We start from the raw sequence: 72,089 nt of genomic DNA, 5'->3' as shown, positions 1-72,089 counted from the left end.
GACTCACGCCTGTAGTCCCAGCACTTTGGGAAGCCAAGGTGGGCAGATTGCTTGAGGCCAGTAGTTCAAGACCAGCCTGGACGTTGTGGCAAATCCTGTCTCTACAAAAAATACAAAAAATTATCCAGGCATTGTGGCACAAGCCTGTGGTCCCAGCTACTCCAGAGGCTGAAGTGGGAGGATCACTTGAGTCCAGGAGTTTAAGGCTGCAGAGAGCTGTGATTGCACCGCTGCGCTCCAGCCTGGGTGATGGAGTAAGACCCTGTTTCAAAAACAAAAAAATATATATATACACATGAGCTGCCCACACTAGCCTCTGAATTAGCAGTGCCTGGCACTTTGCTGAATTAATGTCCCTGGAATGTCTACTCCCTCTTTACGGTTACTGTCCTCTTCTCAGCTGACCCTACATAGAGTGACTCAGTAGTCACCAACAAGGAATGTCACTGCTGGCAAAGTCATCTGCAAGGTGATTAGACACTGGGTCTATAGTTGCAGTTCTGCCACTAACGGGCTGTATGTACAAGGGAAGTTTTTTTTATTTACATAGACTTGGTAAGGGTTTTTGAAATATTAGAGGGCTGGGAACCATTTTGATGATTTCAGGAAAGGAAGGAAAAATCGCCTGTTGGGTGCCTCCTGAGCGGGTGTCAGAACCTGGGATAGGCACTGTTGCTGGTCGTCCCCCACTTAGTCCTCAGAACTTGCTGAGATAGGTGTGACAATTGCATAACTGCTGACAGCCAACCCAAGGAAGTCACTGCAAAAGGACCTGCTACCCACTTAATTTCACACTATTCATTCATTTATTCATTCACTTAGTAGATATTGGTTATTGAGTGCTTGCCAGGTATCAGTCCCTGCAGCAGGTGCTAGCGATAATGAGAGAACTAAGTCCCAGTCCATGACGTCGTGGCGTTTACAGTCTATCTAGCCTTGCGGCTTTATGCTGCCTTTAACAAAGGTCCTGTAGAAGAAATTATTGCTCACTGGCCACCACTAACCCGCACACCGCGTCCTCCTGCTGCTCAGCCACCCGCTTCTCCACGATGGCGATGGAAGAAGAGATCATCATGCTTATCATTGACAATGGGTCTGGCAGGTGCAAAGCTGGCTTTGCTAGGGATGATGCCCCCCGAACCATGTTCCCCTCCATTGTCGGGTGCCCCAGGCACCAGATCATGATGGTGGACATGGATGGGCCAGAAGGACTCCTATGTGGGTGACGAGGCCCAGAGCAAGTGCAGCATCCTGACCCTGAAGTATCCCATCGAGCAGGGCATAGTCACCAACCGGGATGACATGGAGAAGATCTGGCCCCACACCTTCTACAACGAGCTGCGTGTGGCCCCAAGGACCACTCAGTGCTGCTGACTAAGGCCCCCCGAACCCCAAGACCAGCAGAGAGAAGACGACTTGGATCATGCTTGAGACCTTCAACACCCTGGCCATGTGTGTGGCCATCCACGCTGTGCTGTCCCTCTAGTCCTCTGGGCACACCAGTGGCATTGTCACGGACTCTGAAGATGGGGTCGCCCACATGATGCCCATCTCCCCTAACCAACTACCTCATGAAGATCCTCACCAAGTGTGGCTACAGCTTCACCCCCATGGCCGAGTGGGAGATAGTGCGTGACATCAAGGAGAAGCTGTGCTACGTTACCCTGGACTTCAAGCAGGAGCTGGCCACCGCCGTGTTCTCCTCGTTCCTGGAGAAGAGCTATGAGCCACCTGACGGCCAGGTCGTCACCATCTGCAATGAGTGGGTCTGGTGTCCAGAGGCAGTGTTCCAGCTTTCTTTCCTGGACATGGAAGCCGCGGCATCCATGAGACCACCTTCAGTTCCATCATAAAGTGTGACGTGGACATCCACAAATACCTGTAGGCCGAGATGGTGCTGTCCTGCGGCACCACCATGTACCTGTACATTGCAGGCAGGATGCAGGAGATCACCAGCCTGGCGCCCAGCACCATGAAGATCACATCATCGAGTACCCTGAGCGCAAGTACACGGTGTGGATCGGTGGCTCCATCCTGGCCTCCCTGTCTGCCTTCCAGCAGATGTGGATTAGCAAGCAGGAGTATGAGGAGTCGGGCCCCTCCATCATCCAGCGCAAATGCTTCTAAATGGACTGCGAGCAGATGCCTAGCATTTGCTGCATGGGTTAATTCAGAAGAATAAATTTGCTCCTGGCAAATGCATACACCCCATGCTAGCCTCATGAAACTGGAATAAGCCTTCGAAAAGAAGTCTGTCCTTGAAGTTTGTATCCAATATCAGCACTGGATTGTAGAACTTGTTGCTGATTTTTACCTTGTATGCAAGTTAACTGTTCCCTTGCTATCTGTTAAGTACCCTGTACATATCTTGGATCTCAGCCCTTAGTATATGTGGCTTGGTCACTTTGTGGCTGAGGTAAGAACGTGCTTGTGGAAGACAAGTCCATGGCTCGGTGGGTCTGCGTGGCCAGCAGTCTCCCACCAGTGCAGGGTGTTAATGTGTTAGGGTTGAGTGTTCTGGGGTTTCTCTAGAGGCTGGCAAGGGCTCCTGAACCACTTGTGTCTGTCCTGCTGGTCTGTCAGGATTGGAAAGTCTAAGCCATAGGACCCAGTTTCCTTTCTTAGCTGATGTTTTCCTCCCAGAACACCATGGCTGTTACTTGCCTTGAGTTAGAAATGGTTTGCATTAGGCCGGGCGCGGTGGCTCAAGCCTGTAATCCCAGTACTTTGGGAGGCCGAGGCGGGTGGATCATGAAGTCAGGAGATCGAGACCATCCTGGCTAACATGGTGAAACCCCGTCTCTACTAAAAATACAAAAAACTAGCCGGGCGTGGTGGCGGGCGCCTGTAGTCCCAGCTACTCGGAGGCTGAGGCAGGAGAATGGCGTAAACCCGGGAGGCGGAGCTTGCAGTGAGCCGAGATCGCGCCACTGCACTCCAGCCTGGGTGACACAGCGAGACTCCGTCTCAAAAAAAAAAAAAAAAAAAAAAGAAATGGTTTGCATTTATACCTGTAAATGTATTCATCCTTTTAATTTACATAAGGTTTGTGTGTGTGTGTATACAATTCTCAGTTCTTCAAGAGATGACAAAAAATTTTGGTTTCTTACAGTTATGTGAGAGCATTAGGCCCCAACAACACGTGAGTGTGTAAGGAAAAATAAAAGTGCTGGTGAAAAAAAAAAGAAAAATTATCCAAAACTTGGAAATAAGGAAAAAGGATAGCCACACATTTTTTCTTTTTCTTTTCTTTATATATATTTTTAAAGTCTTTTTTGAGACAGGGTCTTGCTCTCGTGCACAGGCTGGAGTGCAGTGGTGTGGTCTCGGCTCACTGCAACCTTCATCCTTCACCTCCTGGGCTCTAGCCATCCTCCCACCTCAGCCTCCTGAGTAGCTGGGACTACAGGTGCCCACCACTGTGCCCGGTGATTTTTGTATTTTTTTTTTTTTTTTGTAGAGACGGGGTTTCACCATGTTGCCTAGACTGGTCTCAAACTCCTGAGTTCAACTGATCTGCATGCCTCAGCCTCCCAAAGTCCTGGGATTAAAGGCCTGAGCCACTGCGCCTGGCCTGCATATTTTTTCAATATTACATTGTCCCAATGTCTAACAGACCCGTGAAATGATTATTTATCTAAGGCAGTACCATCAAGCAGAATTTTCCACAAAGAGGAAAATGTTCTCTGCCTGTCCTGCCCACTAGAGTAGCTGCTAGCCAAACATGGCTATTTTGTTGTTGTTTTTTATTTTTTTATTTTCTTTTTTTTGTAGCGATGGGGTCTCTCGCCCTGTTGCCCAAGCTGGTCTTAAACTTTTGCCCTCATGCAATCCTCCTCACTTGACCTACCAAAGTGCTGGGATTACAGGAATGAGCCACTGCACTTGGCCCACAATTGGCTACTGAACACTTGAAGTAAACTAAATTTTCAATTTGGCCTGATTGTAAACATTTTGTTGTTGCCTGCCCAATTTTCCAACAAGCCAGATGTCCACAGAACTGAAGCTTGAGAAATGTACATTTCTTCTGTGGGATGCCCCTGCTGCCTGTTGACCAACTCCTCTTCCTTGCTGCTCCTGTTATCCTCCCATGATGTGTAAACACCTAACTTTAGTCAGGGAGGAGGAATGGATTTGAGGTTTATTTCCTGTCTCTCCCACTGATGTCACCTAAAGAAAGCTTTCTTCCCTGTAATACTTGTTGTCTCAGTGATTGGCTTTCTGTGCATCAAGCAACAGGACCTAGATTGAACCCCTGGTGTTCATTAACATTATGATATAAAAAAGTAAATAAATAAAAATAAAATAAAAAATAAAAATAAATAGCTACACATGACTAGAGGTGATGGATTTGTAAAGTGCAACTCTAAAGCAGTGCATCTGACCTGGGGGCAATTTTGCCTCCCTGTGGAACATTTGGCAGTGTCTGGAGACATTTTGGTTGTCACAACCATGGGGGTGCTACTAGCATCTAATAGGTAGAGGTAGGTACCACTGACAGTGTGGGCTGGATAATTCTCTGTTGTGGAGGTTGCCAGTCTGGGCTGGATAATTCTTTGTTGTGGAGGCTGTCCTATGCATTGTACAAGGTTTAACAGCACCCCTGGCCTCTACCCACCAGATGCCACTACCACTCCCCAATGGTGACAACCGAACATGTCTTTGGCCATTGCCAAATGTCCTCTGGGAGACAAAATCACCTTTAGTTGAGAATCATTGCTCTAGAGAAATATATTTTTTTGTTTGACTGACCATTTACTTAGGGGCCTAGACTCTATGAAATTAGATGTGAATTTATATATGAATAAATTGCAAATGATTTTGATTGTGTCTAGTTGAGATGCAAATTATTTCTGTCCAGCAGAAAAGATAACCCCAAAGGATAGCATTTCATTGCCTTGTAGATGAGTTTCTTATCTAACCTAGAAATCCCATTTAAATACATTTTTCCACACTGACTATATAAATTTCTGTTTCTCTGTTGAACCTGTTTTACCATCCTCCCAGTTCCTTCATTAAAGAACATGTACATGCTCACCCTATGTGTATACAAAGGTCAGAATTTTAACTTGAAAACCATCCTTTGATACTGTGTATCCATAAGGAAAGAAAAGTGTTCATCAGGCACTAGGAAGTAAAAAGGTTACAAAGCAGCATAAATAACATAATCACACTTTTGGAAACACACAACACAGAGAAAAACTCATGGAAGTATAGATACCTGGACCTTTCACATTTGTAAAACAAACAAAGTATATATACCAAAATGTTTCCTGTGTTTGCCTCTGGGCAGAATTAAAGGCGATATATATATATATATATATATATTTTTTTTTTTTAGATGGAGTTTCACTCTTGTTGTCCAGGTTGGAGTGCAGGAGTGCAGTGGTGTGATCTCAGCTCACTGCAACCTCCGCCTCCCAGGTTCAAGCGATTGTCGTGCCTCAGCCCCCCAAGTAGCTGGGACTATAGGCACGTGCCACCACAGCCGGCTAAATTTTGTATTTTTAGTAGAGACAGGGTTTCACCATGTTGGCCAGGCTGGTCTCGAACTCCTGACCTCAGGTGATCCACCTACCTTGGCCTCCCAAAGTGTTGGGATTACAGGCGTGAGCCACCACGCCCAGCCAGATATTTTTTTTAAAAAGTCTTTTTATTGCTCTGTTTGTATTTTCTGGGTTTTCTAAAATGATTGGGTAGTATTTGCATAATTTTTTAAATTATGAAATATATATATATTTTTAGACGGAGTCTCATTCTATCGCCCAGGCTGGAGTACAGTGGCACGATCTCAGCTCACTGCAAGCTCCGCTGCCTCCCGGGTTCATGCCATTCTCCTGCCTCAGCCTCCCAAGAAGCTGGGACTACAGGCGCCCACCACCACGCCCGGCTAATATTTTTGTATTTTTAGTAGAGACGGGGTTTCACCATGTTCGCCAGGATGGTCTCGATCTCCTGACCTCATGATCTGCCCGTCTCGGCCTCCCAAAGTGCTGGGATTACAGGCGTGAGCCACCGCGCCCAGCCAAAATATTTTTTAGAAGAAATACAATGTAATTCTGGCCTCCTCCACACAGTGCCCATCCTTTTCTATTTCCCACATGCCCACCTATGACCCCCCAGTGCCTGCCTTTGGCTCTCAGAAGACTCATTTGGTATCTGGACACCAGGTTAGTTGTGGCACAAGTATTTCATGTAGTACAAAGATCTTACATTTCTAGAACTTTTTTACTTTTTTTTTTTTTTTTAGGAGACAGGGTCTCACTCTGTCACCCAGGCTGGAGTGCAGTGCTATGATCATAGCTCACTGCAGCCTCGAACTCCTGGGCTCAAGTAATCCCCTTGCTATAGGCCCATACCACCACGCTAGGACCTTTTTTTTTTTTTTTTTTTTTTTGAGACAGGGTCTCACTCTGTTGACTAGGTTGGAGTGTCGTGGTGTAAACATGGCTCACTGCAGCCTTGACCTCCTGCGTTCAAGTGATCCTCCTGCTTCAGCTTCCCATGTAGCTAGGACCACAGGTGTGTGCCACCATGCCTGGCTAAGTTTTTTATTTTTGTGTAGTGACAGTCTCTCTTTATTAATCAGGCTGGTCTTGAACTCCTGGCCTGAAGCAATCTTCCTACCTCAGACTCCCAAAATGACATTTGTGGATTTCTTTTTTTTTTTTTTTTGAGAAGGAGTCTCGCTCTGTTGCCCAAGCTGGAGTGCAGTGGGGCGGTCTAGGTTCACTGCAACCTCTGCCTCCCAGGTTCAAGTGCTTCTCCTGCTTCAGCCTCCCATGTATCTAGGACAACAGGTATGCACCACCATGCCTGGCTAAGTTTTTGATTTTTTTTTTGTAGAGACAGGGTTTCACAATATTGACCAGGCTGATCTCGAACTCCTGACCTTGTGATCCAGCCACCTCGGCCTCCCAAAGTGCTGGGATTACAGGCGGCATGAGCCACCGCGCCCGGCCGACATTTGTAGAATTCTTATAAAATTTTCCACTTAAAAAAAATTATTTTCTGCCGGGCATAGTGGCTCATGCCTATAATCCTAGCACTTTGGGAGGCTGAGGCAAGTGGGTCACTTGAAGTCAGGAGTTCCAGACCAGCCTGGCCAACATGGTGAAACCCCATCTCTACCAAAAATATATTTTTTAAAAATTAGCTGGGTATGGTGGTGGGCACCTGTAATCCCAGCTACTTGGGAGCCTGAGGCAGGAGAATTGCTTGAACCTGGGAGGCAGAGGTTGCAGTGAGCCAAGGTTGCGCCATTGCACCCCAGCCTGGGCAACAAGAGTGAAACCCTGTCTCAAAAAATTAATTAATTAATACATTACATTAAAAATTATCATTTTCCAAGTGAACTCACTTAATATTGCAGTTTCTTTTCTTTGCTCCCAGGTGGGCAGCATTTCCTTCCTATTTGTAGTTTCTTATTTCCTTTGCTCAGCTCTCAATGAGCCCACTCTCGGCTGAAGAGCTGGTACATTCCCATCTAGTTTTTAAAAAAATTGATACATAATAATTGTACATATTTATGGGGTACATGTGATACTTTGATACATATAATACATACAATGTAATAACCAAATCTGGGTAATTAGCATATCCATCACCTCAAACATTCATCATTTCTTTGTGTTGGGAACATTTGAAATCTTCTCTTCTAGCTATTTTTTATTTGTTTTGTTTTAAATTTTGATTTTTTTATATTGACAAGCAATAATTGTATATATTCATGGGGTACATAGTGATGTTTCAATACATATAATGTATAGTGCTCAGATCATGATAATTAGCATGTTCATCATCTCAAACGTTTATTATTTCTTTGCGTTGGGATCGTTCAATATTCTCCTTCTAGCTATTTTGAAATGTATGATAAATTGTTGTTAATTACAGTTACCCTATTGTGATACTGGACACTAGAACTTGTTCTTTCTATTTGACTATGTTTTTGCACCCATTAACCAAGCTCTCTTCACTTCCTTCCAGCCACTGGTAACCATCATTCTACTCTCCACTTCCATGAGAGCAACTTAGCTTCCACATGTGAATGAGAACATGTAATATTTGTCTTTCTGTGCCTGGCTTATCTCACTTAAAATAATGACCTCCAATTCCATACATGTTGCTGTGATAGGATTTTATTCTTGTTGTGGCTGAATAGTATTCCACTGTGTATATATACCACATTTTCTTTATCCATTCATTGGTTGATGAATACTTAGGTTCATTCTCTAACTTGGCTATTGTGAATAGTGCTGCAATAAACATGGTGGGGGCAGGTATACCTTTGATATACTGATTTCCTTTCCTTTGGATAAATACCCAGTGGTGAAATTGCTGGATTGTACAGTAGTTCTATCTTCAGTTTTTTGAGGAAACTTCATGCTGCTTTCCATAATGGCTGAACTAATTTACATTCCCACCAACAGCATGTAAGAGTTTCCTTTTCTCCACATCCTTGCCAGTATTTGATATTTATTTATTGTCTTTTTGATAATAGCCACTCTAACTGGAGTGAGATGATAGTTCATCATGGTTTTGATTTACATTTATCTGATGATTAGTGCTGTTAAGCATTTTTTCATATACCTGTTGGCTATTTGTGTGTCTTCTTTTGAGATGTGCCTATTCATGTGTTCTTTGCCCGTCCCCCTGCTTTTTTTTTTTTTTTTTTTGAGATGGAGTCTGTCACACAGGCTGGAGTGCAGTGGCATGATCTTGGCTCACTGCAACCTCCGCCTCCCAGGTTCCAGCGGTTCGCCTGCCTCAGCCTCCAGAGTAGCTGGGACTATAGGCACATACCACCATACCTGGATAATTTTTTTGTGTTTTTAATAGCAACAGGGTTTCACCATGTTGGCCACGCTGTTCTCGATCTCTTGACCTTGTGATCTGCCCACCTCGGCCTCCCAAAGTGCTGGGATTACAGGCATAAGCCACCACGCCCAGCCTTTGCCCACTTTTTAATGGGATTATTTGTTTTTTTGCTGTTGAGTTGCTTGAGTTCCTTGTATATTCTGGATATTAGTCCCTTGTTGGATGAATGGTTTGGAAATAATTTCTCACATTCTACAGGTTGTCTCTTTACTCTGTTGATTGTTTCCTTTTCTTCTTAGTTTAATATAGTCTCTTTTGTCTGTATTTGTTTTCGTTGCCTGTGCTTTTAAAGTCTTAGGTATAAAATCTTTGCCTAGACCAAAGTCCTGAAGCATTTTCACTATGCTTTTTTCTAGTAGTTTTACAGTTTCAGGTCTTGCATTTAAGCCTTTAATTCATTTTTAGTTGATTTTTGTATGTGGTGAGAGAGGGGTCTAGATTCATTCTTCTGCATAGGGATATCCAGATTTCCCAGCACCGTTTATTGAGAGTGTCCTTTCACCAATGTATGTTGTCGTCACCTTTGTCAAAAATCAGTTGATTGTGGGAGATTTCACACAGAAAAAAAAAAAAAAATCAGTTGGCCATAAATATGTAGATTAATTTCTGAATTCTCTATTCTGTTCAGTTGGTCTATGTGTCGGTTTTTATGCCAATATCATGCTGTTTTGGTTATTATGGCCTCGTAGAATCTTTTGAAGTCAGGTAGATGCCTCTAAACTTTGTTCTTTGTATATTGCTTTAGCTGATTGCATTCCCATCTGGCTTTAATCATGTCAAGGCAAGCCCTGATTCCTCTAAAGGTCACTCTATTTTTGTACTTGTTTTATTTATTTTAACTGATCAATGGGCTAATATCACTTCAATTTTTAAATAAGTAACTATTAATATTAGTGATTATGTAGTTTTGTTTTTGCATTGCCTTCCATGCTACATCAAAATCAGGATTTATCAAATTTTCAAGTAACAATGGAGGTAAGAAATTTTTATTTTTATTTTTTCTTTTTAATTAATATTTTTGAGACAGGGTCTGACTCTGTTGCCCAGGCTGGAGTGTAAGGCATGATCTCAGCTCACTGAAGCTTCCACTTCCCAGACAGAAACCATCCTTCCACCTCCACCTCCTGAGTAGCTGGAACTACAGGTGTGCACCACCATGCCTGGCTAAGTTTTGCATTTTTGGTAGAGACAGGGTGTTGCCATGTTGCCCAGGCTGGTCTCGAACTCCTGGGCTCAAGTGATCCTCCCACCTTGGCCTCCCAAAGTGCTGGAATTACAGGCATGAACTACCACACCCAGCCTGGAAGTAAGGATTTTTAAAAAGTAACTGATGGAGTGACCAGGCGTGATGGCTCATACCTGTAATCCCAGCACTTTGGGAGGCCAACGTGGGTGGATCATTTGAGGTCAGGAGTTCGAGACTAGCCTGACCAACATGGTGAAACCCCGTCTTCACTAAAAATACAAAAAAATTAGCCGGGTGTGGTATTGAGTGCCTGTAATCTTAGCTACTTAGGAGGCTGAGGCAGGTGAATCACTTGATCCTAGGAGGCAGAGGTTGCAGTGAGCTGAGATGATGCCACTGCACTCCAGCCTGGGCGACAGAGTGAGACTCTATCTAAAAAAAAAAAAAAAAAAGTAACAGATGGCTTGTTTTATATATCTCAAATAAATAAATAAAATGTTTACAATTTATTATTTAGGGAATCTGTGTCAAATGTGATAAAACATGCAAAGTTAGGTAAACTCTAAAGAATCATGTCTGTTGATGCCACATTATACTTGCAAAAGAAATGGATAACGTTGGCTGGGCGTGGTGGCTCACACCTGTAATCCCAGCACTTTGGGAGGCTGAGGCAGGCTGATCACAAGGTCAGGAGATGGAGACCAATCTGGCCAACATAGTGAAACCCTGCCTCTTCTAAAAATACAAAAACTTGGCCGGGCGTGGTGGTGTGCACTGGTAATCCCAGCTACTTGGGAGGCTGAGGCAGGAGAATTGCGTGATCCTGGAAGGCGGAGGTTGCAGTGAGCCGAGATCACACCACTGCATTCCAGCCCGGCGGCAGTGTGAGACTCTGTCAAAAAAAAAAAAAAAAAGAAAAAAGAAAAAGGAATAGATAACCTCTCTATAAAACATTCAGACTACAATTTTCATTTCACTTATTTAACCAATAGCAAAAGGGACAAAAATAAACCAATCGCTGATACAGCCTTTCAATTATTTATTTTGTACCAGGAGGTTAAACATTTTTTCAAGTAGAGAACTAATATTTAAAAAGACTTTTTGGCCAGGTATGGTGGCTCATGCCTATAATCCCAGCACTTTGGGAGGCCAAGGTGGGTGGATCATTTGAAGCCAAGAGTTTGAGAGCAGCCCGGGTAATACGGCAAGACCCTGTCTCTATGCAAAAAAAAAAAAAAAAAAAAGGCCAGTGTGGTGGTGCACACTTGTAGGTCCAAGTACTCAGGAGACTGAGGCAGGAGGATCACTTGAACCCAGGATTTCAAGGTTGCAGAGAGCTATGATCGTGCCACTTCCCTCCAACCTGGGCAACAGAAATTCCATCTCTAAAAAATAAAAATACAAAAGTAAAAGTTTTTTTTTTTTTTTAAACAAAGCCGATAGTGAGCATTGCTTGAGCCAGATCAATTTTGTGTTGTAGAATATTTACATCTTTACCTTTGAAATCTATTGCCTGCTTTGTTGACTGTTTAGCCAAGATAAACACTAAAAAACAAACAAACAAACAAAAACAAAAACCACCTAGGTTTCAACACCAACAAGTCACATCTACTTGGTACCAATTTTTTTTTTTTTTTTTTTTGAGACAGGGTCTCCCTCTGTCACCCAGGCTAGGAGTGCGGCTGCATGATCTTGGCTCACTGCAACCTTTGTCTCCTCAGCTCAAGCGATTGTCTTGCTTCAGACTCCTGAGTAGCTGGAACTATAGGTGTGTGCCACCATGCCTGGCTAATGACCTCCATGTTTAATGTTAAATGATCAGTCTCTAGGGAATATGGAATCAAAGGCATGGAGACAGAATCCATACTTTGTTTGGGGAAAAGGGGAATAATCTTTGTTCCAACATAAGATTATGTTGAGACATTTAGTCTCATCTACAATCCAGTCCTAACTATACCAAAATAAAGTCTCAACCAACTCTGATTGGTTTTTCTCCTTTAGGAATTACATAGTATACAGTGATTAGACAGTGAAGAAAAATAAAGAAACATAATTGAAAATATATGAAGAAACAGAAACATGAGATTTCTCACAAGGCCCTGGATAAGAAAAAAATTACCAAAAGACCTTTTAAAAATAATCACGATTGGGCCGGGCGCGGTGGCTCAAGCCTGTAATCCCAGCACTTTGGGAGGCCGAGACGGGCGGATCACAAGGTCAGGAGATCGAGACCATCCTGGCTAACACGGCGAAACCCCGTCTCTACTAAAAACACAAAAAATTAGCTGGGCGAGGTGGCGGCGCCTGTGGTCCCAGCTACTCGGGAGGCCGAGGCAGGAGAATGGCGGGAACCCGGGAGGCGGAGCTTGCAGTGAGCTGAGATCTGGCCACTGCACTCCAGCCTGGGCGACAGAGCAAGACTCCGTCTCAAAAAAAAAAAAAAAAAAAAAAAAATCACTATTTGTGAGCTTATTAATACACAGAGATCATCTTTTTTTTTTTTTTTTTGAGGCAGAGTCTTGCTCTGTTGCCCAGGCTGGAGTGCAATGGTGCATCTCGGCTCACTGCAACCTCCACCTCCTGGGTTCAAGCGATTCTCCTTCCTCAGCTTCCCAAGTAGCTGGGACTACAGGCATGTGCCACCATGCCCGGCAAATTTTTGTATTTTTAGTAGAGATGGTGTTTTGCCATGTTGCCCAGGCTGGTCTTTAACTCCTGACCTCAAGTGATCCGCCCACTTCGGCCTCTCAAAGTGCTGGGACTACAGGCCCAGCCCATCACTTTGTTTAAACAAAGTCATAGGTCAGGTGCATGCCACTGTACTCCAGCCTGGATGACAGAACGAGACACTGTCTCAAAACCCCACCACCCCAAAACTAATTCATGCTAACTTACCAAGAAAATAGTAAACAAACCAACATTTTAAACATTTTTACTAATTGTCATTTCTTGTGCTAGTGTTTCTCTCTCAAAAATATGCAAAAATACCACTACAGGACTATCCACCTGTCTCCACCTCTTGCAGTCTTGGGACCAGGAAAGAACCTGGTCCATTAATCTTCACCGTAGATGTCCCTGCAAAGGGCAGGTGCATGCGGCTGCCAGTGACATTGGGTAATCGAGATTAGTCTGTCAGGCTCTGGATCAGGGACCTGAATTCTTTGCACACCAGGGAAACTCTGGCTCACTTGCACTTGTATTCTTCCAATTTATGCTTTCTCTGCAAGGGCTTCCATTGGACAATGAAGAAAATCTGCTAACATTCGAGTGAGTTGCTTCCTCTCATCTATTTCTGCTGCCATTCTGCCATTGTAATCTCCTGGCAACATACATGCATTCATCACTTTAGAAAGCCTTTCTCCAGGTTCTTTATTTGCTATTTTATCTAGTAGAGATACTTCTTGGTCTACAGCAGGCAAAAAAGCGATCCTCTAGTGAACTGCTGCATCACCCAAGGCTGCATTTTCTAGATTTTATAATGCTCTCATGAGATTTAGAGTCTGTGGTGGTGGCTCACTTGCAGATCCCAGAGAGGAAAAGTTTTCATTTTCATTCATCTTTATCTGTCTATAAATTTACTTTGTAGGCTTCTGATTGCCTCACAGAGCTTGTTTAATTTGCTCTAATACATTACTTCATTGTTTCTTGTTTGTTTGCTTGTTTGTGGTTTCTTTGAGACAGAGTCTTGCTCTGTTGCCCAGGCTGGAGTACAGTGGTATGATCATGACTCAAAGCCTCAACCTCCTGGGCCCAACTGATCCTCCCACCTCAGCCTCCTGAGTAGCTGGGACCACTGGAGCACACCACCATGCCCAACTGACTTTTTTTTTTCTTTTCTATTTTTTTAGAGATGGAGTCTATCTATGTTGTCCTAGCTGGTGTCAAATTTCTGAGTTTGAGTGATCCTCCCACTTTGACCTCCCAAAGTGCTGAGATTACAGGCGTGAGCCACTATGCCTGGCCTCTAAATACATCATTTGCACAAACAGACCTTTCTTCCCAAATAGACAACAGTCTTCTAATGTGCTTCTTTTTTTTTTTTTTTTGTGAGACAGAGTCTCACTGTGTTGCCCAGGCGGGAGTGCAGTGGCTCCATCTCGGCTCACTGCAAGCTCTGCCTCCCGGGTTCACACCATTCTCCTGCCTCAGCCTCCCGAGTAGCTGGGACTACAGGCGCCCACAACCGCGGCCGGCTGATTTTTTTGTATCTTTAGTAGAGACAGGATTTCACCGTGGTCTCGATCTCCTGACCTTGGATCTGCCTGCCTCGGCCTCCCAAAGTGCTGGGATTACAGGCGTGAGCCACCGTGCCCGGCCTCCAATGTGCTTCTTACAACTCTCATCAGTATCACTTGAAACATGCTTAAAAGCCTCCGCTATGACCGGTGCAAATCTTTTGTAAGCTCTGGCCCCTTCCTTTTGCTTTGTATTTTAGTAAAGACAAGGTTTCACCATGTTGCCCAGGTGGTCTCACTGGCAAGGTGAGAAAAGTAAGCCTCCCGTTTGGCTTTGCTCTCTGCAGCTCCAGCTACCACGCAGTGACCATGGGCCCAGGTGCTTGCTGTGGTGAATGAGCCATAGGGACCAGGTCTGCATGCTCTGCTGCGAGTTGCTCAACCCCAACAGCTCCTGCTCCTGCGCCCCTCAGAGAAGACTGACATCCCTCCCACCCCACATTCACACCGTCCCACACTGTGGGGTGACAGGAGGAGAGTTTTGTTGCCCTCTTGCAGCCTCGCCACCTCACCCCACCCTTTCCACACCCTCAGTACCACCCTGCTTGGTAAGATTTAATCCTAATACATATTACCCTAAATCCCATCTAACTCATCTGAACTTTGGAAAGTGACACACCTTACATGGTTGTGATCAAAACCGGCATTAACTTCTTTTGCTCCAGTGTGCTAAGATATCCTTTTGGTTTTTTTGTTTGTTTGTTTTTGAGACAAGGTCTCACTCTGCCGCCCAGGCTGGAGAGCAGTGGCGCCATCATACTCACGGCAGCCTCGAACTCCTGGGCCCAAGCGATCCTTCCGTCTCAGCCTCTTGAGTAGCTGGGACCACAGGCGCACACCACCATGCCTGGCTAATGTTTTTAAAAATTTTTTGTAGAGATGAGGTCTCTCTGTGCTGCCCAGGCTGGTCTCAAACTCCTGGTCTCAAGCGATCCTCCCGCCTTGGCCTCTCAAAGTGCTCGGATTACGGGCATGAGCCACTGCAACTGGCCAAGGACATTCTATTTACTTAAAAGTCAACAAAACAGCCGGGCGTGGTGTCTGGTCTGGAATTCCCGACTTTAGGTGATCTCCCGCCTTGGGCTCCCAAAGTGCTGGGATTACAGGCATGATCCACTGCACCTGGTCAGTTTGATGGTTTTTGATAAAGCTACATACATAGGCAGCTCATGACCCAGCAATTCGACTCCATGGTATTTCCAAGGAAAGTGATGTATCCATGCAGACTTGTACATCATTATTCATAGAACCTTTATGAATTATAGCCCCAAACTGAAAACAACCCAAATGCCCATCGACCCGTAAATGGATAAACAAAGAAAGGAGCAAATTGCCAACATGTGTGTTAACATAGATAAAATCTCAAAAGCACGTTGACCAAAAAAAAAAAAAAAAAAAGAAAATCAAAAGCATGTTGAACAAAAGAAGCCAGAGACAGGATTATTGTACTGCATGATTATACTATGATGTCATTTGCATGAAACTCTAGAAAAGACAAATCTACAGTGATAGAAGCAGGACAGTAGTTTCCTGAGGCCAGGAATTGGGGATGGGACCTGGCAAAGGAAATGTTTAAGAGGATAACAATATTCTGCGTCTTGCTCATGGTGATTGTTACACAGGGGCCACATTTACTAAAATTCACGCTGTACAGCTTAAATGGATGCATTTCATTATATGTAAAGTTGTTTTTTCTTTTTCTTTTTTTCTTTTTTTTGTTTTTGTACCCAGGCTGGAGTGCAGTGGTGCAATCTCCGCTCACTGCAACCTCCACCTCCCGGGTTCAAGTGATTCTCCTGACTCAGTCTCTTGAGTAGCTGGGATTACAGGCGCGTGCCACTATGCCTCGCTAATTTTTCTATTTTTAGTAAAGACGGGGTTTCACCATGTTGGTCAGGCTGGTCTCAAACTCCTGACCTCGTGATTGTGATCCACCTGCCTCGGCCTCCCAAAATGCTGGGATTACAGGCGTGAGCCACCGCGCCCGGCCTAAAGTTGACTTTTTTTTTTTTTTTTTTTTTTTTTTTTGAGACGGGGTCTTGCTCTGTCGCCCAGGCTGGAGTGCAGTGGCGCCATCTCGGCTCACTGCAAGCTCCGCCTCCTGGGTTCACGCCATTCTCCTGCCTCAGCCTCCCCAGTAGCTGGGACTACAGGCGCCTGCCACCATGCCCAGCTAATTTTTTTGTATTTTTTTTTTTTTTTTTTTTTGAGACAGAGTCTCGCTCTGTCGCCCGGGCTGGAGTGCAGTGGCCGGATCTCAGCTCACTGCAAGCTCCGCCTCCCGGGTTCCCGCCATTCTCCTGCCTCAGCCTCCCGAGTAGCTGGGACTACAGGCGCCCACCACCGCGCCCGGCTAATTTTTTGTATTTTTTAGTAGAGACGGGGTTTCACCGTGTTAACCAGGATGGTCTCGATCTCCTGACCTCGTGATCCGCCCGTCTCGGCCTCCCAAAGTGCTGGGATTACAGGCTTGAGCCACCGCGCCCGGCCTAATTTTTTTGTATTTTTAGTAGAGACGGGGTTTCACCATGTTAGCCAGGATGGTCTCGATCTCCTGACCTCGTGATCCGCCCATCTCGGCCTCCCAAAATGCTGGGATTACAGGCGTGAGCCACTGCGCCCGTCCAAACTGATTTTTTTAAAGCCCACAGAGCTGTCTCTGTTTTGATCAGTTCCCCAGATTCATTGTTTTCTCTTTTTTTGAGTTTCGCTCTTGTCACCCAGACTGGAGTGCAATGGTGTGATCTCGGCTCACTGCAACCTCTGCCTCCCGAGTTCAAGCAATTATCCTGCCTCAGCCTCCCGAGCAGCTGAGATTACAGGCATCTACCACCACGCCCAGCTGAGTTTTGTATTTTTAGTAAATCTGGGGTTTCACCATGTTGACGAAGCTGGTCTTGAACTCCTGACCTCAGGTGATTTGCCTGCCTTAGCCTCCCAAAGTACTGGGATTTGGGATAAGCCACAGTGCCCAGCCTCCAAATTCACTGTTAATTTTAATGGGTTGCACTCCCTATTTGGAGAGTGAGCTTCTTGCTGATGGTCAGTATTTATTTATTATTTATTTTATTTATTTTATTTTTTTTGAGAGCAGGTCTCAGTCTGTTGTCCACAGTTCACTGCAGTTTCCTGGACTCAATCTTCCGGCCTCAGTCTCTTGAGTAGCTGGGACTACAGACATGCGCCACAACACTCAGCTAATTTTTTTAATTTTTTGTAGAAATGGGGTCTCACCACATTGCCCAGGCTGGTCTGGAACTCCTGGGCTCAAGCGATTCTCCTGCCTTGGCCTCCCAAAATGCTGGGATTACAGGCGTGAGCCGCTGTGCCCAGCCAGTCACTATTTTTTTTTTTTTTTTTTTGAGACAGAGTCTCGCTCTGTAGCCCGGGCTGGAGTGCAGTGGCCGGATCTCAGCTCACTGCAAGCTCCGCCTCCCGGGTTCCCGCCATTCTCCTGCCTCAGCCTCCCGAGTAGCTGGGACTACAGGCGCCCGCCACCTCGCCCGGCTAGTTTTTTGTATTTTCTTAGTAGAGACGGGGTTTCACCGTGTTAGCCAGGATGGTCTCGATCTCCTGACCTCATGATCCGCCAACTCGGCCTCCCATAGTGCTGGGATTACAGGCGTGAGCCACCGCGCCCGGCCTGGGTGCTCTCTCTCTAAGGATGCGTTGTGGCTTGCGTGCTGGAGTCCCATTTCCCGTGTGGCTGTTAGCACGTGAAGAGATGGTAGTGATGTTCACCGTGATAATGCTGCTGGTTTATTGTGGAAGCTCTCAGCGGAAGTCACTGTACGTCATTTTGTTATCTCTCTCCTTTTAAAAAAAAATTTCTGTACCCATCCATCCATTAACCGTATGTCATTTATTTGAAAATGTATTCCATATGCATAAATTGAGGTCACATATGTAATCAGATAGAATTCAGAAACAGGGATTTCAGAAGCCTAGGTCCTAGGTTGTGAAACTGCTACTATTCAAGTATCCTTTTCTGGATCTCAATTCAAATAACCCAACTCTAAAGGATACGTTTATGAGACAGCTGGAGGAGTTTAAGCAGAATATTTGGTATAAAATTGCTACAAAGTCATTAGCGTTTCAGGTATGATACAGTATTGTGGTTATATGTAAAATTTTTCTTAAGTTTTGGAGATAGTTACTGGAATATTTCTATATCAAGTGATGTCTGTGATTTACTTCAAAATAATCCTTTGTGGGGGTGAGGGAGCAAGTTGAAATAGGGTAGGCTGAGCATCTCAAAACTGAAGATCAAAAATCTGAAAAGCTCCAAAATGCAAAACTTTTTTTTTTTTTTTGAGACAGAGCCTCACTCTGTCGCCCGGGCTGGAGTGCAGTGGCGCATCTCAGCTCACTGCAAGCTTCGCCTCCCAGGTTCAAGCGATTCTCCTTCCTCAGCCTCCCAAGTAGCTGGGATTACAGGCACCTTCCACCATGCCCCGCTAATTTTTGTATTTTTAGTAGAGATGGGGTTTCACCATGTTGACCAGGCTGGTCTTGAACTCCTGACCTCAGGCCATCCACTTGCCTCAGCCTCCCAAAGTGCTGGGATTACAGGCATGAGCCACCATGCCCAGCCCCAAATGTTTTGAGTGCTAACCCAACACTTAAAGGAAATGCTTGTTTTGCAGCATTCAGATGAGAGAGTTTTGGAGTTGGAATGCTCCACCTGTAAACATAAAGCAGATATTTCAAAATCTGAAATCTGAAACACTTCTTGTCCTAAGCATTTTGGATAAAGGATTCTTAACCTGTATAAGAAACAAGATTGGCTATGTGTTGATAATTGCTCAAGTTGGGTGATGGGGGTTCATTATATCACTCTGTCTATGTTTACATGTGTTTAAAACGTTTCAGAATAATTTGTTTTTAAATGGTTTTCAGGGTAGATCAGGAAAAAAAAAATCTGATAATTGTAGGAGACAGAATTTAAAACTCATCTTCTAGCAAGGATATATTTCTTTTTAAATTTACTTAATGAACTTACAGTAGACTTAGTGATTTTAGTTTCCCTACTGTTATTTAAATTACAAATCTGAGACTGAAGCGGGACAATGACTTGAGCTCCGGAGTTCGAGACCAGCCTAGGCAACACAGTGAGACTATGTTGCTACAAAAAATCAAAAAGTTAGCTAGGAATGGTAAGAGCCTGTAATCTCAGCACTTTGGGAGGCTGAGGTGTGAGGATTGCTTGAACCCAGGAGTTGGAGGCTGCAGTAAGCCATGATTGTGTCACTGCATGCCAGCCTGGGTGACAGAGCAAGACCCCAACTGCAAAAAGAAATAAAATTTATATTTTAGTGTATTTATGTATTTATGTACAAACTCAATTTCAATACCAAAGTCAAGATTCATCCATTTGTTCAACAACAATTGAGCATCTTCCATAGATGCCAGCACTCTTGGGTACTCAAGGTACACCTATAACAAGGACTCAGAATAGCGACTCAAAAATTAGTTTGTGGTAAAAAAAAAAAAAAGCTGGAAAGTTATCTTTTACATACATTATTTCATTTCATCCTTCTAGCTATTCTGCAAGATAGCTATCTAATAGGCCTAAATGAAATTAAGGTTCAGAGAGAATAAGTCACTTGCCACACTGGCTAATGGAGGAAATGGAACTGTAATCCACGTTGATCTGCCAAGTCTGGATCCTTCCACTGCACATGGCCCTGAGCTCTCTCACCTGCCAGATGGCTTGAGGCTTGATGGAAGCACTCTCATCCATTAGTTCAACTCTCCACAGCATGCTCCTGGAACACAACTGCTGTGTACTACTCTAGCAGTCAGGCAAGCAAGAGAAACTGACTTTGAGTAAACTGAAAACCAATTATTTAAAGGATATTGGGTATTTCAGGGTTTTGGAGTGGTCTAGAGAGACTGGCTCAAGGCTAAAGTTCCAGAAGAAAAAAATGCCCAAACCCATCTTACGGAACTGGTCGGATGAGGAAACTGATGCCACCTACACTGAGCGCCAATGAGTACTCTGCCATGGAAACACAGCTTTACCACCTCCACCCATGCCTGGGTCCCAAATGCAGGAGTCCAGAGTTTTCTGGGTTGTCCTGAGAGAGGATGAACTGACATAGCCAGCATTCCCCAAATCTAGCACGGGTGCTCAGAGGGAGCTGGGCAGGGCAACCACTCTGTGATTCTCTCTGTGGGATGTTCAATACATTTGCATGCCTCTTCTCCAATTAAAGAAGAGGAACTGTACAGACAGAAACCACAACAAACACCCTCCATCCCCCAAAGAATGTGAACAAGTCTTTGGTGAAATGGCAGAAAAGCAGGCAGTTTAACAGGTTTATCTACTGCAGGGCCACTCGGGACATTCATTCATTCATTCATTCATTCATTCATTCATTTGGGGCAGAGTGTCACGCTGTCGCTCAGGCGGGAATACAGTGGTGCAATCATAGCTCACTGCAGCCCCGGTCTCTGGAGTTCAAACGATCTGCCTGCCTTGGCTTCCCAAGCAGCGGGATTACAGGCGTGAGCCATCATGTCCAGCCAACATGGAGCTTTTAATATGCTTTACAGCATGAGCAATCTCCAGAAGGAAGATGTAGTAGTTCCCAAATATTGGTGATCATGGAACTTTTATTTCTGTAACAGGCTAAATCCATATGATGGAAAAAGTGGTGCTGGTGGTAGGCTTTATGCTTAATTGCTTCTCCTGCCCTCTGCTAAGTCCTATTCATTTGACATTAAAAAAGATTTTTTTTTTCCTTTTCTTTGAGACAGTTTTACTCTTGTTGCCCAGGCTAGAGTCCAATGGCGTGATCTCGGCTCACTGCAACCTCTTCCTCCCAAGTTCAAGAGATTCTCTTGCCTCAGCCTCCCGAGTAGCTGGGATTATAGGCATTAGCCACCATGCCAGGCTAATTTTTTTATTTTAGTAGAGACAGGGTTTCGCCATGTTGGTCAGGCTGGTCTCAAACTCCTGACCTCAGGTGATCCACCTGCCTCAGCCTCCCAAAGTGCCGGGATTACAGGCATGAGCCACCACGCCCAGCCTGTTTTTTTAATATTAAAAAAATTCCCCACTTGCCAAAGCTGACCTATCATTTGCCTTCTAAGAGGTTTTTGGGTAAGCCCAGGCACAGATTTTTTTTTTTTTTAAGGTTTTATTTCCGATTCCACTCCCTGAACTCTAGTTCTGGGGCCCACATATCTCATCTGAGCTATAGCAGCCAATCCCAGCTGGCCTCCCAGGTCCTACCCTATCAGTCATCACAAATGCAAATCCAGTTGTCACTTCCTTAACTGAAAACACTTTGATGGCTTCCCATTGCCCTCATGAAATACCATGTTCTGGTTCCTACTTCCTTCCCGTTTTCTCTCGTCACAGCCCCCTCCCCGGCAAAACTTCTCCCCCTACTGGCAACACACACCAGATGTTTGCTAATCACCTACTTTGGAAAGGCTGGTCTGGCTGGGTCCTCTTCCCCTGGACTCCTGTAGCATCCTGCGTTTTTACTTTTCATAGCACTTAAACCGCATGGTAACTGCTTGACCACTTGACCACTGGTCTGTACTCCCCACCAGATAACAAGTTCTGAGGTTCTGACAGGGCAGAAATTCATTTTCCTTTTTTTTTTTTTTTTTTTGAGACAGTCTTGTTCTGTCACCCTGGCTGGAGTCCTAGTCACACAAGTCATAGCTCACTGTAGCCTTGAACTCCTAGGCTCAGGCAATCCTCCCACCTTAGCCTACTGAGTAGCTGAGACTGTGGGTGTGTGCTATGCCCAGCTAATTTTCTCACACATTAATAACCCAGCAAAACACTTGCCATGTAAAAGGGAGTCTATAAAGTGATGACACACTTTAAAATAGGGTAACAAATATCCTTTTATTTTTCTCTGTCTCTCATACAGTCAGACTAGCATAGCAGGTTTCAGTGGTACACTAAAAACATCAGATTTTAACGTGTTCCATGATGAAGCAGACAAGACGCACTTCCTATCTTTGGTGGGAAAAAAAGAAATTATACTTACCCTTTGTAAAAGCATAAAGTTTAGAGTCTGAAGAGTAAGACTCAAATTTCTATGGTTTCAACAGGACAGGGAGTGAGAGACACCTCAGTTGCTGAGGGCAGGGCATTTGTCAGAAGGATTGTTAAATCTTTATAAAATGCCAGTCAAGATGGCTAGTTCTAAATGAAAAAAGAGCGTCTCAAAAAGCAGCACTAGCAGATAGTCATGAGCTTGAATGTTTTCAGAGAGGTTCCTCAGGAAGAGGAAAACACCGAACACCATTTTCTGAGTAAGGCCAAATATCCTCTCTTTGCCTTTAGTCGTTTTCAGGAGTTTGCTTGGTTCAAAAGATTAGGTGAAATTTCCTCATGGTTATCTCAACTAAGATGCTGACTTCGGGCAAAGTTTAACAGTCAGGGTTTTTTTTTCCCCTTAAAGATTTGGGTTAACACACTGAGGATTGACTCTGTAGCTAGGCACTATTTAAGTGCTTTACATGAATTAACACTTTAAGACTTGAAATAAGCCTGGAAGATTAGCATTATGCCTGTATCCTATATATTATCTCAATGTACCAAAGAAACTGGCATTATGCCCATTTAATAAACGAGGAAACTAAGGTTGCATAATTTAGCTAGAGTTACAAAACTACCAAGTAGCAGATCTGAGATTCAAATCCAGGCAGTTTGGCTTAACAGTCTACATTCTTAACAGTAATATTATAATGGCTCTTGAATAAATTCACTTCACACACATATGTAAAGATCCATTCAATCTGAGTCAGAGATTTGGATTTTGGTGCTGGCTCTGTCTTTAGTTAAGTTGTGGGGATTTCGTATAGAGACTTCGCAAATCTGAGACTGTCTACCCCACCTGTAAAATTAGATGATTGGATTCTATCAGTGACCTCCTAACAACGTGCGAGAAGGGATGAGAAGGTAGAGGTGGTGGTTAGACACTAACGTCACAAGGATCCTTGGACCATTCCAAATGAAGAAGACTCTTTAGGAAAATGAGTTGTTCTGCTAGAAGTTAAGGTATGAAAAGTCTCTGGACTATAACAGATTGTTTTCTTTTGAAGCCCGTGGAATCCAAGTAATGTGGCATCTGAAGTTCCCTCCAAGTGCATGCAAAGACACAGGTGGGTTTTCCTAGAGGAGGAGTCAAGTCTTTTATTAAACCCTCAAAGGAATTCATGACTCCAAAAAAGATGAAGGGCCTATAACATACTTCTTCGGCTTTATGCTCTTGGAGGAAACTGGCAATCCAAGTTTGTAAAGAGCAATATGACAAAACCTGTATTTCCTATTAACAGCCAAGTGTTATTACACTATGATAAATAAGACATATCAAAAGTAATCATAACCTAATAAACTGGGTAGCTACACGTGCTACTTAAAATTTGCTGTCTTGGACACAGAGCTAAAGTAAAATGTCTCATCTGGGACTAGCTTATATCTGATACAGACAATATGTTTTAACATTTTTTTCAGAGTTACAAACTTACAATAAACCAAATAAAAAGTCCAATCACGAGTTATATATAAAGTATTTATTTTTTATGCACATATTTACCTACAAAATTTACAGAAAATAAAACAAAGCAGAATATATAGAATACCCTCTTAAGACTTCTTAGGAGCAGAGGGTTTTATTGCTGCAGTTCAAAGAATAAAATTTTATACATGTGAAAGCTAAGATGAACACATTTAAGTTAAATGGCAGCCTTGTTAAAAAGTTTTTTATCCTGTTATTGAATTTTCAGCTTTATGTTAAATGAAATTTAAAAGATTGCTCATGAAATAATTTAAACCTTTTCAAAATCTAATAAACAGGTAAAAGGCACCTCCAGTACTTTAAAATATTTACAGCAATCCCAATAGTTTAATTTTAAGGGCTATTATAGTACATGTGGCTATTATGCATACACAGTATGTCATTAACACTCTCTAAACAGTGAGAATTGTAGACTCTAGTTTGTGGCACCGCTCCCAAGTTATTCTGGTGAAGGTGTAGGATGATCAATTATACCTGTGCAACACTAGTGTCACAGCTTGTCTACCACAGCGTAAAATCCAGTTATCTAAAACAGTGACTATCAAATTCCCAGACAATACATAATTTATCAGTAGACTCGTATATTCACAAGCCTTTAGGGTATTTTAAAAATTATTAAAGAGGCCAGGCACGGTGGCTCATGCCTGTAATCCCAGCATTTTGGGAGGCCGAGGCAGGAGGATCACGAGGTCAGGAGATCGAGACCATCCTGGCCAACATGGTGAAACCCTGTCTCTACTAAAAATACAAAAAAAAATTAGCCGGGCATGGTGGCATGTGCCTGTAGTCCCAGCTACTCGGGAGGCTGAAGCAGGAGAATCGCTTGAATCCAGGAGGCAGAGGTTGCAGAGAGCCAAGATAGTGCCACTGCACTCTAGCCTGGCGACAGAGCGAGACTCCATAAAAAAAAAAAAAAAAAAAATTATTAAAGCAATATAAAGGATATTTAGCATTTAAATGAAAACAGGCCGGGCGCGGTGGCTCAAGCCTGTAATCCCAGCACTTTGGGAGGCCGAGACGGGCGGATCACAAGGTCAGGAGATCGATACCATCCTGGCTAACACGGTGAAACCCCATCTCTACTAAAAAATACAAAAAACTAGCCAGGCGCGGTGGTGGGCGCCTGTAGTCCCAGCTACTCGGGAGGCTGAGGCAGGAGAATGGCGTGAACCCGGGAGGCGGAGCTTGCAGTGAGCTGAGATCCAGCCACTGCACTCCAGCCTGGGCGACAGAGCCAGACTCCGTCTCAAAAAAAAAAAAAACCAAAAAAAAAAAAAAAAAAAAAAAGAAAACAATAAACTAAAAATAAAACCACAATAGTTGGAGTTCAATATCTGGCTTAACAAAAAGTGTTTCTCAAAACATCTATAATTTCTTACAACATAATGGAGAGTTTTCCTCAGTCTAAGCTGAATCCAATGTTTTTCCTGCAGTATGATTAGAAGTGTAAGAATGAAAGGCACACATAATAGCCAATTTTAAAGAGCTGTGGGGATGGCAAGCAGATGTTCCTGAAATACCGGTGCAGGAGAACAAAGTCCACACAACGTTTTCCTCTTTGTTTAACATTGGCATTGATCTGCTATTTACAGTAGTTTGCAAAAAATACATTATAAAAACTGAATGAGGTTCTGTTTCTAAGTTTAACTTAGTAACATACATACATACTTCATCTGCAAAAATCTTTGCAGGATCTGAAGTACTAAAGTGACACTAATACTGAAACACAGGTAATCAAAAGTACCAAAGCACTGATAATGAGTCACCATCATCAAGATAATCCAGGTAAATATTGCACACTTCTTGTCAGTTGCTGCTATGACCTTTACATATCCAACCGCAAAAGGAATCCTTTATGGCTTTTTGCTGTATCACTTATTTGAAGAAAGGCTATTTTAAGTCCCATAACAATGAGTGAAGATTGTCATTGAACATGAGGCCTAGGTTTCAAAATTAGTTTTCCTGTCTGCAAAAATGAAAAGATAAAATTTTTTCAATACACAGTTCTAGTAAAAATAACATTGCTTATTTATAAACCTTAAATGGTATGTGCAAGGAATAAGAACGCTTCTCTATAGTCAAGACTAAACAATTAATAGTTATGCTTTCAATGCTTCCTTTGTGTGGAGTTTCCTTCTGAGCTCTTTATTTTAAAATACTACATACATCTTTTTTTCTCCTCTTTTCATTTTTTGTAGAGACGGAGTCTTGCTATGTTGCCCAGGTTCATCTCAAACTCCTGGACTCAAGCAATCCTCCCGCCTTGGCCTCCCAAAGTGCTGGGATTACAAGCATGAACCACCATGCCTGGCCTCTTTATTCTAATTTCTGTAATGAATACGTATTACTTGTTTAATGACTTTTTAAATTGAAGGCTAAGACACTTTTATAAATAAAATAAGCAAATCAAAATAGAAGCTACCTACCAAAATTGTGCAACACCCTTATTATACACTGGTACATGATAGTTTTTAATTTACTTAAAGACAGGGTCTCACTGTCGTCCAGGCTAGACTGCAGTGGTATGATCACAGCTCACTGCAGCCTCAAACTCCTGGGCTCAAGCAATTCTCCTGCCTCAGCCTCCCAAGCAGCTGGGAAATACAGGTGTGCGCCACCCGCCTGGCTAATTTTTACATTTTTTGTAGAGATGGGGTCTTGCTAATGTTGCCCAGGCTGGTCTCAAACTCCTGGACTCAAGAGATCCTTCTGCCTCAGCTTCCCAAAATGCTGGGATTAGAGGCATGAGCCACCATGCCCAGTCTCCCATCATCTACTTTTAAAAACACAATAGGTTCATATGTCCATAGTCCACAAATTAATCTATGACTCTATTTACAAATAACATATATAGCATATCACTTGATAAATAACAGTAGTTTACAAAACCAGTATCTGCTGAGCCATTTTTGGTCAATAACAAACAACCACTGTACTTCACTGACTCTAAGATGCATCAGTTGTAAGATGCATCATGATTTTATGCCATTAAGAAATATTGTCAACTCTCCCAATTTGTCAGATCTCACTGATTGTAAGATAGATCTCAATGTCAAAGATGTTCATTGTAAAAGATTCTTAAAATCAATGCTCTAAGTATATTCTCATTATTCATTCCACAGAGAAAATTTATTGCTAATAAAACATCTACCTTTCTAAAGCCAAAAATTTCAGTGTTTTCATGCAGGTTTATAATTTTCTAACCAAAAAAATACTTACATCATCACAAGACATATTGTATTCTGCTAATACCGTCCGACATCGAGCAGCTATACTGAATACATGTGGTCAAAGGAAAATTTCTCATTTCTCATTTCAAGAGTAAGCATTATGTTTTTGTTGTTGTTTTTTTTACAGAGTCTTCCTCTGTAGCCCAGGCTGGAATGCAATGGCATGATTTCAGCTCACTGCAACCTCTGCCTCCCGGGTTCAAGCGATTCTCCCACCTCAGCCTCCCAAGTAACTGGGACTACAGGCACAGACCACCATGCCTGGCTAATTATTTGTATTTTAGTAGAGATGTGGCTTCACCATGTTGCCCAGGCTGGTCTCGAACTCCTGAGCTCAGGAAATCCGCCCACCTAGGCCTCCCAAAGCGCTGGGATTACAGGCATGAGCCACCGCGCCCAGCAAGAGTAAGCTTTTAATCATTACCTACATCAAGAAAGCACTTCAGAGAATGAAACAATCCTTGGTAAAGGATACATTGATGGTGCAACTACTCTCTTGTGTATTCCAGCAAAGAACAAGCCTATTAGAGTGATACAGCTAATGGTGAAAAATGGGTGATTCCATAATGATGTGAAGAAGGACACCTGTAAGAGTTGAAAATATAAAAATGTTAAAAATCTTGGGATGGCTGATTCCTACCTCCCCATTTGTACGTAAATATATATAATTTTTTTTTATCATCTAAACTATGAGGATTTGAAGACTTCTAATAATCTTAGTTCTCTGTAATTGCTGTGTTGTAAAAATAAAAATGTATAGGCTTTCTATCTTCTATAAAGATAAATATAGCAGTATTCCCCCCATCCATTTCAAATACTTGAACTATTACAAATTCATTCCTATAATCAAAAAACAACCCTATCAAAAATATTTACTGAACTCTGCATTGAACGAGTGAAGATGAGGCCTCTGGTCTCAATGAAAACACAAATCAAACATGATTTAGTTACCTTCCCTGTTTTTTTTTTTTTTAGAGACAGAGTTTCACTCTTGTCACCCAGGCTGGAGTGCAATAACACATTCTCAGGTTACTGCAACCTCTACCTCAACCTCCACCTCCAGGATTCAAGCAATTCTCCTGCCTCAGCCTCCCAAGTAGCTGGGATTACAGGCACCCACCACCACGCCTGGCTAATTTTTGTATTTTTAGTAGAGATAGGGTTTCACCATATTGGCCAGGCTGGTCTTGAACTCTTGACCTCAGGTGATCCGCCCACTTCAGCCTCCCAAAGTGCTGGGATTACAGGCATGAACCACCACGCCTGGCCTACTTTCGCTGTTATAAAGCTTCCTTAGAAGAGTTGAGCAAACTGCCATTCATAACCTGGTCCCAGTCTAATTTTCATCTCCTGCCATATTTCCACACATACGCTGCCTTGTTCACTTCTCTCCCTTCACCTGGCTAACTCTTACATAACCTCGTAACACTCAATTCCAGCATCACCCCTTCCTCCCTGCAGAGGCAAAAAAACAAATTTGGTTTTGAAGCTACTGAGATCTAAATGACCACAGGACATTCAAGAAGGGAAAAACGATTAGTAGCTATCCATAAAGAACTAAAATGAAAGAGAGAAAGGGCTGATTTCAGATCTGGATATATCGAATGACAGCAGAAAACAGGACAATCCACAAGTCTAAGAATATGTAGAGGGCCAAGGGTCCAGGATCCATGACTGGAACAAGAGTAGGCACCGAAATGGAAATGTCGACTGGAGACACAGAGAAGACAAGCATTTAGAGCCTCTGTAGAAAGAAATCAAGTGAATTAGTAACTAGATGGGAGCAAGAGAATCAAGTTCCACACACCCCACTCGACTCTCACAGCAGGAGATGCGCAGGTACGCGTTTTAAGACAGAAGCGCCAGGTATCAGATGGCCCAGCATGGTACTGGTTACAGAAGTTTGTCAGATGAAGAAATGAGAGTCTGAAAATACCAGGAAAGAAGCTGCCAGAAAGATGATGACCCAAGGAAAAGTTAATATTCCAGAAGAATGTCTTCTTCAAACCTCCGAGGACAGTTTTTCACAAGCCAGCTCTGTTGTGTGTAGCCTGCACCAGGTTAGCATATACAATGCTTTATGTCTTCATTTTAATTAGGCCATCAGTTTCAGCCTTCCTCCCTCCGTGGCAACATTCCAGTGCATCGAAACAGTGGTTCTCTCCAGGCCAGGCAGTCAGGTACTTCCTGTCTGCCATATTCTTTCTCTCCCTAGGTTCTTCCAGCTAGCCACTGGCTCCTGAGTTTGCAACTCTTGCTACAAATACAATTGCTGGTTAAAACTCCTGTCAGGTTTGGGGTTATTAAATACTGAAATATAAAGAGCCAACCCTTAGGCGAATAGTTATATTCTCACCTAATTTAGAAAATTATATTAACTACATAGTTTTGGGCCTATTTCAAATTACATTTAATTTTGTGTTTTATTAAGATCTCAACTAGCTGAAATCAGCTTATATTTTTCCCAATTAGAAGTCAGACTCATTTCCCAAGATGGATCTTTTTCAATCTTCTTGCCAGCCTCCTTCCACTCTTCCCCTAAAGATGACTACCAAATGCAGCCTTAAGATCAGATTTTTATAAATGAACACACAAGAGAGTTTCCTGTCTGCCATAAAAATCCTCTATTAACATAAAATTCCATCACCAATTTCCCCTTGCCACCTATCCTTTTCTATATCTCCACCTCAGCAGATAAAGTTAGGGAGACTATGTGGGAAATAAACCTCTCTGGCTGTCTGAATTGCCATAGAGACTGATGACAAAAGCCTTCTCTTAGGTTTTTCTTCTGTAAAACAAATACAAACAGAGCTACTGAAAGTACTACTTGGTTAATTGCAGCTTAAAGTGGGGAGGGGATTTTTAAGATTTGTGAAAATTACATCATTACTCCCTAAATAAAACTGCACTGGGGGAAAGAAACTTCACTGAAAAATTGGAGACTAACTACTTCCCTAATAAAAAAAAGCCCTGAGTTTGAAATTAAGGCACAAGTTAGTAGAAAGAGGTGGAAATGTGAGAAACATGCTATCAGCTTTCATCAAAGGATGCTTCAAGGAATAACATTATGAAATCAGTTATTGCATTTGGTATAGGGATATTTTTGCACAGTGCCCAATGGGAGATTCCTCAGTGTTTCCTATATTAAACTTCAGGCAAGAAATTTTTTTTCAGAGAGAAATGTTGGGAAAGAAAAGCTTTGCTAGCCCAAGGAACTGATATATGTGTTATCTTACAGACAATGAAAATCACAGAATTAACTGTGACTTCACTGATTAGGTAACTCAGAGACTAATTTATAATCCAATTTTGGCAACTGTGTTGGGCTACATGGCCTATACATCAGTGAGCTGGTTTCCTTTCTGGTTTTGACCTCATGGTCCAACTTGTTTTTATCTAGTCCTGACTTTTTATTATACTTGTATTTTGCTATTTTATCATATGTTTCCCATAAAGTCATCTCCAGTGAGATAACTCATTGAAGAAAATGTTTTTTTATAATTTTTTTCTCTCCCTCTTTTTTTCTGAGACAGGGTATCGCTCTGGCACACAGGCTGGAGTGTAGTGGCACAATCATAGCTCACTGCAGTCTCGATCTCCTGAGCTCAAGTGATCCTCCTACTTCAGCCTCCAAAGTAGCTGGGTACAGCATGCGCCACTACACCTGGCTGATTTTTAAATTTTTTGTAGAGATGGGGTCTTGCTAGATTACATTGCCCAGGCTGGTCTTGAACTCCTGCCTTGGCATCCCAAAGTGTTGGGATTCCAGGTGTGAGCCACCATGCCTGGCCTATTTTAGAACTTTTAAAAGCTGGCACTGATTACACTCAATGAACAAAGCAGAATGAAGAGAATACTCACACTGAAGTAAAAATGAGAGATATATAAAAAATGTACAAATGATAAATTCAGAAGTGAATGACAAATAACAACTAAATGTCTAAGAAATAATAGCATCTCTTAGACCTTTTCCCTGTAAAGACACTTAATTCACAACAGCCAGCCAAAATCTTCCTTGAGCAAATTAATAAAAGGCATATTTTTAATACGACAATATCACTAGTAGTAGTGTTTGAATACTTTATCATTAACAAAGCACTACAATATCCATTATCTCATTTAATTATGCTAATGATTTTAAAACAAAACTTCTACCTTTTGTGTCTCAGGGTCTATTAACCAGTTCCAGGCACCAGTAGCTGTACAGACAGATACCACTATAAGAAGCACTGATGAAAGATAAACACGAAATTAGTAAGCAAATACATACTTAATATGTGATACTATCACCAGAAGTTCCTACTAAATGACAACCAAAGAATATAGCACTTTATTAAATGGAAAATGCACTAACTAGACTCAGGAATTAGGAGGCTTGCCATATGGCTTCCAGGAATTCTCTTAAACATTGTGAACCTTAGTAATTAAGGATACTGTTTCTCTTATGATTTGGTCAGAACTTATGAAGATCAATGAAATAAAAAGCAATTCGATGGTGACACTTCAGTAGAAGAGTCTATGCTATGTAATGTTCACTGTGCTTAGTGAAGATTTTACAGATCTTGTAAACTCAAATTAAAAAAACAACAAACTCATTTTCTACTGTAAAGAAACCATCAAAGACTCCTTTTTGAATGTACTGAGAAGACTGACTAAAGGATTTTGCTTTGCAGATGACTGCCATGGTTACATTAAAGTCAGTGCAGGAAGTATGGAGCACACCAGTTAGTATCGGATTTTCTTTAAGGGACTTAAAGGTAGGGTAGAAATTCTGCCAGTAAAACTAAGAAAAGGTCTTTCTCTCCACTGAGCTAGCATGATTTTAGAAATTCTAAATAAATTGTAAGTAAAACTTAAGAATGGTATTAGTAAAAAATAATAAAGGGGCATCAAGACCCAGTTAATATTCTGGAGATGATGACCGTTGCCTGTCTTTCAGTTAGGACGCATACATTTTTCAAATGTGGAAATCCAGTTTCCAAGAGCAACAGAAATATAGCAAATATAGAAAAACAGGATCAAAATATCAAAACTATGTTCTGAACTCAGAATAGACTTAACTCAATTTCTTACAATTCTGTATTTGCAGAAATACACACACTATATTACACATGTATGTTTTAAAAAAAATAAGCAAAAGCAAAATCAATACACTAGAAAGGACCTCATACACATGCTTTATTTGGCTGGTTCATTAACCAAGTAAGTGCTAAGACCATGAGTCAGAGAAAAAGTAAGTATATTTATATCACCTTTTATAAGATAGGGCAGTATCATATACATTTTAAAAGATATTCAATTAACAGTGAAACATAGGTTTTGGGGATAATTCCTAGGTAAACCAGAGAACCTAGGAAAATCATTACCTGTAAATTCTGACCAACCAGAATTCTCACAGCATACTAATAAAACTTTGCAAATAGATTTAATAACAATTACACAAAAAATCTTGCCAGATCCTTAGCTTCAATAGTACTTTTTTGGTCCAGCAAACCGATTTACGCTTTGAAATAAAGTAAATCCTCAATGTGTGCTACTACACTTCCTTCTTGATAGGAATTAAATTTAAATAATGACCATCCAAGAAATTAAAACTATTTGGCCCGGTGTGGTGGCTCACACCTGTAATCCTAGCACTTTGGGAAGCCTCACCTGTGGTGAGGAGTTTGAGACCAGCCTGGCCAAAATGGAGAAACCTCATCTCCACTAAAAATATACAAAAAAATTAGCTGCACGTGGTGGCGGGCACCTGTAATCTCAGCTACTCGGGAGGATGAGGCAGGAGAATCACTTGAACCCGGGAGGCAGAGGTTGCGGTGAGCCGAGATGGCGCCACTGCACTCTAGCCTGGGCAACAGAACGAGACTTCATTCCAAAAAACAAACCAAAACTATTCCAAACATATACTAACAAAGCATTTTGTTTGATGATCTCATGGCTCCTATATTTGTCCACACTTCCTATGTATTTCCATGGGCAAGTAATCACTGTTCAAATTATATTTTGTAGCACTCATGATACTTATGAATAGATACTAATAATGTGAATTTCTTTTCTAGGTCAGACTTCAAAGCAGCAGTTATGCTTTGTTAAAAATCAACTAAGGGTAATTTTGTAACTTTTCCAAGTATACATTAAATAACATGACTTTACTTTTTTTTTTTTTAAAAAACACGGGGTCTCCCTCTGTTCCCTAAGCTGGAGTGCAGTGAACATAGCTCACTTAGCGCACTACACAGCTTACTACAGCCTCAACCTCCTGGGGATCAAGTGATCCTCCCAAGTTGCTAGGACCTCGGGGTGTGCCACCATGCCTGGCTAAATTTTTTTTTTTTTTTTTTTTTGAGTAGAGATGGGGTCTCTCCATGTTACCCAGGCTGATCTCAAACTCCCATGCTCAAGCAATCCTCCCGCCTCGGCCTCCCAAAGCACTGGGATTTTTATGCGCGTGACTCACTGCGCCCTGCCAATATGATTCTTCTTACTAAAATTTTATTCCAATAGTTTGTAGGCAAATTATAAAACTGCCAAACGGGCTAGTGAAATTTTTATTAGGTATGTCTTTATCAAAGTTGTAATAGTTAATTTAAAAATTTAAATATTTTTATTATTTATTTATTGAGACTGGGTTTTGCTCTTGTCGCCCAGGCTGGAGTGCAATGGCGCAATCTCGGCCCACTGCAATCTCTGCCTCCCGGGTTCAACCGATTCTCCCACCTCAGCCTCCCGAGTAGCTGCGATCACAGGCGGCACCACCATGACCGGCTTATTTTGTATTTTCAGTAGAGACGAGGTTTCACCGTGTTGGCCAGGCTAGTCTTGAACTTCTGACCTCAGGTGATCCGCCTGCCTGGGCTTCCCAAAGTGCTGGGATTATAGGCGTGAGCTACAGCGCCTGGCCAAAAATATGTTTTTTAATGCAAAAACAAAAACAACCACACGACATAGACTGTTCTTTTGAGAAGGCCAGTTACAATTTCCTTTTCTTAAACATTTCTTCATAAGGCATTGTTCACAATGTTAAATAAATTTACGCAAACATTTTACATAAAAGCAAATCATTCCTACATAAGGATAAAATTATCAACTGTTAGTTTTCCCTTAAAATAACATTCAGGAACTTACTTCTCCAACGACCAGTAGCAGGTTGCAAACAATGAATATATTCAGTAAGTCTCCTCTCAAAAGCCTTGAGATCTAGGTAGAAAGATGTCAATTTTCCAATTAGCCACTCTTACTCTTCTGACGAAATGTCACAGAGTATTTACCTAACATTAAGACGACACGTGAGACACTCTTAACTGCTTCAGGTCTTACACACTAACTTCCATGTATCACTGCACTGTTTATTTCATTTACTATGACAGCTTTTTAAGCACTTGACAAAAACATTAGAGTTCTTTAATTCCAATTTCTCATATAAGAAAACTTACTGATTCACTTTTAGAAGCTTCATAAAAATGGTATGGGGAGAAACTAAGCAGCTGCCTCAGCCAGCGCCAAAAGCGAACAATTTCAGGGTTGCAAATAAAATTAAAATCCAGTTTTAGCTCTCCGGGAACCAAGAACTTCCTATTAGAACCACGTAGTGCCTAACATCAAAGTCTTCGAGGTCTACCTGACTACAATTACCCGCCTGCTGTTTCCAGCTCTTATATTTAATTAATGGCTACGCTGTCTGGCCTTACTAGACTTCTTGACACTGATAGCGGGTGGGTGTGGAAAGACATTCCCCTTGCCCCCTCCGAAGGGGGTACAGGTGATCTTCGTGGCGCCCAGGCAGCGCCTAGTTCTAGAAGACAGGGGCGTCTAAGCTGCTCCGAGTGGTGGGGTATCCTTTCCGCAGTGGTGTGCTTTAAACTTTAAAACACCGAGCGGCACTTCCTAACCTTGGCAGTTACCGGAAACCACCGTAGGAATCAGGGATACAACTCGCGGGGCTGTGAGAATGAAATGAAATGAATTAGCAGGCTACAATGCACGGAGTGCAAGTGTCTGCCAATGAATAGAAAATAAAAATAGTAGCTGGCGAGGAGCTCAAAACCCTCTAGGCTTGTGGGGACAGAGGGAGCTGAGGCGCCGCCCCCCGCGTCCGGCCAGGTACGGCTGCCTCCGCGCCCCCAAGCTCCGGGCCCCGAGCTCCATCCTCTGCGGCCTCCTCCCCGGGCGGGGGTCTTCACGACGCCGGCCCCTCCGGAGCGCCGCCAGCTTCTGAGAGGAGACGTGGGACGGGCCCGGGCGGCCCACCCTACCTTCCGCCTGCTCCAGCGAGTTCATGTCTGGCGGCAGCTCAGCTCACCGCCGCGGCCCCGTCCGCATCGCAGCTTCCGCGGCCCCCGCCCGGCCCGCAGCGCCAACTCCCACCTCTAACCGCTCCCCGCTGCCCCTCCCCGTCGCACCGCCCCTTGCCTATACCCGCTACGCTCATTGGGTTCCTCTAGTAGACCGCCAACTAAGACGGCTTTCTATTGGCTATCTCTTGCACCAGCCTCGGAGCTTAGCGTTGGACTGTCAGCCGGAGGGACCAAGAACTCCCTGCGGCCAGGCTGGCGTAACGCTGGCGCCGCCTCCTGCCCCGGGGAGGAACTGCAGCCCTCCGAAGCCAGATCGTTCATTCATTTATTCCCCGTTCGCCGCTTGGTTCCTTCATTCCTCAAATGTTGATTGAGCGCCCACTACCTTCCAGGCATTATTCTGGTCGCTAGCGAGGGATACAGAAATCAAAGAGCTGGTTCTGTCCTCAAGGATCTCAAGGAGTAATGAAATCTGTACAGAACTAACTAGAACCCTAAATAACCAGCTTCCTTAATTATGGTATCCTAGATAACCAACTCCTTAAGTAAACACTTCTCTCTTGGTTACTTTCTTCTCACGTCACCTAACTTTCATAATTCATAAATGAGGCAAAGTATAAGCCCAAATACCTATAGCTTAAGAAGAGATCTGTAAGGATTTGACTACATTTATATTTGATCACAAGGCCTGCTTGTTCATTTATTGGTGGCATTCTTTCATTCAAAACCATTTTATTGCCTAACATGCTAGACACTGTATTGATACGGGTATGAGCCAGATAGACAGGATTCCTGCCCACAAAGAGGAAGGGTTACAGCAGGCAACAAACAAGCAAATAAGAAATTTATTTCAAATAAGAATACTTTTGTTAAAATGGAGATCCTGGCCGGGCGCGGTGGCTCACGCCTGTAATCCCAGCACTTTGGGGGGCTGAGGCGAGTGGATCACTTGAGGTCAGGAGTTGAGACCAACCTGGGCAACATGACAAAACCCTGTCTCTACTGAAAATACAAAAAAATTATCCAGGCGTGGTTGTGCATTCCTGTAATCCCAGTTATTTGGGAAGCTGAGGCACGAGAGTCACTTGAACCCAGGAGACAGAGGTTGCAGTGAGCCACTGCACTCCAGCCTGGGTGATAGAGTGACACTGTCTCAAAAAAAAAAAAAAAAAAAAAAATCCTAAGACTGATGGACTAGATTTTTTTGTGGCAGTAACATACCAACTTATAAACAAGACCTAAGGTCCTGCCAGGCAAGGGTTAAGTCACTCACCCAGACGCTTAAAGAATAAACTATGTTCTAACTGCCACAATGTTCGTTTTTTTCCTCTAGCAGCTAAACAAGCAATATTAAAACAATTGCAGCTTACTAACTACCAGTCACTGACTAACTGATCCCTTTGTTCCACAAGCCATAACTCCTGCTTTGATTAGACAAGAGACTGATTTCAGTAACTTTCTCCTGATAAGAGACCACTCACCAAAGACTGGCCCTAGCCGGTTTGCAGAGGCTGCACACTGAGTGCCTTTATGTTCTCTACTTTGCCTTTTGACATAATGCAATTAAATATTAAGTCTCTACCCCACAGTGAACATGTGACCCACGTAACATGCATGTTTGTTTGTTATGCATGTGTGCACCCCTCTTTCCTGAATATTCATAGCTTCTCCTATAACCTGTTAAATATGTATACTTGGCCAACCCATTTGGCATAAGTTCCTGCTTCACCCTTCTCTCCTTCAAAGTGCCTGCTTTTGGTCTCTGCCAGAGACCATACTTCCCAGCTTATCAGGATGGCCAGCCTGCAGGCTCCAACCCTTCAGAAATAAACCTCTTCAGGCCGGGCACAGTGGATCATGCCTGTAATTCCAACAATTTGGGAGGCTGAAGTGGGAGGATCACTTGAGTCCATGAGTTCCAGCCAGCCTGAGTGGTCTCTGCAAAAAACAAAAAACACAACATTTAAAAATTAGTTGGGCGTGGTGGCATGTGGCTGTGGTCCCAGCTACTCAGGGGGCTGAGGGCGGAAGACTGCTTGCGCCTAGGAGTTCAGCGCTGCAGTGAGTTATGATTGCACCACTGCACTCCAGCTGGGGCAATAGAGCAAGACCCTGTCTCAAAAAACAAACAAACAAACAGAAATAAAGCTCTCCTCCCCAAATTTATGAACCTCATGATTCTTTAGTTGACAGTTCTATGAAGGGAGTAACAGTAATAGGGTACAGTGAGACAAAGGAAGGTTAGCAGGAGCTCATGCTCTGGGAGGGCTTCATGAGGCAGAGGCATTTGAGCTGAGAACCAAAAGATGGATGAGAAGAATCCAGCCGGCCGGGCGCGGTGGCTCAAGCCTGTAATCCCAGCACTTTGGGAGGCCGAGGCGGGCGGATCACAAGGTCAGGAGATCGAGACCACAGTGAAACCCCGTCTCTACTGAAAATACAAAAAAAAAAAAAATTAGCCGGGCGCGGTGGCGGGCGCCTGTAGTCCCAGCTACTCAGGAGGCTGAGGCAGGAGAATGGCGGGAACCCAGGAGGCGGAGCTTGCAGTGAGCCGAGATCGCGCCACTGCACTCCAGCCTGGGCAACAGCGTGAGACTCCGTCTCAAAAAAAAAAAAAAAAAAAAAAAAGAGAAGAATCCAGCCATGCAAAGATGAGGGCTAGGAAAGTTCTAAGCAGCACCACAATTTTCCCCCATTGGTATTTTGTGTATTTAATTCATCCTCAACCTTCCTCCTTCCCCTTTGTCAGCAGAATTAATTGACACTCCCTACCACTTCATTTTGAAGGTTCCTCTACTATAGCACTTTTCAGTTTTCCATTTAAGGAGCCTTCTTTGGGACCAAACCCTTTCCATGCGTTATCACCCTTAACCCTTTCAGGTGATATTTTTTTAAACTGTGGGTTGAAATCTATGAGAGGTTGGTAAAATCTATGTACTGAGTCATGACTATTATTATTATTTTTAATTTTTTTGTGGGTACATGGTAGCTGTTTATGGGGTACATGATGACTACTTTTTTTTTTTTTTTTTTTATGAATTAAGGCCAGGCACTGTGGCTCACGCTTGAGACCAGCCTGGGCAACACGGCAAGACCCTATCTCTACAAAATATACAAAACATTAGCTGGGCATGGTGGTGTGTGCCTGTGGTCCCAGCTACTTGTGAGGCTGTGGTGGGTGAATCATTTGAGTCCAGGAGGCAGAGGTTGCAATGAGCCGAGATCACACCACTGCCCTTCAGCTTGGGTGACAGAGTGATACCCTGGCAAAACAAAAAACAAAAAACAAAACAAAAAAACACTAAAAAAACTTAATTGGAAGTTAGGATGTGTGGTTTCATGGCCCGTTGTTTCTGTTGTGTGTGGGTATGTGTGCATGCTCACCGTGTTCTCATCACAGTACAAAGCATATACCTGAGCGTACCAGTTAAAAGAAGTTTGAAAGTTCGAAAGTCATCAAGGCCCATTTCACAACAGAGAAAGTAAGAATCAGTTTGCCCGAATCTCACAATTATTGTCATAGCCTGAATTTAAGCCCTAAGTCAAACTACCCCTTTTGACTTCTTGCTCAATGTTCCATTTCTCCATCTCCAAGTCTAATTCATCACATTTCCCTTCGGCACGCAGCAGTGCTTAGAGAATGGCTATTGAACATCTGTTATATGACAGGCTCTCCTGGGCTAGATCCTGGGTAGGTGAGGAGTGAAGACAGACTGATGAATAGGGCATCGCAAAGCATTGTGGTGAGTGGAAGCTTTGCTAACTTGCCTTCAAAAGGGACAGTTCTGTTAACTGCAGGGCTTTTGTTTGCCTGAAGGGGGTGTGCAATTTTCTAGCAAGAGCTTGGGACAACAGAGGGAACAGTAAGAGCTACCTCCTGGGGTGTTGCTTCTCTATCCTTCACTCTCAACTGTGTTAAAATAAATGTTGAACATGCTTTTGAAAGGGCGTATGTTATTCGCCTGTCATTGGCATCTACATTTATGGATAGAGGGATTGGGGGACATAGGGGAGGGAGACAGGAAAATACGGTCTCATAGTCAGGTTAAGGAATTTGGACCATGAGGTAGTTGGAGAGATGAAAAGGAACGGATTTCAGAACTTCATATACATGAGACTTGGCAAGGAGAAGATAGTAACACATATTTAAGGAAGACATGTTCAGGCACTAGGGTATGAGCTGAGGGTGCAAAGATCTGTAAGACTCACTCCTACTGTCTATAAAGGCAGAGTTTATTGTAAAAACAAAAGAAGACAAAACACTAATGACCCTTAAAACAGCAGTGATAAGATGAAGATCAGTTGCTAAGAGAGACAGTCTATAAAATAGCTAAAGTAGGTTATCTTTTACTAGGGGGTTGCCACTCTGCCTTTTATTAGTTCAGGAGCATTAAATCTTCTTTAAACCTCACAACAACAGCTCTATGAGCCAAAGGGTGCTATCAAATTCATTTTAGAGATGAGTTTATAGATCAGTAGATGAGTTGATCAACCCTGAACCCTGTAGCTGGAGATACATTCTTTCTCTCTCGTTCTCTCTTTCCACGTGGTACATCAGATCACACAGCAAACCCTATTAGCTCTACCCTCAACATATATTAAACATTTCAGCCTGGACAACACAGTGAGACTGTGTCTCTGAAGAAAATAATAGTTGGACATGGTCCCAGCTACTGGGAAGGCTGAGGTAGGAGGCTTACTTGAGCCTGGAAGGTTGAAGCTGCAGTAAGCTATGATCACACCATTGCACTCTAGCCTGGGTGACAGCAAGACCTTGTCTCAAAAACAACAAAAACAACAACAAAGAATCGCTTCCCACCACCTTCACTACTACCTGGCCCACAGCACCATTTAGGCTTGATTACTACAGTGGCCTCTAACTGGCTTCCAGCTTCTACTCCATCCCCAACAGTGCTTTGTAAAACACTAAAAGATAGCATGGCTGTCCTGCTCAAAACCCTCTGGTGGCTCCCCAAAATGACCATAACAGTGACAGTGATCATCAGACAGTTTCTCTTGCTGTACCTTGTAAAATAATTTTGACAAGATTGTATACCACATCACACGTTTTTAAAATGACATCACAAATCTTCATCATGGGTTTAAATACTTGGAAAATATGTAATTGCTGGTAAGTTGTAGATGTTGACATTTGGAAAGAAAGCTATCGCATCATTCCTTTTTTTTTTTTTTTTTTTTTTGAGATGGAGTCTCACTTTGTTGCCCGGGCTGGAGTGCAGTGGCCTGATCTCGGCTCACTACAACCTCTCCCTCGCCGATTCAAGCGATTCTCCTGCTTCAGCCTCCCTGAGTAGTGGGACTACAGGCACATGGCACCACGCCCGGCTAATTTTTGTACTTTTAGTAGAGATGGGGTTTTGCCATGTTGGCCAGTCTGGTCTCCAACTTCTGAACTCAGGTCATCTGCCCACTTTGGCGTCCCAAAGTGCTGGGATTACAGGTGTGAGCCACTGCACCTGGCCCATTGCATCATTCTTTTAAATGTATTCAATGGAATAGAAATACCATGGCAGGTTGATATTCACTACCATCCTTTAAAAAATATATGAATATTTCAGCTGGGGGTGGTGGCTCACACCTGTAATCCTTGCACTTTGAGAGGCCAAGGTGGGCCGATCATTTGGGGTCAGGAGTTCGAGACCAGCCTGGCCAACATGGCAAAATCCTGTCTCTACCAAAAAATATAAAAATTAGCCAGGTGTGGTGGGGTGTGCCTGCAGTCCCAGCTACTTGGGAGGTTTACACACAAGAATCACTTGAACCCAGGAGGCGGAGGTTGCAGTGAGCTGAGATCACGCCACTGCACTGCAGCCTGGGTGACAGTGTGAGACCCTGTCTCAAAAAAGAAAAGAAAAAAAATGAGTATCTCTTATGAACATAGACAAAAAGTTCTCAAAAAAATTAGCAAATCAAATTCAGCAGCATATCAAAAATATTATACACCATGATGAAGTGTGATTTATCCCAGGAATGCAAAGTTAGTTTAGCATCAGAAAATGAGTTCACATTGTCATATCAGTAGAAAAAAGGACAAAAACCACACAATTTGATAAGGATGCACTCATATATTGCTAGTAGGAATTTAAAATGGTGCAGTCACTTCGGAGAATAGTTTGGCAGTTCCTCAAAAAGGGGAACATGAGATAAACATACAGTTACTATATGAGCCAGCAATTCTTCTCTTAGGTATATATCCAAGAGAATTGAAAACATACATTCAAGCAAAACCTTATGCACGAATGTGCACAGTAGCATTATTCATAATAGCCAAAGAGTAGAAGCAGCTCAAATGTCCATCAGATAATGAATGGATAAACAAAATGTGAGGTAAATACACAATGGGCTATTACTCTATTTCACAACAATGAAAAGGAATTAAGTACTGAAATGTTACAAAATGAATAAACCCTATGTTTCCATTCACATGAAATATTCAGAATAGGTAAATCCATAGAGGCAGAAAGTAGAATTGTGGTTGCCAGAGAAAAAGAAAATCAGGTGTGACTAACAATAGATACAGGATATTTTATGACAGTGATGAAAATGTTGTGGAATTAGATGGGGATGATGGTTGCACGACTTTGTAAATATAATTAAAACACTGAATTGTATACTTTTTTCTTTTTTTTAGATGAAGTCTCACTCTATCACCCAGGCTGGAGTGCACTGGTTCAACCTTGGCTCACTGCAACCTCCACCTCCCAGGTTCAGGTGATTTTCCTGCCTCAGCCTCCCAAGTAGCTGGTATTACAGGCATGCGCCACCACGTCCAGCTAATTTTTGTATTTTTAGTAAAGACAAGGTTTCACCATGTTGGCCAGGCTGATCTCAAACTCCTGACCTCAGGTGATCCACCCACCTTGGCCTCCCAACCGTGCTGGGATTACAGGCAAGAGCCACCCAGCCCAGCCTGAATTGTATACTTTAAAAGGGTTAATTTTTTACTTTAAAAAAATATATTTCAATAGGTTTTTGGGGGAACGGATGGTGTTTGGTTACACAAATAAGTTCTTCAGTGGTGATTTCTGAGATTTTGGTGCACCCATCACCCGAGCAGTGTACACTGTATGCAATATGTAGCTTTTAATCCCTCACCACCTCTACTCTTTCCCTGAAGTCCCCAAAGTCCATTGTGTCATTCTTATGCCTTTGCATCCTCATAGCTTAGCTCTAAAAGGGTTAATTTTATGGCATGTAAATTATATTTTAATTTTAAAATATACCTCTAACTTCTGTGCTTCAAAGGATAACACTGAGAAAGTGAAAAGATAGCACACAGAGTTTAAGAAAATATTTGCGAATCATATATCTGGTAAGGGACTTGTATCCAGAATTTATTTTTTAAAAGAAAAAAACCTCTTATATCTTGACAATAAAAATATAAGTAACCAGGTGGCTCATGCCTGTAATTCCAGCATTTGGGAGGCTGAGGCGGGCAGATCACTTGAGGTCAGGGGTTCGAGACCAGCCTGGCCAACATAGTGAAAACCCATCTGTACTAAAAATACAGAAATTAGCCAGGTGTGGTGACGCGCGTCTGTAGTCCCAGCTACTCAGAAGGCTGAGGCAGGAGAATCGCTCGAACCTGGGAAGCAGAGGTTGCAGTGAGTCGACATCGTACCACTGCCTCTAGCCTGGGTGACAAAGTGAGACTCCATCTCAATAAACAAACAAACAAACGAACAAACAAAATACAACAACAAAAAACCAAACATACAAGTAACCCAATTTAAAAATGGACAAAGGGCTGGGTGTGGTGGCTCATGCCTGTAATCCTAGCACTTTGGGAGCCCCAGGTGGGCTGATCACTTGAGGTCAGGAGTTCAAGACCAGCCTGGCCAACATGGTGAAACCCTATCTCTACTAAAAATACAAAAATTAGCCAGGCGCAGTGGCACGTGCTTGTAACCACAGCTACTCGGGAGGCTGAGGTGGGAGGATCAGTGGTGCCCAGGAGGTCTTGGCAGCAGCGAGCTATGATTGTGCCACTGCACTCCAGCCTGGGCAACAAAGTGAGAACCTGAAATAAATGAATAAATAAAGTAAAATAAAATAAAAAATGGACAAAGGGTATGAATAAATACTAGTGCAAAAAAGGCATACGAATGGCCAAAAAGCATAGAAAAAGATGTTCATCATTAACCACCAAGGAAATGCAAGTAAATTATCACGCCACACAGTGAAATACTACTCACATCTATTAGGATGATTATAACAGTAGTCATGATAATATTAAAGCATAGTAACAGTTGTGGTAGAGGATATATGTAAATTGGAATCCTTATCTATGACTTATGGGAATGCAAAATGATGTGGCCACATTGGCAAGCAGTTGGGCAGTTTCTTAAAAACATAAAGTCATCTGGGTGAGGTGGCTCACACCTGTAATCCTAACACTTTGGGAGGCTGAGGTGAGAGGCCCTCTTGAGCCTAGGAGTTTGAGACCAGACTGGGCAACATAGGGAGATCCCATCTCTGTAAAAAAATTAAAAAAATAGCAGGGCTTGGTGGTGCAGGCCTGTAGTCCCAGCTACTTGGGAGGCTGAGGTGGGAGGATAGCTTGAGCCCAGGAGATGAAGGCTACAGTGACATGTGATCACACCACTGCATTCTAGCCTGGGCAACAGAGCAAGACTCTGTCTGAAAGAAACAAATAATAAATAAACGTGGATGTTGCAGTAAGCTGAGATGGCACCACTGCACTCCAGCCTGGGTGACAGAGCAACACTGTCTGAAACAAACACACAACAAACGAACCCATAAAAATCACCGTATGGCCCAACAGTTCAACTCTCATCTACCTAAGAAAGATGAAAACATATGTCCATACAAAGGCTTGTATGTGATGTTCATAGCAGCATTATTTATAACAGTAAAAAAATGGGAGCAAATGTCTACCAGCTGACGAAGGGTAAGCAGAAGATGATAATATATCTGTACAATGGTATATTATTCAGCAATAAAAGGGAAGGAAGTTCTGCCACATGCTACAATGTAGATAGGGCTTGAGGCCGATGTGCTAAGTGAAATCAGCCAGTCACAAAAAGACAAATACTCTGAGTCCATTTATATGAGGCACCTAGAGTAGTCAGACTCATACAGATGGAAAACAGAATGGTGGCTTCCGGGGGCTGGGGGTGGAGAGAATGGAGAGTTACTGTTTAATAGATATGGAGTTTCAGTTTTGCAAGATGAAGTTTCGTTTCATGCATGGATGGTGGTGATGATTGCACAGCAGGATGAAGGTGTTAATATTGAACTGAATTGAACTGTACATCTTAAAATGGCTAAGATGGTAAACTTATGTGTATTTTACTACAGTTCAAAAAAATTAAAGTCACATATTGACCTATTATCAAAAAAAAAATCTTTGTCTTGCTCTCTCTAGATAGATCCTCCTGCAGTATTGTGGAAACTTCCTGTTTTGGTTTCTTTCTTTCTTTTCTTTTTTTTTTTTTTTTTTACTCTCGCTCTGTCACCAGGCTGGAGTGCAGTGGTGCATTCTCCATAATCTCCTCTCACTGCAACCTCCGCCTCTTGGGTTCAAGCGATTTCCCTGCCTCAGCCTCCTAAGTAGGCTGGACTACAGCTGTGCGCCACCACCCCCAGCTTTTTTGTATTTTAGTAGAGACAGGATTTCACCATGTTGGCCAGGGTGGTCTGGATCTCCTGACCTCATGATTCGCCTGCCTCGGCCTCCCAAAGTGCTGGGATTTCAGGCCTGAGCCACCACGCCCGGCCTTGCTAAAGGTTTCTTACTTGGTCATTAGACTCTCTTACACCCTCAGTTTCTGGAAAATGTGTCAAAAAGGCTTTACTAAAATGTGTCAAATTGGAACAAATGTTACCTGTTCTTTCTTCACTTAGAGACAACTTGTTTAGCTCAATGGCTCAGAAACAATTGGGGAAATTGTAATATTGGTGATACAAGATACATCTTTGCTAATGTTTTTTGAAAAATAGAAAAGCTTTTTATCTTATCACATATCTTAAATATATTTTCATCAAAACCTCGAAGGAGTCAATTTAGTTCATTTGATTTGGAGACACTATTGACCGTTTTCTTTAATGCACAAAGTCAGTTCTTATTGTCAAACCAATCAGTAAGATCAGACTTCATTTCTCTCAGAAACTTTACTTCATTTTTCAATGCAAATCCCTGTGAAAACTCAACAGGAGCTAAAATTGTTTGTATTCAAAGCAACGCTTTACTCATTTTTTTTTTTTTTTAAGACGGAGTCTCGGTCTGTCACCCAGGCTCTACCTCCCAGGTTCAAGCGATTCTCCTGCGTCAGCCCCCTGAGTAGCTGGGATTACAGGCATGTGCCACCATGCCCAGCTAATTTTTGTATCTTTAGTAGAGATGGGGTTTCTCCATGTTGGCCAGACTGGTCTCCATCTCCTGACCTCAGGTGATCCGCCTGCCTTGGCCTCCCAAAGTGCTGGGATTACAGGCGTGAGTCGCCACATCTGACCTTTGTCTTGAGACAGGGTCTCATTCTGTCACCCAGACTGGAATTTAGTGGTGCGACCACAGCTCATTTCAGCCTCAACCTCCTGAGCTCAAGGGATTCTCTCGCCTCAGGCCCCCAAGTGGCTGAGACCACAGGCGGGTGCCACCACACCTGGCTAATTTCTAAATTATCTGTAGAGATGGGGCCTCCCTTTGTTGCCCAGGCTGGTTTCAAACCCCTGGGCTCCAGCCATCGTCTGCCCTGGCCTCCCAAAGTGCTGGGATTACAGGCATGAGCCACCGTGTCCAGCCAGTGCTTTACTCTTAACTGAGAATCTAAACAAGACAAGAAAGCCAAGAGTGTAGGATGGATTTATTGCATCGTGGTTTGAGGAGGCTTCAAGCGTGTCCTTGTTTCGAATAAGATGTCCTTCTTGTTCCTGCAGCCAGTGCTGTCTGGACCCGGGCACAGCCTCATTGTAACTCAGCGGGGCGAGAGGTGGGTCCTTCTTCTGTAGACTGGGGTTAAGGGTGATGGTGAAGCAGGGGAGGGAAGTAGGACCAAGGTCTTGGAGCAGGACAACTGGGAATTCTTGCCCTCGAGAGGCTCCCTCCCTTCTTCCTCAGTCTGGAGATCAGAGGAGGATTCTCAGAGGACACGGGGCTCAAGTTGATTCTCCCCAGACCTGCTCTTTATCCATGGTCACCATTTTGGTAAATGGCCCTGTGTCCACCCACTATTTGCTCAGGCAAGAACTGGGGATCATCCTTGCGTCCCCTTCTTAATCTCACATCCATTATCCAATCCATGAAGCTCTGTCACCTTACTTCCAGAATGGATCCTAAATCCAGTCACCTCTTACCCTTACCATGGTCACCCAAGTCCTGGCCATCATCACAGTTGCCTGGAAGGTGGCAAGCGTCTCATCACTATCTCCCTGCTTCACCTCTTGCTCTCCTTCTGGTCCTCCTTCGTACAGTAACCAGAGAGGGCCTGTCCCTCCTTATGTAAAACCTCCCCATTGCTTTCCTTTACACTTAAAATAAAATCTGAGTAATATTCCACCTTGTAGGGTGACCAACTTGTCCCAGGCAAACCAAGACAGTTGGGCACCCTACACAAGATGCTGTAGGCTTGGACCTTGCCTACCTCTGCAGATGCTTCTCACCGGTCTCCCTCCCCCTTTTCACCTCTATCCTCACTCCCCGCACCCTCCCAGGCTTACTTGGCTCCAGTCCCATTGGATCCTTCAAAGAGCCATGCTTGTTTTAGGATGTTTGCATTTGCTGTCTCTTCTCACTGGAACTCTCCTGCACTAGCTTCCTCTTGCAATGTCAGGCTTCAGCTCAATGCCCTTTCTGCAAAGAGGTCTTGGATCACTCCAGCTTAAGTACTTACCTCTTTCTCTCTAGATAGAGAGAGAAAGACTCTGTCTTTTTTTTGAGACAGAGTCTTGCTCTGTTGCCCAGTAAGGAGTGCAGTGGTGCAATCTTGGCTCGCTGCAACCTCCACCTCCTGGGTTCAAGTGATTCTCTTGCATCAGCTTCCTGAGTAGCTGAGATTACAGGCACATGCCACCATGCCTGGCTCATTTTTGTATTTTTAGTAGAGATGGGGTTTCACCATGTTGGCCAGGTTGGTCTTGAACTCATGACCTCAAGTGACCCACTTCAGCCTCCCAAAGTGCTGGGATTACACCCCCGCCACCCCGGCCATAAGTATTCCTCTGCCATCACCACCTGGACCACTGCATCTTGCTTACTCGCTGTGCAGTTTGAAGCTCTCAAGTGCTTTCCTTTCTTACCCATGACTGAGGCAGGTGCTGTCCTCAAAGAACTGTAGAAGGGATCCCGTGAGATAATTCTTGCCAAGCCCTAGGATCACTGCTGTAACATACAAAGTGCTGGATACAAACGGTCATAATTACCCTGTTCTGTTTTCTTTCTAGCACCTGTCAATATCTGACAATCATATTTGTTGATATTTCTTCCATGTTTACTGTCTGTCTCTCCAACTAGAATGTGAGCTGCATTCGGGCAAGGATCTATTTTGCTTTCCTCAGTGACTATAGCCATGCCTGATGCATATCAGGAGATCAAGGTGTATGTTCAGAGAATGAAACTTAATGGTTGTGCAGCAATGTGAATGTACATGTGCCACTGAATTGCATGTGTAAAAATGGCTAAAATGGTGAAATGTATGCTATATATGTATTTTAAGGTTGTGTATATTTACCCCCATAAAAAAGCACACTGATGTCACATAATAAATATTTAATAACTTTCCTAGGTTAAAGCGAAAGTGAATGAAGCTAAGTCTGGGCACTCTTGGAGGAATTAGCTGCTCAGAGAGGGCGCAGCCTGGGCTTGTGGCTTTCTGGGACCCGTTTTACCTAACACCCCTCCTTTTCATGACCTCTCATTGGCACGCACACCTTCCTGAGGTGGCGAAGGTGGGGACCGGAAATCCCAGGAGACCCTGCAAGGCTGAAGTGCTCTGTCCAGGTGTGTCCACAGCAGGCAGAGCTCCACACATCTGGTGTTGTCACTCTTCCACGGTGGTGTCTCTGCAGGTGATCAGTGCTGTGCCAGTTAACAGCTGTGTGATCTCAGGCAAGTTACCCAACCCTCCTGTGCTTCAGTTCTTCACCTGTGGAGTGAAATAGCAAGAGAAGCTTTCTCATAGGATGACTGTGAGGATTGAATGGATAGCACCTGAAAAATGTTTATAAAAGTGCCCCGCCTACACCCACAAGTGCTATATAAATATTAGCTATTATTATTCATATTTTTGGCCTGGAGTTGGTGGTTCATACCTGTAATCCCAGCACTTTGGGAGGCTGAGGCAGGAGGATTGCTTGAACCCAAGAGTTCACAACCAGCCTGGGCAATATAGTGAGACCCTGTTTCTATAAAAAAATCAATGTTTGTATTACCCATTCAGTTGCTTAGGCCAAAAATTTAGGAGTTATACGTGCCCTTCCTTTCTCCCCATTTCCATCAGCAAATCCATTCTTCAAAATGTATCTTAACGTCTTCCACTTTTTCTCCTAAATGTTCTCAAGTTTTGCCTTTCACACTGAAGCCTTTAGACTGGTCAGGAACGTATTCAATCTCTTTTTATTTCCATATAGACTACCAGTTGGGCCAGCACTGTTTATTTACCAAACCCTTTTTTGTTGCCCTGCTTGGCCAGTGCCATCATAGCTGTAGCCAGTTTCTACGTCTGTGAGGGTCTGTTTTTGGGCTCTCCTCTGTTCCACTAGGAAGTCTTTTTCTTTTTCTTTTTTTTTCTTTTTGAGACAGAGTCTCTGTCTCTCAGGATGGAATGCAGTGACATGACCTTTGCCCACTGCAGCCTCAACCTCGTGGGCCCAAGTGATCATTCCACCTCACCCCCCGAGTAGCTTGCTTGCTTGCTTGCTTTCTTTCTTTCTTTCTTTCTTTCTTTCTTTCTTTCTTTCTTTCTTTTTCTCTTTCTTTCCTTTCCTTCTTTCTTTTCTTTCTTTCTTTCTTTCTTTCTCTCTCTCTCTCCTTCCTTCCTTCCTTCCTTCCTTCCTTCCTTCCTTCCTTCCTCCCTTCCTTCGTTCCTTCTCTCTCTCTCTGTCTCTGTCTCTCACTTTGTTACTTAGGCTGGAGTTTAGTGGCATGATCTCAGCTCACTGCAACCTCTGGCTCCTGGGTCCAAGTGATCCTACTGCCTCAGCCTCCTGAGTAGCTGGGATTAAAGGCATGTGCCATCAGGCCCGGCTAATTGTTTTGTGTTTTTAGTGACGATGGGGTTTCACCATGTTGGTCAGGCTGATCTCGAACTCCTGGCCTCAGGTGATCTACCTGCCTTGGCCTCTGAAAGTGCTGGGATTACAGGTATGAGCCACCATGACTGGCTAATTTTTGTATTTTCTGTAGAGACAGGGTCTCACTTTGTTGCCCAGGGTGGTCTCAAACTCCTGACTCTGGGGCTCAAGCAATCTGCCCACCTGGGCCTCCCAGCATGCTGAGATTATAGGCGTGAGCCTCGGCCTCCCAGAGTGCAAGGATTACAGACTGTGCCTGGCCTGGGCAGTCATTATTGATCTTCCCTCCTCCTCACTCCTTATATGCAATCCATCAGCAAGTCCATCCTCCCTCCAAACACAGCGAAAGCCCTTCTACTCCACCCTTCATCACTGCTGCTGCTATTTTTCTTTTTCATTTCGAGATAGGGTCTTGTTCTGTCACCCAGGCTGGAGTGCAGTGGTGCGATCACAACTTACTGAAGCCTCAAACTCCCTAGCTCAAGTGATCCTCCCTCCTCAGCCTCCCAAGTAGCTGGGACTACAAGCATGGCCCACCGTGCCTGGTTAATTTAAAAAAAAAATTATAGAGATGGGAGTCTCTCTATGTTGTCCAGGCTGGTCTCAAATTCCTGAACTCAAGTGATCTTTCCACCTCAGCCTTCCAAAGTGCTGGGATTACAAGCATGAGCCACTGCACCTGGCCTACTGTTGTTCTTTTTCTTTTTAAACTTTTATTTTAGGTTCAGGGGTACATGTGAAGGTTTGTTACCTAGGTGAACCCATGTCATGGGAGTTTGTTGTACAGATTAATTCAGCACCCTGTGTATTAGTCTATTCTCACTTCTATAAAGATATACCTGAGACTGGGTAATTTATAAAGTAGAGGTTTAATTGACTCACAATTCTGCATGGCTGGGGAGGCCTCAGGAATCTTACAATCCTGGTGGAAGGTGAAAAGGGGAAAAGGGAAGAAAGGCATGTCTTACATTGTGGCAGGAGACAGAGTGAGCAGGAAGGGAAGTGCCACACATTAAAATCATCAGCTCTTGTGAGAACTCACTCCCTATCATGAGAACAGCAAGGGAGAAATCTGCCCCCATGATCCAATCATCTCCCACCAGGCTGCTACTCCAACATGTGGGGATTACAATTTGAGGTGAGATTTGGGTGAGGACACAGAGCCAAACTATATCTTTCTGCTTCTGGCCCCTCCCAAATCTCATGTTCTTTTCACATTTCAAAACACATCATGCCTTTCCAACAGTCCCACAAAGTCTTAACTCATTCCAGCAAAAACTCAAAAGTCCCAGTCCAAAGTCTCATCTGAGACAAGGTAAATCCCTTCTGTCTATGAACCTGTAAAATCAAAAACAAGTTAGTTACTTCGAAGATACAATAGGGATACAGGCATTGGAGAAATGTTCCCATTCCAAGTGGGGGAAATTGGCAAAAACAAAGGGGCTACAGGCCTTATGTAGGTCTGAAACCCAGCAGGGCAGTCATTAAATCTTAAAGGTCTGAAATGATCTTTGATTCCATGTCTCACATCCAGGGCACGCTGATGCAGAAGGTGGGCTCCCTAGGCCTTGGGCAACTCTGTCCCTGTGGCACTGCAGGGTATAGCCCCCATGGCTGCTTTCATGGGCTGGCATTGAGTACCTGCAGCTTTTCCAGGTGCACGGTGCAAGACGTAGGTGGATCTATAATTCTGGGATCTGGAAGACTGCCCTCTTCTCACAGCTCCACTAGGTAATGCCCCAGTGGAGACTCTGTGTGGGGGCTCCAACTTTACACTTCCCCTCTGCGTTGCCCTAGTGGAGGTTCTCCATGAGGGTTCCACCCCTGCAGCAAACTTCTGCCTGGACATCTCAGCATTTCTATACATCCTTTGAAATCTAGGGGGAGGTTTTAAAGCTCAACTCTTGTCTTCTGTGCATCCTCTGGTCCAACACCTTGTGGAAGCCACCAAGGCTTGGGGCTTGCATCCTCTGAAGCAAAAGCTGGAGCTATACCTTGGCCCCCCCCCCCTTTTTTCTTTTTTTTTTGAGACGGAGTCTCGCTCTGTTGCCCAGGCTGGAGTGCCGTGGCCAGATCTCAGCTCACTGCAAGCTCCGCCTCCCGGGTTTATGCCATTCTCCTGCCTCAGCCTCCTGAGTAGCTGGGACTACAGGTGCCCACCACCTTGCCCGGCTAGTTTTTTGTATTTTTTTAGTAGAGACGGGGTTTCACCGTGTTAGCCAGTATGGTCTCGATCTCCTGACCTCGTGATCCGCCTGTCTTGGCCTCCCAAAGTGCTGAGATTACAGGCTTGTGCCACCGCCCCTGGCCTACCTTGGCCCCTTTTAGCCATGGCTGGAGCTGGAGTAGCTGGGATGCAGGGTGCCATGTCCTGAGGCTGCACAGTGCGGTGGAGTCCTGGGCCTGGCCTACCACGAAACCATTTTTCTCGGCCTCCAGGCCTCAGGTGGGAGGAGCTGCTATGAAGATCTTTGAAATATCCTGGAGATATTTTCCCCATTGCCTTAGCTATTAACATTCAGTGGCTTGAATTTCTTTCCAGAAAATGGGTTGTTCTTTTCTACCATGTGGTCAGGTTGCAACTTTTCCAAACTTTTATGCTCTGCTTCCCTTTTAAACATAAATTCCAATTTCAGACCATCTCTTTCTTCAAACATATGAGCATACACTTTTTGAAATAACCATGTCACATCTTGAACACTTTACTGCTTAGAAACTTCTTCCTCCAGATACCATAAATCATCTCTCAAGTTCAAAGTTCCACAGATCTCTAGGGCAGGGGCAAACTGCTGCCAGTCTCTTTGCTAAAGCATAGCAAGAGTGACCTTTACTCTGGTTCCCATTAAGTTCCTAATCTCCATCTGAGACCGTCTCAGCCTGGATCTCATTGTCCATATCACCATCAGCATCTTGGTCAAAATCATTCAACAAGTCTCTCAGAATTTCCAAACTTTCCCACATCTTCGTCTTCTTCTGAGCTCTCCAAACTGTTCCAACCTCTGCTCATTACTCAGTTCCAAAGTCACGTCCACATTTTCGGGTATCCTTATCCAGTACCCCACTCTTGGTACCAACTTTCTATATTAGTCCACTCTTACACTGCTATAAAGACTTACCTGAGTCTAGGTAGTTTATAAAGAGAAGATATTTAATTGACTCACAGTTCTGCATGACTAGGGAGGCCTCAGGACACTTAAAATCTTTTTTTTTTTTTTTTTTTTTTCTGAGACAGGGTCTTGATCTGTCACCTCGGCTGGAGTGCAATGGCACAATCTTGACTCACTGCAGCCCTGACCTCCCAGGTTGAAGTGATTCTTGTGCCTCAGACTCCAGACTAGCTGGGACTACAGGTGCATGCCACCATACTCGGCTAATTTTTTTTTTTTTTTAATTTTTTTGGAGACAGAGTCTCGCTCTGTCGCCCAGGCTGGAGTGCAGTGGCTGGATCTCAGCTCACTGCAAGCTCCGCCTCCCGGGTTCCCGCCATTCTCCTGCCTCAGCCTCCCGAGTAGCTGGGACTACAGGCGCCCGCCACCTCGCCCGGCTAGTTTTTTGTATTTTTTAGTAGAGACGGGGTTTCACCGTGTTAGCCAGTATGGTCTCGATCTCCTGACCTCGTGATCCGCCCGTCTCGGCCTCCCAAAGTGCTGGGATTATAGGCGTGAGCCACCGCGCCCGGCCTTTTTTTTTTTTTTTTTTTTGAGACAGAGTCTCACTTTGTCACCCAGGCTGGAGTGCAGTGGCACAGTCTTGGTTCACTGCAACTTTCACCTCCCGGGTTCAAGTGATTCTCGTGCCTCAGTCTCCCGAGTAGCTGGGACTACAGAGGTGAACCACCACACCTGGCTAGCTTTCTGTATTTTAGTACAGACAAGATTTCACCATCTGGCTAATTTTTAAATTTTTATTAGAGATGGGGTTTCACTATGTTGGCCAGGCTGGTCTCAAACTCCTCACCTCAAGTGATCCACCTGCCTGGGCCTCCAAAAGTACTGGGATTACAGTTGTGAATCACCATGCCCAGACAGGAAACTTACAATCATAATGGAGGGTGAAAAGGGAAGGAGGCATATCTTGCATGGCAGCAGGAGAGACAGCGAGCAAGGGGGAAGTGCCACACTTTAAAACCACCAGCTGGAGCAGTGTGAAGAAGAGGTGAGAACGACCCCCGGACCGACCAAAGCCCGCGCGCGCTGCATCCCGCCTCCAGCACCTACTTCCCGCCGCCGTCGCCACCATGCCCAAGAGAAAGGCTGAAGGGGATGCTAAAGGAGATAAAGCCAAGGTGAAGGACGAACCACAGAGAAGATCCACGAGGTTGTCTGCTAAACCTGCTCCTCCAAAGCCAGAGCCCAAGCCTAAAAAGGCCCCTGCAAAGAAGGGAGAGAAGGTACCCAAAGGGAAAAAGGGAAAAGCTGATGCTGGCAAGGAGGGGAATAACCCTGCAGAAAACGGAGATGCCAAAACAGACCAGGCACAGAAAGCTGAAGGTGCTGGAGATGCCAAGTGAAGTGTGTGCATTTTTAATAACTGTGTACTTCTGGTGACTGTACAGTTTGAAATACTATTTTTTATCAAGTTTTATAAAAATGCAGAATTTTGTTTTACTTTTTTTTTTTTTAAAGCTATGTTGTCAGCACACAGAACACTTCATTGTTGTTTTTGGGGGAAGGGGCATATGTCCCTAACAGAATGTCTCCAAAGCTGGATTAATGTGGGGAAAACACCTTTCCCTTCTAGTTTTGAGAGACTTCCTCTTGGTTCCCAGGAGGAGGGAGTCCCTGACTTTGACACACATGGCCACCTTGGCACAAAAGCCTTGTGGTATGGAAAAACAAATTTGTTTTTATGTCCTCTTCTCCCTTTCCATCTTTCAGCATAGACTTAACTCCCTTAAGCCCAGACATCTGTTGGGACCTGACCTCTAGTCATTGGTTACCAGTGTGGCAACCTGGACTTCCCAGTGATGCCACTGAGATGGCACCTGTCAAAACAGCATTGGTTCCATTTCTAGATTGTGGATCTTCAGATAAATTCTGCCATTTTCATTTCACTTCCTGAAAGTCAGGGTCGGCTTGTGAAAAGTTGTTAAACAACATGCCAAATGTGAAATGTCAACCCTCACTCTAAACTTTCCCTGTTCAGAGCATCAGATGAAGACTTCATTGGGTTTTATAGTGGCTTTCTGATTTTTGGTAGTGCATTGAAGAAGGGAGTTTGAAAGTTGTTGTATACTGTTAACGATTGTCTGCCCATGTCCTGCCTGAAATACTATGATTGTTTATGGAAAGTATCTTTAATAAAGCTGGATACAGTTTGGCTTGGAAAAAAAAAAAAATAAAACCACCAGCTCTAGTGAGAACTCACTCCCTCTCATGAGAACAGCAAGGGAGAAATTCACCCCCATGATCCACTCATCTCCCACCAGGCCCCTACTCTGACATGTGGGGATTACAGTTCAAGATGAGATTTGGGTGGGGGCACAGAGCCAAATTGTATCGCCCGGGAATAAAGCCCAGTACCCAATAGTTATCTTTTCTGCTCCTTTCCCTCCTCCCATTCTCCACCCTCAAGTAGACCTCAGTGTCTTGTTCTCTTCTTTGTGTTTAATTTTATTAAAATAGTGTCACATTGTGAATATTCTTTTGAAATTGGTTTGTTTACCATTATTAATTCTAAGATTCATCTGTGTTGATGTATGAGTTTTCATCATTTAGCTTGCACTTACAAGTGAGAACATGTGGTATTTGGTTTTCTCTTGCTGCATTAGTTTGCTGAGGATAATAGCCTCCAGCTCCATCCATGTTCCCACAAAAGACATGATTGTGTTCTTTTTTATGGCTATTATTTTTCAACCGAATAGTTGTGATGGTTTCCACTCCCCACTTCCACTCTGGAACCCCTGCACCCCCAGTAATTCTCCATAGTGCAACTCAAGAGGGCATGTTCCCCTTTTATCCCTTTTAAAATGACAAAATATTTAATATGTACAAAAACATGTAAGTACATATATGTAAGCATATGGAGGCGGTGAGGCATGGACGTTAAACAGCCCCTGTAAGCACCCCTTGCACCCTAGGAAATGGAACAGTAGCAAATCCTCTTATGCCTCATTTGCCCTTCTCAATACTCTTGGAAACTGGTTCTTTCTTTCTTCCTTCCTTTCTTCTTCCTCCTCCTCCTCTTCTTCTCCTCCTCCTCCTCCTTCTCCTCCTTCTCCTTCTCCTCCTCCTCCTCCTCCTCCTCCTCCTCCTCCTCCTCCTCCTCCTCCTCCTCCTCCTCCTCCTCCTCCTCCTTCTTCTTCTTCTTCTTCTTCTTCTTCTTCTTCTTCTTCTTCTTCTTCTTCTTCTTTTTCTTCCTCTTCTTCCTCTTCCTCCTCCTCCTCCTCGTCCCCCTCTTCCTCCCCCTCCTCCCCTTCTCCTCCTCCTCCTTTCTTCTTCTTCTTCTTCTTCTTCTTCTTCTTCTTCTTCTTCTTCTTCTTCTTCTTCTTCTTCTTCTTCTTCCTCTTCTTCTTCTTCTTCCTCTTCCTCTTCCTCTTCCTCTTCCTTGTTTTTCTTTCTTTTCTTTCCTTTCCTTTTTTTTTCTTTTTTGAGATGGAGTCTTGCTCTGTCATCCAGCCTGGAGTGCAATGGCATGATCTCAGCTCACTGCAACCTTCACCTCCCGGGTTCAATCAATTGTCCTGCCTCAGCCTCCTGAGTAGCTGGGATTACCAGTGTGCACCACCATGCCCGGCTAATTTTTGTATTTTTAGTAGAGACAGGGTTTCGCCATGTTGGTCAGGCTGGCCTTGAACTCCTTGCCTCGTGATCTGCCCGCTTCGGTCTCCCAAAGTCTGGGATTACAGGCATAAACCCCTGTACCCGGCCTTTTTCTTCTTTTCTTTTCTTTTCTTTTTTTTTTGAGACGCAGTCTTGCTCTGTCTCCCAGGCTGGAGGGGAGTGGCGCGATGTCGGCTCACTGCAACCTCCGCCTCCCGGGTTCAAACGATTCTCCTACCTTAGCTGAGATTACAGGTGCACACCACCACACCCTGCTATTTTTTTGTATTTTTAGTAGAGATGGGGTTTCACCATGTTGACCAGGATGGTCTCAATCTCCTGAACTCATGATCCACCTGCCTTGGCCTTCCAAAGTGCTAGGATTACTGGTTCTTTCTAAAATTATTCCCTTGCTTTCCTTTAGAGCTTTACTACACATGTAGTATTCCTAAGCAATTTATTATTTGGTTTTGCTTGTTTGTAAATTTTATTAAAATAATGTCATGTTGTGAATATTCCTTTGAAATTGATTTGTTTACCATTATTAATTCTAAGATTCATCTGTGTTGATGTATGTAGCCATCAGTCAGTCATTTTCACCACTATTGAATGATCCATTGTAAAATCTGTATGTATAAATAGATAGCTATTTGCTTGTTGCTGCTTCTTTCCGTTCTCCTTGTTTCTCTTATGCACAATGCTTGTACCTGTCTCCTGGTGTACTTGTACAGGAGTTTCTCTTGGGTAGTGGCTAAAAAATAGCACTTTTCTCTCCCTCTACTCTTGGTAAGCAGTGTCTTTAATGCCATGACCCAGTACACACAGACACATGTAATTATTGTGACTTTTGGCGATGCACTTTGGCTGCGTTTTCTATGCTATTCTATTTCTTTTTTTTAGAAGATGTTAGCCAGGTACACTGGCTCAGACTTGGAATCCCTGCATCCCCGGTAATTCTTTTTTTTTTTTTTTTTTTTTTTTTGAGACGGAGTCTCACGCTGTTGCCCAGGCTGGAGTGCAGTGGCGCAATCTCGGCTCACTGCAAGCTCCGCCTCCCGGGTTCCCGCCATTCTCCTGCCTCAGCCTCCTGAGTAGCTGGGACTACAGGCGCCCGCCACCGCGCCAGGCTAATTTTTTGTATTTTTAGTAGAGACGGGGTTTCACTGTGGTCTCGATCTCCTGACCTTGTGATCCGCCCGCCTCGGCCTCCCAAAGTGCTGGGATTACAGGCTTGAGCCACCGCGCCCGGCCCCCGGTAATTCTTTATAGTGCAACCTTATTATATATCTAGAATTATATTATATATAATTCTATATATAGTATATATTATATATAATTCTATATATAGTATATATATTATATATAATTCTATATATAGTATATATTATATATACTTCTATATATAGTATATATATTATATATACTTCTATATATAGTATATATTATATATAATTCTATATAGTATATATTATATATAATTCTATATATAGTATATATATTATATATAATTCTATATATAGTACATATATTATATATAATTCTATATATAGTACATATATTATATATAATTCTATATATAGTATATATTATATATAATTCTCTATATAGTATATATATTATATATAATTCTCTATATAGTATATATATTATATATAATTCTATATATAGTATATATATTATATATAATTCTATATATAGTATATATAGAACCCATGTTCCCCTTTTATCCTCTTTAAAATGAAAAAATATTTAATGGGTACAAAAATATGAGTACATATATGTAAGCATTTGGAGGTGACAAATGATACATCAGAGGATTTGCTACTGTTCCATTCCCTAGGGTGCAAGGAGGGCTCACAGGGACTGTTTTATGGTCATGCCTCACCACCTCTGTATGCTTACATATATGTACTTACATGTTTTTGTACATATTAAATATTTTGTCATTTTAAAAGGAATAAAAGGGGAACATGCCCTCTTGGGTTGCACTATGGAGAATTACTGGGGGTGCAGGGGTTCCAGAGTGGAAGTGGGGAGTGGGAATCATTGCAATTGTCCATTGCATTGCTATTCGGGAGGCTGAGGTAGGAGGATTGTGTGAGCCCAGGATTTCGGGGCTGCAGTAAGCTATGATAACACCACTGCACTTCAGCCTGGGTGACAGAGCAAGACCCTGTCTCTACAGAAAAAAAAAGAAGAAGCAGCTGATACAGGTTACAAAAGGATTTCATGACTAACAAATTCATAGTGTGAAAAATCTTGAGTGCATATACGTACACATACAGAGATGATGAGGCATAGGGCAGTTTGGGCATGTACCCAGGAGTGGAATTGCTGAACCATGGGGTATATATGGACATGTTCAACTTTATCAGATAAGCCAAATGGTTCCGCAATGTAGTTATAATAATTGACCCCTCCCCAAACCAGAATAAGAATTGACATTTGCTCTGCATCCTCACTTCTTAATTTGTGCCTGTCCAGTCAGCGTAAGATGATATCTCATTATGATGTAGTGATATGCCTTTCCATGTTTTTTTGCCATTTTATTAGTGGATTTTTTTTGTCTTCATGATTTGTTAAAGTTCTTTATATTTTATGGATACTAATATTTTATTGATTATATTTAATGTATCATCTCCCAGCTTATATCTCATTTTTTCACATCCTTTATCAGCAAAGGATGATGAACAGAATTCTAAATTTTAATTTAGTCAAATTTGTCAATAGTTTCCTCTATAGTAATTTTTGGATCTTGTTTAAAAAATTCTTCTCATTTCTGAGGTCACAAAGATATTGCCCTAAGTTTTCTGCTAAAGAAAATTTTAAAACTTTGAATCTTTTAACACCAGGCATGTATGCAAGTTCTCTTTATTCCCATACGGGTTACCAATTGTCCCAGTACCATTTACTAAATAGCCCATTCTTTCCCCACTGACCTGCTGGGGCAAAGCTGTCGTGATCAAGCTTCACCAAGCGTATGGGTTCCTTTCTGCCCTCCCCTAAGTTCCCTTTGTCAATATGTCTATCCCTGTCAATACCACACCATCGTGGTTAAGGAGTATCTTGAGTGTTCTTGGCCCTTTGTTCTTCCGTATCCACTTTAGACCCAACTGGTTTTATGAAAAGCTCTGTTGAGACTTTGGAATTGCATTGACTCTAGAAGTCATTTTGGAACATCTCGATAATACTGACTATTCCATCAGAAACGAAAGACAGCTTTTCATTTCTTTACACGTTCTTTAATGTCCTTCAATAATGATTTGTCATTTTATCCATACTGTGGATTTAAGAGAGGGCTTTACAAATGTTAATTAGCCTAGGATGGTGGCTCGCTCCTACAATCCCAGGACGTTGGGAGACTGAAGTGGTAAAATCGCTTGAGGCCAGGAGTTCAAGACTAGCCTGGGCAACAAAGCGAGCTCCCATCTCTACCAAAAAAAAAAAAAAAAAGAAAAAAGAAAAAAGAAAAAAAAAAGAAAAAAATGGCACACATGGCAGGAGGATCCTTTGAGTCCAGGAGTTTGAGGCTGCAGTGAGCTATGATCACGCCAGGCCACTCCAGCCTGGATGACAGAGTGACACTATGGGTCTCAAAACAAACAAACAAAATATAAGTTAGATCTCCCTTTCATTGCTCTTGAAATAAAGCCCAAATTCCTTACCTGGATGTGCCACCTAGCCCCAGCTACTTCTTCAATTTTATCTTATAAAACTGGCACCTCATCCAAGATTGGCCAGTCTCATGACTCTGGTCAGTGCCTCTTGCTCAGTCCAGGAAAACTGCAACAGCCAGGCAGGGTTTACCCTCTGGTAGGAAGGGCTCCCACCCTCTGCCTGGCTGACATCTATGTCAAATGCCTCTACTGCTTCACTTCTTCTTCCCTTTTTTTTTTTTTTTTTTGTTTGAGATGGAGTCTTGCTCTGTTGCCCAGGCTGAAGTTCAGTGGCATGATCTCAGCTCACTGCAACCTCTGCTTCCTGGGTTCAAGTGATTCTTCTGCCTCAGCCTCCTGAGTAGCTGGGATTACAGGCATGCACCACCATGCCGGGCTATTTTTGTATTTTTAGTAGAGACAGGGTTTCACCATGTTGGCCAGGCTGGTCTTTAACTCCTGACCTCAGGTGATCCACCGACCTTGGCCTCCCAAAGTGCTGAGATTACAGGTGTGAGCCACCATGCCTGGCCAAATGCCTCTACTTCTAAGAGACCTTTCTTGAACATCCTATTCAATATCGTCCTTTTCACAGCCTTTTCACAGCCAGAAGGAACACCCTGCTCTCTCCCTTCCAACTGTTAATCACTTTTGGCAGTTTATGATTCACTAGTGTGTGTTTGTTTAATATCTGGCTTCCTGAACAGCCTGAAAGCTCCCTGAGGGGTCTTGGCTGTTTGTTTCACCAAGGCACCTGGAACATTGTTTAGCACATAATATATGCTCAATAAATGCTTGTTAAAGGAAGGATGGAAAAGAGGGAGGTAGAGAAGGGGGAGGGATGTAGGGATTTCCATCCTATCCTATAGTGAGGAAAGAATAAACAAAGCCAAATAAGGGACATTAGGAGCAAAAATGAGTGAATTTATTTAGCATGGGCTTTGATATAGTTTGGATGTTTGTCCCTCCAAATCTCGTGTTGAAGTGTGACCTCCACCATTGGAGAATAGGCCTGGTGGGTGGGAGGTGTTTGGGTTGTGGGGATGAGTCCCCCATAAATGGCTGAGTGCCATCCTCACAATAATAAGTGCATCCTGGCTCTGTTAGTTCAGCAGAGGGCTGATTGTTTAAGAAGTCTGGTGCCTCCCCTCTCTCTCTTGCTCCCTCTCTTGCCATGTGACATGGCTGCTTTTATTTTACCTTCTGCCATGAGTAAAAGCTCCCTGAGGCTTCATCAGAAGCTGAGCAGATTCCAGTACCATGCTTCCTGTACAGCCTGCAGAACTGCAAGCCAAATTAGTCTCTTTTCTTTATAAATTACCCAGCCTCAGGTATTTTTTTTTTAATTGCAATGCAAGAATGGACTAACACAGGCTTTAAAAAATTACATCATAAGGCCAGGTGCCCTAGCTCTTGCCTGTAATCCCAGCACTTTGGGAGGCTGAGGCAGGCAGATTGCTTGAGCCCAGGAGTTCAAGACCAGCTCGGGCAATGTGGCAAAACCCTGTCTCTATAAAAAATATAAAAATTAGCCAAGTGCCGTGGCATGCACCTGTAGTACCAGCTACTTGGGAGGCTGAAGTGAGAGGATTACTTGAGCCTGGGAGGTTGAGGCTGCAGTGAGCCATGCTCGCGCAACAGAGCAGGACCCTGTGTCAAATAATAATAATAATAATAATAATAATAATAATAATAACGTAGTGTAGAATATATTCTAGTTGTCAAAGATTCAAATGATATAGAAATATAAGGGATATAAATTTAAATTTCATTTCATCACCCCCTCTTCAAATGCATCCCCTTCTCCAGGATAACCACTATTTTTCATTAGTTTGGTGGAATATCTTCAAAAATCCTTTCTATCTACTTATATATTTTTGTATACATACAAATATATATCTGTATACATATAGATCTATTTTTCTTTTTAAAAACCATTAATAGACTCATGCTTGGCTAGTTGTTGTGTGCAAAGCTTTCTTCACTTAATATGGCATGGATATCTTTCCATTTCAGTTCTGTTGGATACTTAAATGGTCCCCCAGTTGATAGACATTAGTTTGCTGAAATAGTTTGTGATGAAAAATTAGGTTGAAATGGATGTTCATTGTATTAGTCAGGGTTCTCTAGAGTAACAGAACCAATATGATCTGTTTGTGTGTGGGGGTGTGTGTGTGTGTGTGTGTGTGTACATGTACAGTTGACCCTTAAACAATGTGGGGGTTAGGGGTACCTACCCCTCAAGCAGCCAAAAATCTGTGTATAACTTTTGACTCCCCAAAAATTTAATTGCTAATAGCATACTGGTGACCAGAAGCTTTACTAATAACATATCAATTAAGACATATTTTATATGTTATATGTTTTATATACTGAATCCTTATTTATTTATTTATTTTTAGATACAGGGTCTTGCTCTGTCACTCAGGCTGTAGTGCAGTAGCATGATCATGGCTCACTGCAGCCTCGACCTCCCAGGCTCAAGCGATTCTGCCACCTCAGCCCCCTGAGTAACTGATATTACAGGCACACACCACCAATGCCTGGCTAAGTTTTTATTCTCCAGAGATGGGGTCTCATCGTGTTGCCCAGGCTGGTCTCGAACTCCTGGGCTCAAGTGATTCTCCTGCCTTGGCCTCCCAAAGTGCTGGGATTATATATGGTATTCTTACAATAAAGTGAGCTAGAGAAAGGAGAATGTTATTAAGAAAATCATAAGGAAGAGAAACTGTTTACTATTCATAAGTGGAAGTGGATCATCATAAAGGTCTTTATCCTTGTCTTTACGTTAAGTAGGCTGAGGAGGAGAAGGAAGAGGAGGGGTTGGTCTTGCTGTCTCAGGTCTCAGCGGTAGCAGGGACAGAAAAAAATTCGTGTATAAATGGACCAGCATAGTTCAAACCCGTGTTGTTCAAGGATCAACTGTATACATATTGTGATGGTTAGTTTTAGGTGTTAACTCGATTGGACTAAGGATGACCTAGATAGCTGGTAAAGCGTCACTCCTGAGTGTGTCTGTGAAGGTGTTTTCAGAGGAGATTCCAGTGTGCGAGTCAGTGGACTGAGTGACCAATGAGGGTGGGCACCATCTAATTGGCTAAGGACTGGAATAGAACAAAAAGAGGAGAGAAAAGTGTTTCCTCTCTCTCTCCTGGAGCTGAAACACTCCTCCTTTTGTCCTTAGACATGAGAACTCCAGAATCTTGGGTCTTGGGACTCTAGGACTTATACGGGCATCCCCACCGACTCCTTTACCCCTCTGCCCCCACCTTCCTTTCAGGCCTTTACCCTTGGACTGAGAATTACACCATTGGTTTCCTTGGTTGTGAGGCTTTCAGACTTGGGCTGGGCCATGGTACCCAGCATCCCATGCTACCCAGTGTCCCATGGTCTTCAGTTTATAGACAGCCTGCTATGGGACTTCTCAGCCTCCATAATTGTGTGAGCCAATCCCTCTCTCTCTCTCTCTCTCTCTCTCTCTCTCTCCTCTTGGTTTTGTGTCTCTGGAGAATCCTGACTAATACACATATGTATAAAAATCTGTGTGTGTGTGTGTGAGAGAGAGAGAGAGAGACAGACACACACAGATATTTATTTTAAGTAAATGGTGCACATGATTATTGAGGCTGGCAAGTCCAAAACCTACAGGGTAGTTGTGAGGCTGGAGACCCAGGGAAGAGTCAATGGATGTTGCAGTTCAAGTCCAAAGGCCTTCTGCAGGAAAATTTCCTCTAGCTGGGGGGAGGTCAGTCTTTCATTGGATTCAAGCCTTCACCTGATTGCATGAAGTCCGCCCACATGGTGGAGGGCAGTCTGCTTTACTCAGAGTCCCCTGATTTAAATGCCAATCTCATCTCAAATCACCTGCACAGAAACATGCAGAATAATGTTTGTCCAAATAGTGGGATAACTTGGCCCAGTTAAGTTGACACAAAATTAACCATTACATTCGTGAACACATATCTTTGTGCAAATATATAAACTTTTACATGAACTAGATTTCTAGCAATGCAATTGTTGTTTCAAGAGATATGAACAATTGTCAAATTTGTGGAAAGATATTGCTACACTCTACTTCTAAGGGGCTACAGACTAAGAGGTGCAAACTCCCTCCAACAGTGTATGAGCGTGAGTTCGGGCATGTGTGAACCTGGCCACTTTGAATACATGTGCCTCTAAATCTCTGCTTTGTTTCTGCTTCAAGGCCTTTATACAAACTCCTTTGCAGCCTGGAACTCCTTTCTTCCCCACAACATCCTTTGCTTAGTTACTCTCCTACACAAATTTATCTACCTACACCCTCACCTAAATTAGGTCAAACTCTCCTGTTTATTTTTTATTTTTTGAAAGGATCAAGCATAATTTTATTTACTGAAAAAACTGTTCCAGCTTTGCTGAGGTGTAATTGACAAATAAGATTTGTAAGGGCTGGGTGAGGTGGCTCACGCCTGTAACTCTGGCCCCTGGAAAGGTGTGGGTGGGAGGATCACTTGAGGCCAGGAACTCAAGGCCAGCCTGGGCAATGTAGTGAGACCCTGTCTCTACGAAAAAAATGTAAAAATTGGCCAGATGTAGTGGTATGCATATGTAGTTCTGGCTATTTGGGAGGCTGAGGAAGGAGGATTGTTTGAGGCCAGAAACTCAGGGTTACAGTGAGCTATGATTATATCTCTGCACTCCAGCCTGGGCAACAGAGTGAGACTCTGTCTTTAAAAAAAAAAAAAAAAAAAAAGGCCGGGCGCGGTGGCTCAAGCCTGTAATCCCAGCACTTTGGGAGGCCGAGACGGGCGGATCACGAGGTCAGGAGATCGAGACCATCCTGGCTAACACAATGAAACCCCGTCTCCACTAAAAATACAAAAAAATTAGCCAGGCGTGGTGGCGGCGCCTGTAGTCCCAGCTACTCGGGAGGCTGAGGCAGGAGAATGGCGGGAACCCGGGAGGCGGAGCTTGCAGTAAGCCGAGATCGTGCCACTGCACTCCAGCCTGGGCGACAGAGCGAGACTCCGCCTCAAAAAAAAAAAAAAAAAAAACCATACATAGGTTTAGGACATGATTTTTTGATACACACACGCGTGCGCACACACACACATTGTGGAATAATTACAACAATCAGGCTAATTAACATACCCATCATCACATAGTGACTTTTTTTTTTCCTGGTGAGAACACTTAAGATTTACTTTCAGCAAATTTCTTTTCTTTTTTCTTTTTTTTTGAAATGGTGTCTCACTTTGTTGACTAGGCTGGAGTGCAGTGGTGCGGTCTCGGCTCACTGCAACCTCTGCCTCCCAAGCTCAAGAGATTCTCTTGCCTCAGCCTCCTAAGTGGCTGGAATTACAGGCACGAGCCACCACACCTGACTTATTTTATATATATATATATATATATATATATATATATATAAATGTATATATTTTATATATATATTTTGTATTCTTAGTAGAGATGGGGTTTCATCATGTTGACAGGGCTGGTCTCAAACTCCTGACCTCAGGCAATCTGCCTGTCTCTGCCTCTGAAATTGGTGGGATTAGAATGTGTGAACCATGGTGCCCAGCCACTTTCAGGAAATTTCACGTATATAATACAGTATTTTCAGCTACAGTCATCTTGCCGTACATTAGATCCCCAGAACTGATTGATCTGGCGTAACTGAAAGTCTGTGTTCCATGGCTGACACCTCCCGCTCGCCCACCCAATGCTCCTGCTTCATGCTCTTCCATACCATCCCCCTCTTCACAGCCAGGGTCACCTCCATCTGCAACTGCAGGTTCACCTCTGTTCTCCAGGCACACTGGCCTTCTGTCAGCTCTCACACCTATCAATCCTGTCCCGCCTGAGTCTCTGCATTTGCTGTTCTCTCTGCCAGGATCTCTTTCCCCAGTTCTTCATGAGGCTGACAACTGCTCATCCAAAACCTAGCTTCAAAGTCGCCTCCTCAGAATGGCTTTCCTGACCTGCCCATCCATCTCTGAACCCATTCCCCAGAGCCGCCACAACAAATTACCATGAACTTGAGTGGCTTAAAACAACAGCAATTTAGTCACTCACAGTTCTGAAGGCTAGAAGTACCAAATCAAGGACTTGACAGAATTGCTTCCTTCTGGAAGCCCTGAGGGAGAATGTGTTCCATGCCTCTCTTTTACTTTTTGGTGGCTACCAGCAATCCTTGGCATTCACTGGCTTGTAGATGCATCACTCCAACAACCTTCGCCTTCATCTTCACATCACCTCATTCCCTGAGTCTTCTACCTTTATCTTATCTTTTTTTTTTTTTTTTTTTGAGAAAAGATCTCTCTTTGTTGCCTAGGCTACAGTGCAGTGGCATGATCACAGCTCACAGCAGCCTTGAACCCCTGGGCTTAAGCAATGCTCCTGCCTCAACCTCTGGAATAGTTGAGACTACGGACACATGTCGTCACGCTGGGCTAATTTTTAATTTTTTTGTAGAGACAGGGTCTTGCTGTTGCCCATGCTGTTCTCAAACTCCCGGGCTCAAGTGATCCTTCTGCTTCAGGCTCCCAAAGTACGGGGATTATAGGTATGAGCCACCACGCCCGGCCCCTTTCTATTCTCTTCTAAGGATACTTGCCATTAGATTGACATCCCAACCAGGGAATCTAGGATGATCTTATCTTGAGATCTTTAACTTAATCATACCTGCAAAGCCCCTTTTCCAAATAAGGTCACATTCGCAGGTTCTGGGTGGACATATATTGCGGAGGCCCACCATTAACCTTACCTATACACTCTTATCACATTATCTTCTTTCATTTTTTGATGTTCAGAGTAATTACACATTTAAAATTATCTAGTTTAGTGATGTTTTCTCGTTGCTGGTTATCACTCATTACTGGGTTTTGAAATCCAGTGGGCCTGGACAAGTATTTAAAAATTTTAGATAGAAATTTATTAAAAAATGAAATAGAAAACATGAGAGCCTACCACATTTAATAAGAGTGATGGCTGAGACTATTTCCATTCATACTGCTTCAATATCAGGACTGAGAGCTGAGACCACTTGGCTTAATTATTTGTTCCAGGGAAATCTTGTCCAGGAAGACAAGGTGAGAGAAGAATGTGGAGAAACTGGAACCTTTGGGTACACTGGGTGGGAACGTAAAATGAGGCAGCTGCTGTGGAAAGCAGTGTGGTGCTTCCTCACAAAACTAAGATTTGATTACCATGTGATCTAGCAATTCCACGTCTAGGTGTATACCCAAAAGAATTGAAAGCAGGGTCTCAAAGAGATACTTGTTTTTATTTTTATTTTTTATTGTTTTTGAGACAGAGTCTTGCTCTGTTATGCAGGCTGGAGTGCAGTGGCACAATCATGGCAGGTCTCAAACTCCTGGCTCAAGTGATCTGCTTGCCTTGGCCTCCCAAAGTGCTGGGATTACAGGTGTGAACCACTGAGCCTGATCTCAAAGAGATAACTCACGTTCACACCAGCATTATTCACACTAACTAAAAAATGGAAGCAACTCAGGTGTCCATCAACAGATAATAGATAAAGAGAGTGTGGTATATACACACGTGTTAGTCTGCTCAGCTTGCCATAAAATACCTTACATGCCTTAAATACCTTAAACAACAGAAATTTACTTAGTCACAGTTCTGGAGATTAGGAAGTCCCAAGTGAAGATTCCAGGCAATTTGGTTTCTGATGAGGGCTCTCTTCATGGCTTGCAAAAGGCAGCCTTCTTACTGTGTCCTCACATAGCCTTTCTTTGGTGTATATCCATGGGAGAGAGACCACAAGCTCTCTGATGTCTCTTCTTATAAGTACGCTAGTCTTGTCCAATCAGGGCCCACACCTGTGACTTCATTTAACCTTAATTACTTCCTTATATGCCCCATCTTCAAATATAGTCACACTAGGAATTAGGACTTCAACATATTAACTTTGGGGGAACATGAATATTCAGTCTGAAACAATACACAATGGAAACTTATCTTCAAAAAGGAAGGAAATTCTGACACACGCTACAACATAGATGAAGCTTGAGGATCATATGAGATATCTAGAGTAAGTGAAATTCATAGAGATAGAAAGTAGAACGGTGGTTGCCAGGGACTGAAGGGGAGTACTGTTTAATATGTAAATATTTTGGGTTTTGCAGGATGCAAAGAGTTTGGGAGATGGATGATGGTGATGGTTGCACAACATGTGAATGCATTTAATGCCGTAGGACTGTACACCACTTTCAGTTTTACATTTATTTATTTATTTATTTTTTATTGTTCTTCCACAGATCTCAAGTGGGATGCTTTCACTTCTTTTGTGTATATACCCAGAAGTAAATCCATTTGCTTCTTTTTTATAGCTTCTGGTTCTTTGCTGAAATTTTTCATTTTTCATGTTTTAGGAGGACTTGTAATTGATAGTTGGAGAATTTTTGTGTTGGCTGCTTTGAAATCCTTGTCAGATAATTCCAACATCGGATTCATCTTCTCAGTTGATTGCATCTTCTCATTCAAACGGTCATTTTTTCCTGGTTCTTGGTACGACAGGTGATTTATTTATTTAGTTTTTTGAGACAGGGTCTCACTGTACTGCCCAGGCTTGAGTACAGTAGTGCAATCTCGGCTCATGGCAGCCTCTATCTCCAAGGCTCAAGAAATCCTCCCACCTCAGCCTTCCAGCTAGCTGGGACCACAGGTGCGCACCACCACACCTGGCTAATTTTTGTATTTTCTGTAGAGACGAGGTTTTGCCATACTGCCCAGGTTGGTCTCGAGCTCCTGGGCTCAAGCGATCCACCCACCTTGGCCTGGGAAAGTGCTGGGATTACAGGCATGAGCCACCGTGCCCAGTGACAGGTGGTTTTGGATTGTAAATTAGATATCACATTAGGATACTCTGGGCTCTTTAAATCTCTTATTTTAGCAGGCAAGCATCTTTTTTAGGTTTGGTATGGAGGTCCTAGCCAACCTTTTGTGGGCTGTGGTTCCAATGACAGTTTGATTTTCAGTATCTTAGAGGCCTGCTTGGTTTTCTGTGCCTCTGGGGTTCCTGCTGGTCTCTGCCACACTGCCTGAGCGGGTGGAAGAGGGGAGTCTCAGGCCCACAGGGTCAAAGAGGCTCCCAGAGCGAGGTTGCTCATCCTGGCCATGTCCCTCTTACAGATCTTGCCCAGATGTGGGGAAATGGAGTCTTAGTTCCACGGGGACAAAGAGGCTCCTGTAGCAGGCTGCTTGCTCTGTGTGGATGGGTGCCTCTTGCCAGTTCCTCCTGACTGCTTTGGCATGTCTTGGCAGGGGAGAGGACTCCTGGGCCCAGCGAATGCTCACCCTGGCTGCTTAGTGTTGGTGGGACTTCCAATCTGTCCCCCAGCTGGTGGTGTTGGACTTCCCTGATGTTGTCAGAGGTCCTGTTCAGTCTGGGGGAGAAATGACCATATCTGGGCTGATTTCTGTATCAACAGTGTGGGCTGGGAAATGCCAGGTCTGGGTTGGGTTTGGGGGGAATATAATATGCCCTCCTGCTTTGTTGTTCTTCCAGTCTTGGGGCCCCAGACCAGTTTGCCTTCTTCTTACTGTCTTTCAGAGTTCTCTCTTGGTTGCCTCTTGTATTATTTCCAGGGTTTATAGTTTTGCTTTGAGGGGAGAAGTAGGGAGAAACTGTTCTGTGCCACCTTGACCCACCAGGTACTTTGAGCACTGGCACAGTGGTGAAGCTCCAGGGTACCCATTCCTGGATTCATGTCTCTCAGCTGGAAGAACACAGACTTTCATCCTCTGCCAATTAGACAGCCATCGGAAGATGCTCAGAGTCCTCTAGAAACAGACAGTAACAGGAAGAAAAACAGCTACATGAGACTATGAGATCAAGTAGATGACATGTGAAATAGACAGCTTCTACTCCAAATTCCAAATCAAAACCTCACCTTGCTTTTCTTTTTTTGCCTTTTAAATCTTCTTTGATATAGTCTAGTCACTCTGTTCTCCATTCTTTGCTCATTTACTTGAAAGTAAAGATGGAGATAACTTTTTTTAAGAGATAGGGTTTCACCGTCACCCAGGCTGGAGTGCAGTGGTGCAATCATAGTTCACTGCAGCCTTGAACTCCTAGGCTTAAGTGATTCTCCTGTCTCAGCCTCTCAAGTAACTGGGACTACAGGTGCACATCACCACATTTGGCTAATTTTTAAATTTTTCTGTAGAGACAGGGTTTTGATATGTTGCCCAGGTTGGTCTCAAGCTCTTGGCCTCAAGTGATCCTCCTGGCTTGGCCTCCCAAAGTGCTGGGATTACAGGTATGAGTCACTGTGCCTGGCCAATAATTGCTTTTGTTAACATTTTTCTAGATTTATGAATTTTGTTGTGTATTTCTGGGTATGATATTAATAGGTGGTTATAAATGGCTCATTCAATAGCCAATGTTCAAAGGAAAAAAATGATTGCTATGTATGTTTCCAGCTTTGTAGGCTGGTCACCTCATTATTTCCCATTCCATACCCTGAACAAGTGGAACACCCTTTCAGAGACAAGAACTTGGGAAAAAGACTTCCTTAAAAACTTTTCTGAAAATTGCTATAATCATAGACCCAAGGAACAGCCTAATTCACCTTATGATGTGGTTCCCAAGAAAGGAGAGAGAAAGTGTCCAGGAAGACTAGAGCCAATTCTGAGACCCAAAGGCGAGACTGGCAAGGGCAGGAGAAGTCACATGTAGTTCTCCGTGCTGGAAGGAAAGTTCCACTGGCCACGCCCAGCCAATCCATGCTGCCTGCCTCTCCTTGGTTCCTCTTCTTTCTTTAGCTCAGAAGAAGGAACTTGTTATTTTCCAAGTAATCCCAGCATGGAGAATTTAAGATGGCTGTGAATTATTTAACATTCCTTACATCACAGGGTCTAAGTCCCCTTCTCTTGAATCGGGGTTCTCTTTGCTATTGCTTGGATCTATAGAATACAGCAAAAATGATGCTGTGTGTAGTAAGATAAGGCTGTAAGCCAGGAAGAACCAACTCTTTTGCTTTAGGGAATTCATCTAAGCCAATTTATGTGGACAGTTTGCTGAATGAGCTCTCCCATCTGGATAATAGATTGCTCATCTGGGAAAACAGCTTGCCTATCAAACAGCAGTTTCACTGATTGAGACTGGTTTTAAGACCCTTGCCTTGAGGCGTTCACCAATCCTCAAGTATTATGTCATGAAATGTGCCCAATCCCAATCAATTTCTGTCTTGAAAGACCTGCCTTGAACCATTTGAGCCCAGATCCCAATAATATACATTTCTTTTCCTCGCCTTCCCCTTTCTGAGATACTACTAAGGTTGTCAAGGTGGTGGTCTCCATGACTGCAGAACATCTAACAGAGTTAGCTTTGCTTGATGGCTGGTTTTTTGGTGGTCTTTTGAGGAGCTAACAGGCTATGAGGTAAGCATTGTTTTGTAAAACTTGAGTTTCCGTTTTATATAGATGTGTCTGTGTCTGTGTGTGTACTGAGAAGTGATGTAAAATGAATCTCAGCTGTGGGTGATAAGCTGGGTTGGTTCATTGTTGTCTTCTCATACTAGAATGTAAGCTGAAGACCACAGAAATGTTGTCTTCTCTGCCATACCCCCAATGTTTTGAACAATTTCTGGCACACAAATGTCTCTCTCTCTCTCTCTCTTTTTTTTCTTTGAGACAGAGTTTCACTCTTATTGCCCAGGCTGGAGTGCAATGGCATGATCTCAGCTCACTGCAACCTCCGCCTCCCAGGTTCAAGCCATTCTCCTGCCTCAGCCTCCCGAGTAGCTGGGAATACAGGCGCCTGTCACCATGCCCGGCTGAATTTTGTATTTTTGGTAGAAATAGGATTTTGCCATGTTGGCCAGGCTGGTCTTGAACTCCTGACCTCAGGTGATCCACCCACCTCCGCCTCCCAAAGTGCTGGGATTACAGGCATGAGCCACCATACCCAGCTTCCTTTTTTTTTCCTTTTTTTTTTTTTTTTTTTGAGACAGGGTCTTTGTCACCCAGACTGGAGTAGTGAGGCAATCATAGCTCACTGTGGCCTTGACTTCTGTAGCCCCTG

The 72,089-nt window shown here is 43.4% G+C and overlaps 1 protein-coding gene and 3 pseudogenes across 1 annotated transcript; 2 read left to right on the top strand and 2 right to left on the bottom strand.

Moving 5' to 3' along the window:
• LOC106995010 (actin, cytoplasmic 2-like) overlaps window positions 1-4,663 on the top strand; it is a 6,847-nt pseudogene extending 2,184 nt beyond the window's left edge.
• Window positions 4,664-13,116: 8,453 nt separating this feature from the next.
• On the bottom strand, window positions 13,117-20,306 carry LOC100427158 (regulation of nuclear pre-mRNA domain-containing protein 1A pseudogene; annotated as a pseudogene).
• Window positions 20,307-23,832: 3,526 nt separating this feature from the next.
• Window positions 23,833-35,447, bottom strand: CNEP1R1 (CTD nuclear envelope phosphatase 1 regulatory subunit 1). Its single transcript, XM_015126091.3, has 6 exons — window positions 35,332-35,447; window positions 34,205-34,276; window positions 31,235-31,308; window positions 27,555-27,664; window positions 27,069-27,123; window positions 23,833-25,815 (listed from the first exon to the last, which is right to left on the bottom strand). Exons 1-6 carry the CDS (start codon window positions 35,354-35,356, stop codon window positions 25,774-25,776), a joined length of 378 nt encoding a protein of 125 aa, XP_014981577.1. The 5' UTR covers window positions 35,357-35,447; the 3' UTR covers window positions 23,833-25,773.
• Window positions 35,448-53,779: 18,332 nt separating this feature from the next.
• LOC693932 (non-histone chromosomal protein HMG-17) lies at window positions 53,780-54,251 on the top strand (annotated as a pseudogene).
• The last annotated feature ends 17,838 nt before the right edge of the window (window positions 54,252-72,089 follow it).

This window comes from Macaca mulatta, chromosome 20 (assembly GCF_049350105.2).
Source record: "Macaca mulatta isolate MMU2019108-1 chromosome 20, T2T-MMU8v2.0, whole genome shotgun sequence".
NCBI lineage: Eukaryota > Metazoa > Chordata > Mammalia > Primates > Cercopithecidae > Macaca > Macaca mulatta.
This window is presented reverse-complemented; position numbering and strand designations above follow the sequence as displayed.

Bases quoted from the DNA above. Each gene is read 5' to 3' on its own strand.
- CNEP1R1 (XM_015126091.3), bottom strand. From the start codon at position 35,356: ATGAACTCGCTGGAGCAGGCGGAAG. The intron at 31,309-34,204 runs GTAAGTTCCTGA...ATCTTTCATCAG, and splicing joins TGCTACTGGTCGTTGGAGAA to TGCTTCTTATAGTGGTATCT. The intron at 27,665-31,234 runs GTAGAAGTTTTG...CAACTCTTACAG, and splicing joins TAGACCCTGAGACACAAAAG to GTGTCCTTCTTCACATCATT.